The sequence below is a fragment of the Anguilla anguilla genome, chromosome 8, assembly GCF_013347855.1.
Source record: "Anguilla anguilla isolate fAngAng1 chromosome 8, fAngAng1.pri, whole genome shotgun sequence".
In the NCBI taxonomy this organism is placed as follows: Eukaryota; Metazoa; Chordata; class Actinopteri; order Anguilliformes; family Anguillidae; genus Anguilla; species Anguilla anguilla.
In genome coordinates, this window is record NC_049208.1 from 26,459,036 (window position 1) to 26,531,124 (window position 72,089).

The 72,089-nt window shown below is 40.2% G+C and overlaps 1 protein-coding gene across 2 annotated transcripts; it reads right to left on the reverse strand.

Moving 5' to 3' along the window:
• Positions 1-2,599: 2,599 nt before the first annotated feature.
• On the reverse strand, positions 2,600-35,721 carry LOC118233292 (fibronectin type III domain-containing protein 5-like). Of its 2 annotated transcripts, XM_035428827.1 has the most exons (6): positions 34,868-35,608; positions 21,723-21,838; positions 20,477-20,675; positions 6,774-6,863; positions 6,072-6,253; positions 2,600-5,498 (listed from the first exon to the last, which is right to left on the reverse strand). In XM_035428827.1, exons 1-5 carry the CDS (start codon positions 34,935-34,937, stop codon positions 6,114-6,116), a joined length of 615 nt encoding a protein of 204 aa, XP_035284718.1. In that variant the 5' UTR covers positions 34,938-35,608; the 3' UTR covers positions 2,600-5,498; positions 6,072-6,113. The 2 variants fall into 2 exon arrangements, with proteins under 2 accessions (XP_035284718.1, XP_035284719.1); XM_035428828.1 differs by lacking the exon at positions 6,774-6,863 and having other exon boundaries at positions 34,868-35,721.
• Positions 35,722-72,089: the final 36,368 nt, after the last annotated feature.

Sequence of the window (72,089 nt, forward strand, 5' to 3'; positions counted from 1 at the left end):
CCTTTCTAAACTGGTCTACAAAAGTGTCTTGTTTTGAGTTAGAACTAGGTTTGAGTAAAAACTTAAACTTAAATGGACAAGGAATGGTCTAAACATTAAAAACCCAGTTTTGTTTGGCATTATTGAAAAATTCTCCCTCTGATAACACATGCAAAATCAAGAAGAAATTATTCCGATTGAGAGAGCGAGACAGACGTAGATAGAGTGTTACTTTCCATGATCTAATGTCATATTGGATCATACATTTAGGCTGTCATGAAATAGAGCTTTAACCTTTCAATGCCAGGACCAAAATACATCAGAGCTTCATGAAACAAATAAGCATTTTAACCATTTGCGCTTTTATTAGGAAAATAATCTATACTCATATATTTTAGAATGTTTTTCTATGTCTGTCCTTTTGTGATATTCAGAAGATTACACAAATACACAGATAAACACTTCACTATTTGAAATTATACTTCATATTCAACATACTACTGTTGTATAAGGGCTGGTGTTTTTAAAGGACCTTTGGCATTGTATGATTTGAATCATAATTTGGTCACAAATAGAGGTTTCTCCTAAAACAATTGTGTTGAGTGTACGAAAGAACAGCCTCCTTTATTATGACAGTGCAGCATGTTGCTTGATTTTCATTTTGGGTATTGATGTCATGAAAAATAAAATAAAACTGAATATATAAAGAAGAGTGCTGTGTTTGTATGTGGAAAAAGCCAGTGTACTGTAAGAATATTTCCCCCATAGTAGTTTTTATTCAAAGCAGAGTTCTGTAACACTTTACTATTTCTTATTGAGGTCCCATGCCAGAAGTGAGTAGCATCATCTTTTCAGACAATTCCATGGCTTGGCCTGTAAGAATATCAGAAGATTACAGGACCTTGTGCTAGGGCATGCACCAAAAGGAACACGCTTTGTGGCGACAGTGGGAATGGTTCAGAAGATGGCAACAACTGTAGTAGAATTCAGGTTGCATTTTTTTTAAAAACCCTAGCCCAAGTCATCCATTAGTGTGGAACAGGACTGTGAGTGATTTTACTTTCCTTGAATGCTACTACATGTCTCTGCCCCCAATTCACTTTTGGGCCTTTAACCTGCTCTGTACTGTTGTGCGAAACCGTACCATAAGCCTGAGACTATCCAAATGCGATTACAGATTAACAAAATTACTCACCCTTACTGCACTGCAGTGAAGGAGTCTACTCGAAAGATTTCACATTGAATTCAAAGGCAAGTAATCTATTTACAAACAGCCACTAAGCTTGCATTCACATCAGCTTTTGCATGCTGATTCAAAGAAGGAGCTTACAAAAAGCACAAAATAGACAGAAAGGGTGTCCGTGCTCACAGGGATTTAAAAAAACAGCGACGGAAAATTCCTTCAGCTCAAATGAAGCATCCAAGCAGATCATTTGTATCTATGATCTCTTAAAAAGAAGGCAAGCACTGATCGATTGAAAGGCCACTGCACTACTGGCCTTACGCTCCGACAGTTTCTGCCTTTCAGGAATGCTTTACACAGTTTACGTCATTTATAAGTTTGTTAATGTGGCAGATGAAACACTGCACAAGACTAGAACATATCAATCAAATGCGTGTCCCTCCCTCCACTGTACTGCAGTTCAGCTGACTGATGGGAAGAGTCTATCTCACCCTCAAACTGAGGCTGTTTTTGGGAGAGAGTGAAGCATAGAGACAAAGAGGGAGGGAAACTGAAAGTCAGAAAGTAATAAATGTAAACATCAGCCATCATTCTGCTGGCATCCTTCCCCTCTGGCTTTCTTAAATAAGCTACAGGGATGGAATATTGATATTGCCTATCTGTCATACCACCGCCTGCTGTTCTCCCTGCAGCCAAGGTTAATTATCAGTCATTAAAAGAGAAATGTGCAGTTCTCACCCGGAGGGAGTGACAGGGATGAAACACAGTCACAGGTAAAGGAAACCTTGGGCTGTTTTTAGGTTAAATGATGTGCTTTACCTTGGAGTTATCATTTTACATGCATATCCTGTCAGAGCTGCAAATTAATGTGATGTTTTCCAGGATAAGTCAGTAAGCATCGGTAAGGCATCTACTCTCAGGGTCAAGCTATTGGTTGGCCGTAAGGACACAAAGGGCGGATGGAAAATCGAAGGCTCTGACAGCTGTCCTGAAAGTCTGTAATGAATCGAACATCCATTACTTTTCCTGGGTTTCATTTTCATTTCATTTCTTGAAGCTGACAGCATACTGACTATGTGCACTGGCACTTCGGATGGCCAATAGCCCTCTCCCTGCCCCTAACAATACAGCAGTTGAGGGCCATCCATCCATCCTTCCATCCATTTTCTGACTACTTAATCCAGATAGGGTCACGGTGGCAACAGGGCAAGCAGAGCAGCCCAGACGTCCCACTCCCTAGCAACTTCCGCCAAAGTCTTCCCGGTGGATCCCAAGGCGAAATCCCAGGCCAGCCGGTGGATATAATCCCTCCAGCATGTCCTAGGTCTGCCCCTGGGTCTCCTCCCCGGTAGCCGTGCCCAGAGGTATTGGTTGTGGACATGCCCGGAACTCACCAGAGGTATTGGCCTTTTTCAAAAAATGTCAAGCTCATTTGAATCTTTAGCAAGCTGGCTTTAATTTTGATTTGAACAACACCAGTACTATTCATAAATACAGATTACCAGGAGTATGAGTGAACAGAAAATAGTAGCAGCAAATGGTTGCTAACCAAAACTGACATCAAGTGATCAAGGTCCCATTGCTAATAGTGCCTTCCCTAACCTTGTCCCTTCACAAACGAATGCAGGCCTTTTAGTTTCTACAGATGAGACAAATTAATGCAGCAATATAAATTAATACAGTAAAATAACTGAATTTCTGTAATATCACAGCATTTTCAAACAACCGCTCCACAAACACATCAACAACAGGTTATTGGATATATAAAAAGAAAATTCCTTGTCAAGAGACAGAATTAAAAATTCCAACCATCAGCCTGGAATTTAAGGCAGTTTTACAGTATTCCAGACTTTCGGTTTTGTCATTTTCATATGCATGAGCTGGCTGAGGAACGTATCTGCTCTGCTACATGTTGAAAGCCCAGCAGATGAACACCTTCAGGTCACTTCTGGTCCTGGTGGCAGAGACAAATGCAATAGGGCAACTGTGCTGTAGAGGGAAATAGAGGGGCGGAGCTTGCCTGCTCTGTGCTTCCTCTTAAATATCTGTCCTTCTGTCTGGTGACGCAGAGGAGGGTCACCCGTGATAACAAGGCAAACGGAGTTGGTGGGAGGTGGCCTGGGGTGGGCAAACACATGAAAGGTTGGCGACCGTGGCGGGGGTCCATGATGATGGCCAACAATGGTATGGTGGATGGCGCTTCTCCCAAAAAGACGAAAAGTCAAAAGACGTGTAACACTTTGCATATCCGTTCAGAGAGGAAATTACAGCTGGGTAGGAAAACTGCTTTCTGAAAAGCTGAGGCGTTTGCTCTGTTGTGTTAAGATATGGGTCCACTGAGACTCTGTTCACTCTACCTCTGCTGAGCTGGAACCAGGCTGGTTCAACCTGAAGACACAGCTGACCACACCAGTATGTGCTGTACAGACTAATTGCACACAACTTCACTTTCATTTGTGAAGTTTTTTTTCAAATGCTAGAGTTTTTTATTCCCTATTTTTTTTCCCTCTGCGCTGCTTCACGGTTTCAAACAAGGTCATTTCACTGTTAATTATTTACAAAGTGTTGATTTCAATGTTACAGCTTATATCTTTAGCAGCGAGGTTACTAAGCAGCCTGGTAACTCTGGCCACAGCCCACTTGTAAGAAGGCCAGCACAGTTTGCAGAATGGGGCTGAGCTGACGGGGTTTGCCCTTGATCAGCTGGGCTGAAAGGATGAAGGGGAGCGACAAGGATTCTATGCTGTGTGTCAGCCTGCAGTGGAATGAGCTTTCGGCAGAGCGAAGCTCCTCCATGTGCTCTGCCTGTCACTCGAAAGCCTGAGCTGTCTGTGTCTTGTGAATCATGTCTCTTGACTTTTTTGACCTTGGACTTATTGCTGTTCAGTGAAATCTTATTGAATCAATGACAATGAGCACACTAGCTGTGTAAAACTCCAGTTCAGACCACTTGAACACTGAACATGTTTATCTTGAATAGCTGATCCTCATCATTGTGAGTCATTGGTCAACTTGTGTGAACTAAAGACATAAATCTTGTCACTGCAGTGATTATCTCTGCTCTCAGGGTCAAGAGCAATGCTGACCCCCTACAAAATATCTACAAGACTGATTAAGTTTCTTCTCTGGGTAACTTTGGAGATTTCGTCTAAGGCTTTACATCACCTTTAATACCTTTTGGAGAGATGTCTAAATCTGACAGATCACAAAACTTCCAAGGTTGGATTTGTTATGCCAGAGAGAAGGAAACAGATGAAGCATTACAATAAGTGGGACAAAAACACAGAGATGCCAGGCGTGCGATTGCTTTTCATCAACAACTGTATTAGCAGCTCTTGTTTTTGAAAAATGAATTATTCAAAGTGACCGAAATAATACTGATATTGCTACGGCTTACACTACCATTACTAATACAAATAATAACAACAGTGATAATTATGGTTATCATAATCAACCAGAACCAGAACCATAACCATCTTATATTTAAAATGATTATACCAATACTACTAAAAAAAGAAAAATATGTGATTTATGTGCTTATTGAAAAGAGTAATCTCTTGTGCTGAAGAGATCTCATTGACTATCACGTGGTTTCAGGATTAAATAAAGCTTTAAAGTTTCAGAAAATAGGATCAGCTTTCATTCTAATGACAAATTCATGGTACTTGTCTAATAAAGTTCAGACTAAAACCATTCATGAATGTAGACATGTAAAAGAGAGAAGGGAGATAGGGAGACCAGAGTGAAGAGAGAATAAAAAGAGCAGAATGCCAGAGAGAGAAGTGAGAGAGCGAGGGAGAGAGAGAAAGACAGAATCAAAACAGAAAAGAGATAATTTGAAGTAAGTCTCTCCCACCTCAGAAAAGCAGAAGAGTTAAAAAGTGGAAAAGGCAGTGGCAGTGAAGAGTGGAAGTGGAAGTCCTCCTTGCTTACTGATAAGAAGAGAAAGCTGAGAAAAATGTTCCTTTCCTCCCCACATCAGTGTATTCACTGCCTACTTCTTCATGGCCGACAGATCTCACCTTATCTGCGCTGCTGCATTGGAGCAGAGAGGTGCACTCTGGGTGGCGGTTCGTCCCTGTAGAAGAAGAGTTTCACAGGTCCGACCAAGTCTGGCCATTGTCTCTCTGTACCCACAGGAGCTCCCTGTTCAGACCACCGCCTGCTGGGCAGGAGGGGGTGGACGGGGACAGCGGGGCTCAGAGAACACTCCCATAATTCCTGCCTCTTCCCAGAATGCCTTTTGTTTGGTTGTTCCCTTGACTTGGAATCTCTGATGATTTGGAATCCCTTTGCATGAATATGGGCAGTATGGCCTTCTATAGCTCTTGGGAAGCTATAAGCATAAACAAAACAGTAAAAACAGCTAAACATATTTCAGTGAGACAAGAAATATAATAATAATAATAATAATAATAATAAAAAAAATAATAATAACAATAATAATTATTTCTCTTTAGCCAGTTCAATAAATACAATTGTCACGCAAGCCGTGGTTTTATGTCCCCAACTTAAAATTTAAAATAAATTTCCTGTCAGGCCTGCTGAACACAGTCTCACAGCCGAACCAACACATTCCAGTGTGCCTGAATCCAGCTCAGAAACACCCAACGACAGCCAACCCCAGTCTTCAGTGGCGCACGGCATGCCCCATGATGCTTTTACATATATTTGGGGAACATTGTTACACTGTACTGGGTGACTGGTGCTCTGCTCTTCTGGTGTGGTGTATCAATGAGAACCAGACTTGCACTGGACAAGTTTCAATTTACTGCTCTGCCTAGCTAACCCATTTTCAATGTTGTACCAATAGCTGAGAATGAGTTGGCTGTGCAGTGCAGTCACTGTTGCAGTAATGTGAGAACTTTGAGCATGTTGTTGTTAGTGGGTTGTGATAGTTGGGAGTCACCTGCTCAGGGCTGGGGCCTGGTGGTGGTGGGAGGGGGGTTGATTAGACCTTGCTGCGCAACAGCCCCCCCGTTGGGTGCTCTGGAGTGCTACACTCTGACGAGTTCTTGGCTTTATCCTTGTTGTTGTTTGGTTCATTGTCTTTTATGATGTCATACTGGCGGCAGAATAGAGCAATCACACCTGAGTAAGGAAGATGGAAGGGAAGGGGGCAACAAAAAAAACATTATGTTATATTTTCAGAAAGTGCATCGAAAATCTCGGACATGCATAGTTGCATATGTAGATTTATTTGTGTCACAGACCAACCAAAGTTGAATATTGGCAACAGTATACATTATCTTTATTTATGATAACCTGCCTGGAAGTGGAATAATAATAGATTTTGGCAATGGACTGGAACACAAAACATCTGGCATAATTATACTTGGTAGGATTTTGTGTCCTTCTCATTAAAGACTATGAATATTCATACTTCAAGTAGATTCCACCAAGGGCACAAACAAGTCTGTTCAGCAGCATTTTAACAATTATTTATGCGAATGACCAATGACAGCATTATTGTGTAAACCCACAGTGGAATTATGGTGATGCATGTATGCATGTGTATTATTAAATGGTTCCATTCAGCTGTATGGAGGAGGCTATGCGTTTGGGTCTGCCTGTGTGTGTTTGACCAGTTTGTAGTGTGGTCCCACCTTACCTGCCCACATGATCAGCACCACCACAATGATGATCAGCTCCCCTGCCCTCAGCTGGGCGCTCTGCCCCACCTGCTGTATGGTCACCTCGTCTACGAGGGGAGAACAGACAGGACCGAATGCCTCCTCACTGCTATACTGCAGATGTGCACACTTCTTTAACAGTTTACCTGTCCATTCGGACATCTGGGCAACAGTTTACCTGTAGGTCTGCAGAACAGCACACCAGTACACCTGTCACATAGGTTACCTGTAGATCTGCACACCGGTTCACTTGATATGCACACATTTAATAATTTTCTATAGCTCCCTGCACCTGTTGAATAGTTTTTCCACACACCTGGAAACATGTCATGTAGTTAGTCTTCCTACAGACCTGCACGTGTTACATGGTCCCAAATATGGTCATTGGTTATACATAATGGAACATCTTATACAACCTACACCCTCTGAAGGTTGTCAAATGCCAGCTGGCAACTACACAACTATATAGCAAGGTTACAGAATGTACAAAGTATTACATTATTTGTTTAAATAATGTAATGCATGTATTAGATAATTACTGTTTATTTCATTATTTTATTTGACCTTTAAAAAGGCTCATTTTTTCGGTTTTTTTTTTTTCAAGTAAAATAAAAATAAATCCTGGAATTTATTGGTGTTTATTTAGAATAATAAAAATTGTGGAAATTGGTAGGAAAAAATAGCCTAAAGCAAACATCCTGGTGAAAATCACATCATAAAAATAACAATGCAAAGATCAGAGTTCAGAAATAAAATTTAAATTTTGATTTAAATTCCAAACATTGATAACGGCTTTTAATTTCATAATGAGCAGCTTGTTTGAGATTTATCCCTATTTTCTCTCCACTTTCTATTTCGGGAAGCTTCTTCCAAGCCGTCCTACGGTTAGCTGAATCACCAATCAGAGCGTTCCTGTGCACAGCAACTGTTGCTAACCACTATAGAGTCCATCACGCTTTCATTCAAAATCATTACTTTCTAGCTATGAGGATTGTAATATAAGGAGTTGTAGCCTATCGGTATATCAAAGCTAAAATAAAAAAGTGTTAGCTATGTACACTATACTAAGCATTGGTCGAATACGGTAACAGTAGCCTCCGGTAGGCTACTTAGTCCGGAAAATAAAGCCGTTTTTCAAAATGACTGTGTATTAAATGGAGTGCATTGTAACATAGCCTACCAAGGAGTCACTCGATTAACAAGTGTGAAGTCCGTGTTAAATCTGATAAAGTATGTACAAATTAATGAATGGATTTTCTCTGGAAACTTGCTTTGCGAAACGGAAGGAGATGGCAATTTGGCTGGGGCTTGACAAAGGGTCAATTTCGCCACAAGAGGACCGTGCTTACCTAATCACACACAAGCAGGAACAATTTTTGATAGATGGAAACATTTTTGGAGAAAATCGGTTAAAAAAAAAAAAAAAAACAACGAAAACAATGAGGCTTAACCAAGACTCATTGAGATCTGGAATCTCTTTCTCAAGAGAGACTTGCCCAAGGTAGCATACAACACAGCGACAATATAAACAATACGACACATATAACATATAAAACATACAGTTTTATGAAATAAATAAATAAATAAATAATCACAAATGAAATTCGAGTACTACATCTTCATTACACAGAGCATTTACAATGTTTTATATGGTGATTTTAAAATCTGCCACCAATATGAAACAGTCTAATTTGAGTTTGTTTCGTAATTTGTTCTAAGACCATAGCGCATAATAACTAAAAGCAGTTTACCAAGAGTTAAGTAGGCTACTGGGAATGCACAATGATATTGCGATTCAACAAGTTTCTTAGCATTACAAGTTAAACATGATTTATTTGCGAAGTACAACGTCAAGCTTCATTTTAGGCTTCCTTGTAAAATTTTAGATATCCCTGTCATTTAACTATATCCAAATACTTGAATAAGAAATAAGAACGAACCCTTTCAATGGGGTTACCATCACATGTAAAAATGATAAAGCTTTCAGATAACTGAGAATGAACCTTTGAAAAAACCATGAACTTTGTTTTCTTAGCATTTAAAACCAATTTCAGATTAAGCAGAGCAGCTTGTAAAGAATGAAAAGCTGCCTGAAGCCCTTTAACAGCCTGGATCAGGGCATTTGCATATTACATTACATTACAGGCATTTAGCAGATGCTCTTATCCAGAGCGACTTATAGAGAAATCTATGTATTGGGATGGCAGGTATGCCATCCCGCCAAGTTACGCCTTGGCGGGGGCATGCCCCCATACCTATACAGCACCGAGAGTTTGGCACTTTTCAGGGTTCCCCACAGAAATAACCACAACAGCCACAGACACTCAGCCCTTAAAAACATTAAATTCTGTACATTCTGACCCCATTTCAACAGACAGAATTCATAAACAACTTCACATGTCCACACAATAAAGCCCCAAACTAAGGGGATTTTGCGTTTTCTCCTTCTTCTTCTTCTCTTTCTTCTTCTTCTCATTCTTATTTTTCCTGCCGCCTATCCCACTAACAACATGTCTCCCCATTGGACATTTCACTGACACCAGCCAAATCTGCCCTACACGACCCAATCAAAAACGCGCATACACACGCAAAATACCCATACATTTTTATTCTGAAACATTTCCCGTTCAAACAGCTAGTCCGCCTGTGGCCTAGTGGGTAAGGTTACAGTCTTGGGAACACGGGGTCGTAGGTTCAAGCCCAGCTTGGAACACCTTTCTTCAACCTGCTTCAACCCTCACTAATAATTGTCTACTAGCCTACTTATCAATTATTGCTTTTGCACCATATTTACCCGCCGTTCACCGTTCAGTTATTAACCGGCTACAATATTGCTAAGCCACATGGATTCAACGGGAGCTCTTCTGTGCTTACTGGCCTGTGTTCTTTAAAACCACCGGCAGGTTTGCTAATGATATTTCACGCATTGCATAGCTATGGCATTAGCTAACGAAGTCACGGCAAATGTATTCCTTTCATTAAAAAGTTACACCAGTTCACCACTGTGCCATTTCTATTAACTATATTTCTTCACTTGGCTACCGTACAAAACTTTCATATCAGCAAACGCCACGTTTCTATTTCTACATTCATGTTACCTCGCTCTGTTCTCTATCTAGCCACATACGCTACAAACAATTACTACTTATGTACATTCTGCAACTCCGCAGTTTGAACAGCTAATCCATCCGTGGCCTAGTGGGTAAGGTTACAGGCTTGGGAACACTGGGTCGTATGTTCAAGCCCAGCTTGGAACACGTTTCTTTAACTTGCTTCGACCCTCACTAATAATTGTCTACTACTTCTTAATAATTGCTTTTGCACCATTTCTACCCGCCGTTCACCGTTCAGTTATTAAAACTCGTATAGGAGTGAACTTTGCCGCCTTAAAAATGTTAAGCAATTTAATTAAGTTAGCTACTTCGGTTGACAAATTCTCAGACTAACGCGCGTTAAAAAGCTAAACGAACACAACATTTGTTAACCAAGGTTAGACCAAAACATATGTACATACTTTGATTTTTGTTTGTTTGAACGCTGGTTTTCTTGCGAGCCCATTGGGAAGGATTCGCAAAAGGTAAAGCAGCATTCAGTTTAATCTACTCAGTTTTACATTACCCAGGAAGCAGTGCCACGGCCTCAGAGACAAACTCTTAGCGGCAGCCGAGCTGTCCGCAGCCATGGCACGCTTCACCGCGTGACAGAGCACAGCAGAGTAAGCCTCTAGACTTTTTTTCGTGGATTCCGTCAATACGCCCAAAGCTTCCCGTGAGGTTCCTGAAAGCAAGAGACAAAACAGCAACCATGTCAACGAGAAAGTAAAAAAATACTTAGGGTTAGAAAGTTACTCTACGAGCAGAGCGCCTCTGGGCGACGATTTTATAGTGGATTTGACGTCACTTCTACTGTCCGTAAAACATCCAATACGTGCGCGTACACAATTTACGTCATCTTGTACTTGTGGCGAAGACAGAGACTGTAAAAAATATGGACAAAGCTACTGTGACGTCACCCATTGACTCTCCGTGGGTCTCCGAAAATACGTTTTGAAGCTCAATGGCGGGCGCGGCCATTTTGGAGTTGGAGCCAAAACCACAGAGTTTAAAAGCCGCTCTGTGATTTTTACAATTTGATTGACAGTCCGGTGCGGAAAAGCCCATCAACCTGAACGAGGCTAGCTGACTGTCTGCCGTTATGTTTTAAAATATATTATCAGATGTTTACGGAGTTTAATTTCCATCCGTGACTGTACTGTCATGTAATCACGTTATATGTATGACATTAAAAATACAATTAGGCTATGTTCAGTTATCTTCAATTCATGTTTCTCAGCAAAACGAATATGCTTAACTAGCATATCAGCTTGCCAGTGAGCTAGGTAGGCTATCCGTGGTTAGCTCACGCATTAGCAATATGAACCACAGGGGAAGAACATTGACTACACTGATGGTCAATCAATCGGAGATGTGTAGGCTACTGGTGATTTGACTAGGCTAATTTTCGTATAACTGTCTGGTAGATCTGCTGTTAACCGAGCAAGTTATCGTCGTAGGTTTTCGCCAGTCAGTTAATGAGCCAGTAACTGCTACTACTAGCTACTCCATCGCCGTTTGTGGTGTTCACTTGCTGGGTGACGCTAGCTGACCGATCGTTCGCAAATCACTTTCTACCGAATAAAAATTAACACTGTCAGCGGTTATTAACAAATCTACCAAGTATTTTAATAACTGATCTGCAGGCGTGTAAATATGACAACGCACTTTGTACAGCAAGTTTTCCACCTGGTGCATGAAGACAAAAATAATGTAGCCTACGTTGAATTTCTAATTATTATTAGGCTATCGTTTTTTTCTTGTAAATCATCAAAACCAATGGAGAAAAGCCAATATACGCAAGGAGCCCCCAGAACCGATTCTGAGAACCACTGTCTTAAATGCCTAGCTTGTCGGTCTCTTAAATGCTAAAAACATATTCCTTTCTAAATGCCAAGATGGTTAATTTCGTTAAATTCTGTGTGTGTGATTTCAGCAAATGAACCTTGAGACTCTTAATTCGCTTCGTGAAACTGAAAAAGTGTTTATCCCAAAATCGGGATTATAGTAGCTTTGTCACATGCTTGAAGCATGGCCCAGGTAGACATTTACGGAATGTACACGACTGACAAGCCGCCAAACACGTCTGACAGATTGCCGGTTAAGGTTAGCTAGCTAGTCAAATGGCTTGGTAGCCGAAGTTGCGAACTGTTTTAGCATAGGCTACTACTGGACTACCAAATATAGCAAGCTGATTACGCTTTCTGCCAACTAATTATTTGGTTAAGTAGGCTAAAGGAAATAGTAAAAATGACTCGGCTACCGAAAAACTTAAGAGGAGGATTATTTTATGGTCGTCTAGTGCAGCTGTAAATAGCACACGCCATAATGAAATCACCACGAAATGGGATGCCTGCATTTTCAGACTTAGCACAGGCGGACCGTAGCCGGAGCCGCAATGGCAAGGCCAAGAAGCGCCACCGCCCACCCCAGTGACCATAGACTGTGGCCCCTACTGTAGCATAGTCCTCCGAAGTAATCCGGAAGTGACGCAAGCTGTACCTCATTGGTCCAGAACAAATATTGGCCCTGTGCCCAAATGATGCAATAAATCATAAAATAGACCCATGGACAGTCATAAGACGAATAAAATACACCTATTATGACTATTTGTTCTTGTGAGAAAAAATTAGTGGCTTTGTATTTTTATTGCATTTGTACCGTAGACTTACATGGAAACTGGATATGAAAACACCTATACTGGAGCCATCCGTAGTGGCGCTAGTGAGCAACCAGGAACTACAACACCAGGAAATGAGCTTCAAAAACGAAGTCTGGTTTTGGCCGCTTGGGCGAAGAGTGTGATTGGGATGGCAGGTATGCCATCCTGCCAAGTTACGCCTTGGCGGGGGCATGCCCCCATACCTATACAGCACCGAGAGTTTGGCACTTTTCAGGGTTCCCCACAGAAATAACCACAACAGCCACAGACACTCAGCCCTTAAAAACATTAAATTCTGTACATTCTGACCCCATTTCAACAGACAGAATTCATAAACAACTTCACATGTCCACACAATAAAGCCCCAAACTAAGGGGATTTTGCGTTTTCTCCTTCTTCTTCTTCTTCTTCTTCTTCTTCTCTTTCTTCTTCTTCTCATTCTTATTTTTCCTGCCGCCTATCCCACTAACAACATGTCTCCCCATTGGACATTTCACTGACACCAGCCAAATCTGCCCTACACGACCCAATCAAAAACGCGCATACACACGCAAAATACCCATACATTTTTATTCTGAAACATTTCCCGTTCAAACAGCTAGTCCGCCTGTGGCCTAGTGGGTAAGGTTACAGTCTTGGGAACATGGGGTCGTAGGTTCAAGCCCAGCTTGGAACACCTTTCTTCAACCTGCTTCAACCCTCACTAATAATTGTCTACTAGCCTACTTATCAATTATTGCTTTTGCACCATATTTACCCGCCGTTCACCGTTCAGTTATTAACCGGCTACAATATTGCTAAGCCACATGGATTCAACGGGAGCTCTTCTGTGCTTACTGGCCTGTGTTCTTTAAAACCACCGGCAGGTTTGCTAATGATATTTCACGCATTGCATAGCTATGGCATTAGCTAACGAAGTCACGGCAAATGTATTCCTTTCATTAAAAAGTTACACCAGTTCACCACTGTGCCATTTCTATTAACTATATTTCTTCACTTGGCTACCGTACAAAACTTTCATATCAGCAAACGCCACGTTTCTATTTCTACATTCATGTTACCTCGCTCTGTTCTCTATCTAGCCACATACGCTACAAACAATTACTACTTATGTACATTCTGCAACTCCGCAGTTTGAACAGCTAATCCATCCGTGGCCTAGTGGGTAAGGTTACAGGCTTGGGAACACTGGGTCGTATGTTCAAGCCCAGCTTGGAACACGTTTCTTTAACTTGCTTCGACCCTCACTAATAATTGTCTACTACTTCTTAATAATTGCTTTTGCACCATTTCTACCCGCCGTTCACCGTTCAGTTATTAACCGGCTACAATATTGCTAAGATATATGCATTATGACTTACCGTCTGTACGTTCAGTTATTGACCGGCTACAATATTGCTAAACCATATGGATTCAACGGAAGCTCTTCTGTGCTTACTGGCTTGTGTTCTTCTTTAAAACCACCGGCAGGTTCGCTAATGATATTTCACGCATTGCATAGCTATGGCATTAGCTAACGAAGTCACACACTGGTAAACCTCACTCACTCACGGCCACCCATATGCATTTCATGACGCAAATGTATTCTTTTTATTTAAAAGTTACACCAGTTCACCACTGTGCCATTTCTACTAACTATATTTCTTCACTTGGCTACCGTACAAAACCTTAATATCAGCAAATGCCACGTTTCTACATTCCTGTTACCTCACCCTGTTCTCTATCTAGCCACATAGGCTACACACAATTACTACGTATGTACGTTCTGCAACTCCACATTAAAACATTACATTTAAAATCATGATTCACTCATAAGTATAACTACTAGCACTGAACATGAGAAAAACACATTCGTGCAATAGATTATATTACAGGCAAATAATGTGTGCAATGTTATTTGACCCTCCACTTCAACAACCAACATTCAATACCGACTGTTATATATACCATTTGATAAGGAATATAAGCTCGCTCATGGTCACTCCATTTACTTCGCACTATACTCCGTGATCATGTCAACCTTCACCTACATGCCCATTCTGCTAAAAACATATTGTTTCAACTACGGAATTTCGTAATTTCATTTTAATTTCTCTCACACTGTTGTTATTCTCTCATATGCAAAGCCTGCTGGGACATATGCGTCTGCTCCTATTCTCCACTATCATGTTTTCCGGTTCTAGTTTAGCAAAACGGCGAAGAGAATTCCTACCTGCAGATTAGCCTATCAAAATGCCTTATAAACCTTACAAACACTAAAAGTGCATCTCCACGAAATAACAGACAATGGAGCAGGACAGAAGGATAAACCTTACAAACACTAATAGTGCATCTCCACGAAATAACAGACAACGGAGCAGGACAGAAGGCTACACAAGTTGCGACCTAGGGAGTTATAATTCTACGGGCGTGTTGATTACTTTGTCAGTCAAGGCTCGTTGGATGGACGTCAAATCCGTGAGTACATACCATAGTCCATCTGCGTTTCTGATGCGTTTACGCTTACGCCACTGCATCCTTTCTCACAGCCACTGTTTTACATATATAGCAAACCGAAACTGCTGAACGGTACACGCTCATCAGACTGTACAGATTCACACAACGATAGCCATAATCCACAACCGTTTCTTGCAGGGTCGCATTTCTCACTCTCATAATAAAACGCTTTGCAAAAAGAACTGATATCTCATAAAAAACACGTTTTCAACGTACAAAAATGCCAAGTTACTAAAAAGTATTGATATCAAAATGACGCCAAGTTACGATACTACAAACAATATAGGCTATCTTGCCTCACCGAAATGACATAAGATGTATCTCAAAGCAATGCTACCCAATATTTCCTCAGTTCTTTCAAGTCACTTGGCCCTGTGTATAAGCATGCACTACATGAACAGGGCAAATATATGTGTGGATGGCTCTCTCACAGTCAAGATTGATTGAATAGGTGTGTATGTCCAATTTGTATTGGTATGTAGGCCTATGTATTTCGCTGCCCAGGCTTTCTGTTGCGTGAATGATAGTATGTTTCTTGGTACAAGTGTGTTCGTGAATGTGAATGTAAGATGCTGCCAGGGAAATGTCCCCATGCGGATAAAGAAGTTCTCTATGTATGTATGTACAATATGTGTTTTACATGCAGTAGGCTATTTATTGTACGTAGCAAATATACAATAACTTGCACATGTACTCAAATTCAGTTCAGAAGCAAGTATAAACATGTTTTCTGGAGAAATGTGCTTCCTGTCGTTGCTCAGCAGCAGTTCTGTACATTAATGAATTTATACATTAATTTCAATGTACAATGTACAATGTTCAATGTGTTCCATGAGGCAATTCGAAATATTTGTCTCTTTGATCTGACAGAAAGTTTGCATGACATTGTGAAATGGTAAGATTAGAAAACACAGGGCCAAGTGACTTGAAAGAACTGAGGAAATATTGGGTAGCATTGCTTTGAGATACATCTTATGTCATTTCGGTGAGGCAAGATAGCCTATATTGTTTGTAGTATCGTAACTTGGCGTCATTTTGATATCAATACTTTTTAGTAACTTGGCATTTTTGTACGTTGAAAACGTGTTTTTTATGAGATAGATATATACAGAAGCAATTCAGGTTAAGTACCTGGCTCAAGGGAACAAAGGCAGTGTCCTACCTGGGAAATGAACCAGCAAGTTATGATTTTACCATTAATAAGCCATCAAGAATCTGCTTGATTGTCACATGGTATTTGATTTGAATTAATTGCAGTTTTTGGTACTCCAGATTTTGTACACAACAAGGATACTTTGCTGTGGGCACCTGCCGATGACTGATTTCTCAATTCGATCCCTGTTTACATCAAGAGCATTCAGTCACGGTAATGTTCCAAGTCCAATGTCTCCCATCAACAAGAAACTTCATTAGGGTTCCCACTGATGACATCAAAAGCTCAGTAATGACTGCCTTGTTAAGTTAAAAGCCATGCAGTGGTTTTTTGGCGTCCAATGGAACCTCAATTAGGCCTCTATTTACCTCCTGTAAAAGGGTTCAAAAGAAGCAGTGTTCACAGGGAATGTTTATATTCTAACATCCTTGCTGGTGGGAAATCAAAAGGCAGTTAGAAAGGAAAGGGAAGTTCTGGGGATGATTAAGTAAGGTCAATATGCCACACTCAATAATCATCATTAGAAATCCACAGGGATACAGTGAAGGGCTATGGGCTCCCTAGCTATGGTGAGAAAGAGTGGGGGAATGATGAAGAGCAGGAGTACCTTTGATCTTTGCCTCTGTCAAGCCTTTTGTGAACATCCTCATACACATACAATTCTTCCTCTGACTGCTTTTGTGAAAAAATAGTACGCTGAAGTATACCTGAAGTACACTATTTTATACTTGAGAATACTTGAAGTATAAAGTTTATACCAAGTATGCTTAGTATACTATTTTTTCACATGGGTGGGAGACAGGAGTTTGGTAGGAGACACTTGAGTACACCAAAATATTAGAGTTAGGTTAAGAATAGTAGAAGTTAGCTACTTCTACTTCCATAGTTTGGAAGGACAGCTTTGCTCTCTACAAGCATTGAAACTGCAGCTATATCCAGCTATACTGCGTTCATGCACATGCACTCTTAGAGAAAAGGTTCTGGTAGGGTTCTTTGGCTTGTCTTCATAGGGGAATCCTTTTTTGTTCCTTATATAACTCTCTATGGTAGGTGTGACAAGTGTGAAAGCTCTCAGATTGAACCATTTTACCTGTCAAAGAACCTTGGACTATGGTTCCCCTATAGAGACACAGAGGAGTCTTTCTTCTTCTGAAAGTGTGTGCCCCATGGTCTTGTACTGAATCCTGATCATGCCGATACCCCTAGATGGCGCATAATTTGCAGTAGGATTTTCCAGGCATGTAGGGTGTCGGGCAGCAGGTTTGTCATCCCTGTCTCTTTTTGCACCAGTGACTGGTCAATTAGGTGCTAACAATCTACCTGCATCAGCTGTACATGAAGTGTATTCCTCCGGCAGAATGACTGCACTGGTGAGACTTCCCCAATGTTCAGAATGCCTCTATATAATCTAGCACACTTTTTATCTCCTCCTGATAGCCGTGTCCTGGTATTAAAGCAGGGAGGGGGCAACCAGGGTGGTGTACCTATTTTACTTCACAATATCCAGGTCACATTCAGTGAGATGTTTTACTTAATAATATCCAGGTCACATTCAGTGAGATGTTTTACTTAATAATATCCAGGTCACATTCAGGGAACTGTTGGACAGCTCAGTAATAACAATCCCCAGGTCATATTCAGGGCGATATGCGATCACTCATTTGTGTGATACAGAGTTTTGCTGGAAATGGTCAACCAAACGGTTTCCCAGTGGTATTTGTATTCTCGTAGAATCTTCCCAAGGTGACTTTGAAACAGACAGGGAAGAGCAACAGGCAGTGTTTCCTCTGAAGCTCTATCTCCTACCCTCCATCACTGCTCAGCATCCCACTTGAGCCGGTTCCAAAGAGACAAACGTGGCACAGCAATTAATTAAGTGCCTGCTATTAAATATCATGGAAAGGTGAAAAATGACTCACTGAGCTGCCCCGAGTCTCTCAGCTCCAGACTGATTAATGCCTCTCCACTTCTCAGGAGTTCTCTCTCCCCTGACAATTACCATCTGGGTAACCCAAACTCGCGTGTAAGCCGGCTATGTCAATGGACTGCCGAGGAGGGAGAGGTGTCGCTCCATTTCAGCAGGTATCTCTGGGCTATCTGTACCCTCAGCGTCTTCTGAGCAAGTCACCAAGTCACATATATACAGTCCCATAGCTAATTAGTTCAACATGATAATTAAAGCTTGAGACCAAATGACCAGTTCTTGGGGGCAGGAGAGGTGCATCATGAGTGAAGAAGGGAAAAAACAATATTAACTCACGTATGCAGAGGGGGATTAATAATTTAAGTACTGTACAGCATATGGAAATATGCATAGAACCCTTGAGAATTAACTGATATATCTATATTCTCTAGCTTTGCAGATGGTACTGCTGCATAGCTTGGGCAAGGAAGTTTGCCTAAGTTGTGCTATAAATGTTAAACCATACAGACAGCCTGGATTCAAATGAGCATTTCTCCCAAACTCCAATGTATGTGTTCAGTTTTTTCACAGAATGGTGAGTCCAGCAATCATAAAAACTGCAAATAAAAAAGTAGGCCAGCACACATTAATGAATAATTAAGGAACAATGTTGATCGAATCCAGGCCACGGCGGGATTAAGAGGAAAAAGATGGCAAGAACCACCATAGCATGCAAGGAATCACTTTATAATTATGGCAACATAAATGATCAAAGACCACCTTCATTTTTATTACGCTAATGGATGCATTAATGGATTTTTGTTTTGTTGCCCATTCAATAATTGCTGCATGTGCATGTTGCCATAACGAATTAGAAACAAACTGTGCCCATAACAATCCATAATGGAAAACGTATCCTCCCATGCTTATCAGACAAATGACTGACACTCACTGGGAATAGCCTACAGTGAAGCACATAAACAACATCTTGTATTTTCAGTCAGCTGTAGTTTCTAACAAATGTCAAACAAACCTAGAACATTTCAGGGTAATTAAACCAAAGATGAAAGCTGAACACTGTGACTGCACATCAGAGGAATATAAATTAAATGTATGAATATGTAAATCCACTTTAAGCTCAACACACATGGCTAGAGCAATGTTTACCCACCACAAATACTGAAATGGACATTTGAGGATTGATAGCTGAATGGTGAATCAATGTGCATTTCCATCACAAAGCTAATAATTCAGATATGAAAACGTCATACTCGCTCATTAGATGATAATCAGAAAGCAAACCTGATTTTTGTGAATGCAGTACTTTCATAAAGCATCAGTAGAATGTTGAGTCAATTAAAGAGTGTGTGCGAAGTGTGCTGGGTGCCTATATTTCATTCAGAAGATGCTTACATTCATTAGATAAAGCACACCCATTTATTTTTGGTGCTACCACCAAAAATAAGGAAATTGCATGCTTTTCTTGGCAGATATAGGCAGTTATTTCTCTTTTCATCTGCCATTGCAAACAACATTTGGCTGTCTTTTCTGGATACCTAGCTATTCAGTTTATTAGCATTTTAAAATGTATGCAGATGGATTAAAAATTATGTCTGATTTTCCATGTTTTGCCAAATATTTCCCTTGAGCCTGTTGAGTGATTTCATATTAACCTCTGTGCTGCTCACAAAGACTGGGAGGATATAGTCCTACCCCAGTAAGCAAAAGCCAGAATCTCAACATCTAGCATAGTGGAAATCTAGGTTGGGAGCCCAGTGTAGCTCAGGCTACATCCTAGTTGGCTAGAAAACCTTCACATTTCATCCAAATGTAGCTGGTTTTTCACCCGAACGTCTAGATGGCGCTTCACCAACTTTTCCCCACAATGTTCACTGGAACTCAGGGAGAGGGCTTCTTAAAAGGGGGCTTTTGTTTCTGAGATTATGTGCACCTGAGCAATGTGTTTACAATTTGCTATTCTCCTACTGTTTGAATATCATTTCTTCACTTATAACATGCAGTGAAAATCACAAGCACTCTTTTTCTTTTTGTCAGATCATTCCTAGGCTTCAATGGGATGCAGGTACGCATACACACTCTCTCGCTCCCAACACATATAGGTATCAATATAAGATATAGGAGGAACCCTGAAAACCCTCAGACAGAATGCATCTTCAAGCATACAACATACACCCCTAAGGAATCCTTAGAAAGAATATCATATACTAGCATATATATCCCTTGGGAATATCATATACAAGCATATACCTCTCTTAGGAACCCTTATATAGGATAGTATATTCATGCACCCTGTATTTGAATAAATTAATCTGTCACATGGAGGTTCTTCTTCCTCTTAGTGTTGTGTGGTTTACCTGGACTGTTGGAGGCCAGTTTTTCAGCCTCCTTTGGGGTGCGGAAGCGCACAGGCTCACTGGGAGGGCTGGTGCCACTCAGGCTGATAGACTGCACATGCACAATGTAGTCTGTGTCCTCCTCCAGTTCCCATAATGCACAGGAGCGGGTTGTGGTGTTCACTTCCTGGATGAAGCGCAGCATGTGGACGTCCTTCTTCTGTTCCAGATGACATGAAAAAGATTCAGTGCCATGGACAAGACAAGCAAACCATGGTATACACATACACAGGCAGGCACGCACACATGCACGCATACACACATGCACACACACACAATCACAAACACAAAGGCATGCATTGTACTAATGCAAAGATGTAAGATTGTCTCCGATACGACATTGCTGCCCTAATTTATTCACATCATGTATAAAACTCAGTGACAAGGAGTGATGGCTTTGTGCTGCAGCAGATGGAAATTCATTGTTCCTTAGGAAAGAGTCTGAGCACTGAAGGATCTGATCTCCTCCGCACAGAGGGTTGGGGGAGGCAGCAGACAGCACATGCTGTTCTGATGGATTTCGGCTGAGCAGTTTGGATTCTCACCATTAAGCTGTGCTATCCATTAACTCATCTCTCGTATGTGAGAATTATGCAGCCTGAGTCAATGGCATCAAATCCATCTCAGTTGCACTGCAGCAGATTTATATATCTTCATTATTTGCCTCGGTTCATGGTCACCTGAGGAACCGCAAACTTGTAATTGTGTACTGTATATACTGCATTGTGGTGGTAAATATTTTATGCAAGACATTAATATCAAGAGTGGTTCTTAAGGTGGTTCTGATACATAAGTACAAAGCAGTTGTATAATAGTGTAATAAATACTATGAAACATGGCGTTCATCTCATTAGTATATGCAGTTGTGCCTTTTCTCATGTGGCCTGTGAGTTCATAATCTGTGTAATTCCAGGTTCTCTCATGTTAACCCCATCTACAACCATCAGCCCTTGATAAGAATATAAATTTTTCAATTTTGTGACAATGTTACTTATGTACCAGACACTAGATATTACAAAGTTGTTATGTTGGTATAAACAGTAATTAGTGTGAGAGTTCATTTGAACATAACAGCATAACACCTCAACAAAACCAAAAAAGGACAGGTGTGAATGACGAGTTGAGTGAGAGACTGAGGGCCTCTCTGTCTGTGATAAATCTAATGGTGCTCTAATCACAGGGTAAAGGGGGCGTTCTTGTCGCTGACCTGCTGCGTAATGGCGAATCCAATGACGGGGTCCCCTTCAAAGATGTCCCATGTCACCACCGCCGAGTTCACCTTAAGCTCCCTGATAGTCACATTGAGGGGAGCTGACAGACTGTCTGAAACCACAAATGCAAAACTGCGTGAAGGAGATGAATGAAACCATTTTATATTAATGAGATTTAACTTTCTGTCTGTCAGTTTGCAAGGCCTCCAGATAGCATGGCTAGTTCAACAAATAACTTACAAGCCCTGAACAATGTTGGCTATTTTTATTTTTCGATTTTTGTAAGAAAATTCAGTTTATGGAGAGACTTGTGGTCTATTTTTCTTTCAAGGAAAACACTTTTTCTCTAATGTGGGGCTGATAAGAAAGAGATGTGTGAGAACTGTATTTCTTAGAATCTGCTACTTGAGTGGCATAGTTAGGCCTCTCTTAGTCAATGCAGCCGTTACTCACTTAATTTTATTTATGGCATTTGACACCATCATATCTTTATCTAGTGCCACCTCACTAGCAGATCTGGCATGACATAGCATGCTTGACTGCTAGAAAAACAGAATTAGTACAAATATTTGTCCTTATAAATAGTGTGTGGGGCAGCAACACACATAATACTGAGCTAATGCCTTGTTAATGACTTACTATGGCTACCAATGCAGCAATCACAGTGCATGTGAATTAGTCATGTCTTGGAAGTGACATTAAATTGAAAAATATTTTCTATGATAGAGCCACAGACACCTGGCGGAACAATAGCACACATAAACAGTGAGCTCCATAATATTTGGGACAAAAACATATTTTTTTTTCGTGATTTTGCTCTGTACTCCACAATTTTACATTTTTAATCAAACAATTTACATAGGTACATTTACAGTGGTAAAAATGCACATTCTCAGCTTTTATTTAAGGGTATTTTACTTTTCAATGACTTTTTATACATAGCCCCCCATATCAGGGCACCCTAATGTTTGGGACATTTTAATGTTGTGTAAATGAAAGTAGTCATGTTTAGTACTTCGCATATCCTTTGCATGCAATGACTGCTCGAAGTCTGTGATACTCACCACCATGTGGTGAGTATCTTCTCTGGTAATGCTCTGCCATGCCTGTATTGCAGCCATCTTCCACTCCTGCTTGTTTCAGGACTAGTTGCCTCAGCACAGCTAGTTGCCTTATCTTTAGTATAAAAAACTAATGTGAAACTGGATTCAGTTTGGGTGAATAAGAATTTTCCAGTTTTTGTCTGGCTATAGGATGAAGTCCCATTCAATGAGTTTGGGTGCGTTTCGTTGAACTTGAGCTGATAAGATGCTTCTCTACGATTCAGAATTCATTCTGCTGCTTCTGTCAGCATTTACATCATCAATGAAGACAAATGAGCCAGTGCCTGTGACAGCCATACATGCCCAAACCATAACACGCCCACCACCACCACAGATGAGGGGGCGTGCTTTGGATCTTGGGCAGTTCCATTTGGCCTCCATACTTTGCTCTTGTCATCACGCTGATACAAATTAATCTTGGTCTTGTCTGTCCACAAGACCTTTTTCCAGAACTGTGCAGGTTCTTTATGGACTTCTTAGTGAACTATAACCTGATCATCCTGATTTGCAGCTAACCAGTGGTTTGTATCTTGCAGGGAAGCCTCTGTAGTTCTGTTCATTAAGACATCTGCAGACATTAGTCACTGGTAATCAACTGTAGAGGTCTTAATTGGCCTACCAGGCCCATTGCAATTACTAAGCTCACCAGTGCTTTCTTTCTTCTTAATAATGTTCCAAACAGTTGAGGTTTGGCAAGTGCCTCTGACTGTTTATTCTTATTTCTCAGCTTCACAATGATTTCATTGGCTTCCATTTGTATAACTGTGGTCCCTATATTGACAAATGCCAATCAAAAGCCTAAAATCAAGACTAGATGCTGAAAGCTCTCTTATACCTGCACTTAGGAAGTCATTAAACACACCTGACTCATCAGAAACACATTTGAAGCCATTTGTCCCAAACATTATGGTGTCCTGAAATGTAATGGGACTATGTATAAAAAGTTCTGTCATTTCTACATAGTAAAACTAAAATGTATAAAAATACCCTTTAATAAAAGCTGAGAATGTGCACTAAACAACAATAGTTTGACTACAAATCCACAGTTGTGGACTACAGAGTCAAGTCAAGAAAGGATATGCTATGTCCCAAACATTATTGAGCTCACTGTAATTCTATGACATTAACAAAAATAAAGAGGAATAGGTCTAAAAAAGGTCCCTCACTGATTCAGACAGATAAAGGAAACAATAGATGCCTTGTTAAATCACCTATAGTTTTCTGGAAAAGCAATAAAACAAAGTTTTTTTGACCTGATCAAGGCTACTTCCTAGCTACAATGCTTACTAGCTGAACAGTTATCAATGTTATTCACTGCTATTCAATAAATGATAGAAAGTATATATATATATATATATATATATATATATATATATATATATATATTCTTTGTTCGTGTGAAATCATAATATTGACTGAATAATTTCCTCAGCATCAAAAGGTCATGCACTACAATTTCAATGCTGTTTAGCTTCATGAATCAAAGGAATAAGAGAACATTGGCTGTGGTTCCAAATCTGCCTTGTCTCAAAAGCGAAACTTCTGTGGTTGTCACACCATTTGGTTTGTGATCTTCTTGTTTTAGTGGAAAGGCAGAACCAAGACATTCTGAATAATCTGTGTGTACCTCCAGTTTTTCTGAAATCTCAGGAGTTCCATTAAAACCGAAAACAAAATATGCAGAGGATAACACTGCCTGCCTGAAGGAACTGCTCAGACTCAATAGTTTCTCTCCCCATGTAATTAGCATCAAGACTAATGAGGAACGCACCAAGAGGCCTAATGTTACACTCAATCAACCTCAATTGCTTTAGCAACTGCAAAGATGCTGTATAAAATTCTAATGTTTAAAACTGGCCTGTGCTAGTTTAAACATGGTAGGCTACGGTCAAGGAGGTGCAATTTCCTGCATCCATAAAGCCATATTGGTTTTGTATTGCATCTTAATCCTCCAGATTCATCATACCCTCTACTTCTACTCTTTCCTGTCCTCAGAGCTGTATTGTCTTTGCTTATAAATACATATTCAGTCCTCTTGTCTTTTGTCTCTTGCTTTTTGAATGATCTTCTGTAAACACTTAATCAGTGCAGGAATCCAAAAACCAATCAAATAAACAAAAAAACAAACAAACACACAAAAAGAATGAAACAAAGATTACTCCTGTCTCCAGCTGCAACCGTACTCAACCACATGGCCTTGCAAAGAAAATTTCTGCACTTCAGTTCCTGTATCGTAGGAAGAGCCTTAATTTACTCTCATTACTGAATTTGTTCTGACTTTGAAATAGACATGATTAGAATTGATTGATCCCTGAGCTGCTAGAACAGCACTGATTCCTTTGGACTTTCTTTTTCTTGAATTCACAGCTCGCCAATGGAAACAATCCCCCCAACACTGAGTAAAGCTATTTGTTCCCAATCCCTGGGTCTTTTAAAATGACAGCGTGTAGGCATTGCTTTGATTCCCTCTGTGTCACCTAGACTGATCATGAGAGACTGGGGTTTTAATTAGGCAGAGTAATTCTACTGTTTTTCTAATTATTTTCACTTCATTAGCATATGCCAAGTCTAATAAATAATTTATTGCTGATTGCACCAATAAATGTGAAGCATGCATGCAACACTTGTTCTTATTTGTGTTGTTTTGTATATAACCAGAAGCAAACCATACATGTTCCATATTATCTTGCATATTTCAGATTTTTTGCTTGCATTTTTTGCTGTTGTAGCTTGTCTGATTTGAAACAATGTAAAGGAAAAAAATAAAAAAATAATAATAATAATGGAAAGAATTGTGTGTTGTCTAAGCTGGATCCGGTCTCCCTAGGTGAAAATGCAGATTAGACAGCACGCTTTCATGAACACATCTTTGGAGCATTTGGAGCTAATGAGAATGAAACAGTATTAATGTGGCCAGTCTGAGACAGAGTGGGCAGACCTCCCAGAATTCTGTGAATTTCCCTTTGTAAAGAGAAAAATCTTGGTTGTGAGCTGAACTAAGAGAAATTTTAACGTAATTTGATTTTTTTTCTACAGGAAATCAGACAGGAGATGTGGCTACATTTACAATCTTAACATTATATAATTTAATTGAAAAGGAGACAGCCTTTCTATCTTTAACATTTGGATATACTTTTCTGCCGGTAAACATAATTCCTTCACTGACATTGTTCACAACAAAATTAAAAGTAACTACCAACATACATCAACATCAATGTCACTGACATAAAAAGACTGCTGAAAACATTATTTTGTCATTTTCAATTGGTGTGAAAAAATGTATGAATCTAATTCACTTTGATACACGCAGTCCCACTAGACCACTTTATAAGGGTTCATTTTAATTTGCTTAGAAAGTTATAAGCAGTCAGGTATATTTTATAATTACCTTTCATCATATGACATGAATTCTAATTGAAGCTAGAAAATATTTTCACTTTTAAATGGTAAAAATGATCCCCAAGAAATTACATGGCTCAACATACTCAATAGTGTCGTAAGCCAATAGTGTTTGCAGAGAATATTCATACAGGTAACGCGTGGTATTTTCAGTACAGCTGTTTCAGGTTTGGTTTCTCATTAAAAAGTTATCTGTTCCTTGAAGTAGTCCATCTATTATAAAAGCTGCCATCCTCACCACTGCACTGAAGGTGCAGGTTTAAGGGGCATAGGTCTACTGTAAGTCCCGGGTGGAGCAATGCTGTTCTACCATAGACCAAAGTACATTGCATGAACTACTTCTGGTAAATATCCAACTGTATAAATGCACAACATGTAAAATGCAAGACAATGACAGCGTTGGAGAGAAGTTTAACTACATCTAGTTGAAATAGTAGTTTAATTTTGCAGCAGTTTGCTGGTAGTTCAACTGCATTCAAATCTGGGTAGTGGTTGTAGTACTTCAATACTTTGAGCAGTAGGAACTACTGCAATTTTGACCCCTTTGACTCAATACCACCCTCTCTCTCTCTCTTTTTCCTCTAATCCTGATTGGTGAAAAGCATTTCACTATAGCTGCCAACTGTCAACTGCCAATTGCAGACATTGCTGGTTCTCCCAACTGAGCATCATGCCTGGGGAACATGTTAATGATAATTTTTTTCTAATTTCTTTACAAAATAGTTTGAAGTACATTATTTGAGTATTTGTAGTTTTGCAAGCTACATTTCTCTTTAGGTAGCTTTGCTGCAGTTAAGATACTTTCAGTGTGTGAAGTAATTGCTTGTTCGTAAAACTACACTTTAAAAGTAGTTGCCCCATTACTGGACACTGTACATATACTGTCCTGATCAGGATGTCTGTGTAACAAATATTCTGTTAAACACATACACAGGTTTAAAAACCAAAACAATTCAGAGTGATGATGTCAGTGTGGGTGCCAGGATGTCATCTGTCTCTCATGCTTTCTCTTCAGATTTTACATGTGCTGACAGCCCAATATGAGGTCTGGGACAGGACATGTCCTCAGCCAGTTGTCAGGTACATATTGCTGTCACTTCCACTCTGCCTCTCCCCCAGACGTGTAAATTTACCTGTGCTTGGTGTCATTACCAGGACTTTGATGCATTTGGGGCCTTACCAGGGCTAGTCTTGCTCCCGAATGCCTTTCTTCACCTAATCTTTATTTTTGTCACCACCTTGCCCCCCTTGATTTTCTTCTTTCTCACTTCTATGTCGATCTCTCCTTCTCTCTCTCTCCTTTGATCCTTACCTTTAAATTAGTGTTTCTCTCTGCTAGTTGTGTCATTCTGTGGTTAGGCATCTAGTGAAGTAATGCTATTACATTTCTCTGGAGGAAACGGACCCGACTGGAAAAACCTCAGTAATCTTCCAAATGAGTGGAATGGCCGTGCTCCTGTCAGAGGGCAGGGCTATATATCCTCACAGCATCTATAACAATGCAGAACTGGCTGGAGAAATATCGACAAGGCGGTAAAAAGATGAAACACTGGTGACATGCCCTTCATAAAGCGGGATTTACAACGCAGTGAAGACCAAAAAGGTCAGCGCAAGACATTGGATGTCTGCAGCTCTTGGCAGCACAGTTTCTGTGGCTTAGCACAGCAACAGAAAAGCCACAGAAAATCATCTGTGCCTCCTCCCCCCGGACTTATTACCAGATAGAGACCATCTGGCTTTTCCCAGGTGTTGGTATGGAAAGCCAACAGTCCAATATTCCACATTGTATGCCTAATGAAGATTACAACCCAGTGAACCAATTGTGAAAATGCTCAAAACCCCCCATTCTCTTCCTACAAATGAGAAGGAAATGGATCGAGAGAATGGAAAAAAATGTTATGGTAGAATGCGCTATGCTCTGCTGTGATGCAGCTTTATCTTAAGTCTGCAAAGGGTTCTGGGAAGTTAGAGAGATGGAACTGTGGGTAGGAGAAAAGCAGTCAAAGTTTAGGGCTTTGGAGGTGTTTGAAACTGCACACGTAGCAGATGCGTTTCAATATATAACTTTTATAGGTCAAGCAGCTCAAATGTAACCCATACATGCGCCTAATTACAACATCACACTGCTTCTAAGATCACCTTGGGTGTGAGGGTTAAATATTAATCTGAGGGAAAAACCCGTTGTATTTCATAATTTACATTTTACGACTGCTGTTCACTGACAGTATCCATACTATGAAGATGTCTGAGATACAACGTGGCTAAAAGAGACATGAGATATGGGAAAAACAGGAGGCAGCCAGCAGAACCTTGCATTGCATTGCATTGACACTTACTATCTCCTACTACAAGGACATATCCAGACTAATACATTAATTAATAGATGCACCAATAAATTAATGCAGGACATCTTGTGTACTGGGTCCTGGACTCCAGATTTATACACAGACTGACCATATACTGTAAAAACATATATCTAACAATGGCAACCCATACATAGAAGATACCTTAGAAGGTCACATACCATGCAGGTAGGGAGAAATAGCAGTGGTAATAGTGGTGCCAAAAATGCCATGCTATATTGCATCAGTGACTCTGGTAAGTTGCCCATGCAAACATCTACAGCCATTTTGGTATGGACTGTGAAGCAAGTTTTCTCAGTTTTAAGTCATTCATAGTCAATATGGTGACCACTGGCTGGACAGATTGCTGGACATATTATCTTTCCATGCCTCTGACCACTGGTCTCCTTGATGTGAAGGGATTTTGAACATACTTGGTTAACAGCTGACTAAATGAAAGTAGATGAACACTTTTTATGAATAATCACCAAAATGTCTTTTGATAACCCCAACATGAATGTATTTAAAAAACACAAAACCTTTTCAGTGCGCTTTGTAGAGCACTCCCCGTGGATATCCTACTTCAGAAATGACTTCTATACAAAGTGAAGTGCTCATTAACTTTTATTCATATTGGTTCAATACACCCCCGTTATCTCTGAACAGCTTTTTTTAGACACCAATACTGAGTGTAAATGGATGAAACAGTCGCTTGATTGCATTCTGTATATCCTGATTTGTATGTAACATCTTATTTCCATATTCTTGGGATTCCTGTCACTTAACCCGCATCACAAGGGTACGTCAAGGCAATGGGACTCCAATGGGATCAGCTGCAAACCATGCCACAAAGGGGACATGCAGTTGTCTGATGAAGTTATAGGATGTTGACTCTAATCATCCCTGCCTAAAACGTGTGCTTGGCTTTGTAAATCAAAGAAAAAGAGGCAGAATCAGACAGCTTTGAGAATAGCTGCCATCCTTTAGACTTTCACCATCTCCAGTTTACCATCAATATTTAAGCTCCAGGGAGGCTGATTCACAGTGATTGCATACTGGGCCCTATAGACTGCAAATCAGAAATTCAAGCCTGAGTGTTGCTGATAGCCGACTAGGACTGGGAATCTGTTGTGGTGGGATTCTGTTATTTTAGCTCCTCCAGGGTGAGTTCAGTATTGCCTGGGTTCCTCAGGTCGCCAATATTTACATAGAACAACCAGATATAAGCATATATTCACACAAGCACACACATGCACACACACGCGCACACACACACACATGCACACACACACACAATGAATAAAGTGTTGAATGCCTTTAAAATGCAGTACAGGGTGACTTCAGTCAGATCATTTAGAATCTGTGTTCATATGTAAGTCCCCAAGGCCATTAAAAATTGCCCGGTGTCGGGGGTCTAATCCCCGTTCTGTGACACTAAACCTGGCTCAGCACGTACCCTGCCCTCTCAGGTATACGGTATCATCAACAGTTCCAGACTGCTAGTTCCAGCACTCTGAGGACACAGAGCAGTACTTAATGACACAGGCAGTAGTGACATTAAATTGGGGCTGTGGGGCTGGCGGTTGGGGCTGGAGATTGTGTGATCGGAACCACTGTGTGACAGGGGAGATGAAAGACAACAGAACACAGAACACTCATTTTCAGTGATACAGCGGAATGGTTCTGCTGCAGTCACCCTGTTCCAATCCTTGTCTTCTCACCTTGGTTTAACACATTTTCCAAGTCCTGTGAAATTAAGCCATCATGCCTGCATATTATATATGTTCGCTCTCAACATCAGTGGATTTGTACGGTATTAAAAATGCAGTCTACAATTCGCTTTGACCAATTCCTCCTGTCTGTATGTACAGCTTAAGGGTCAAATAAAAATATAATGCAGAATATGTATGAAAACTCCACCTGCTATATTATGATCAGAATAAGCATGGCTTGGCTTTGAGGAGTTCCTGGTCGATGTTTGTTTCTGCTTTGTTACTGCCGTCCGCTCATTAAAAATAAAATGAGCAAAGGTTTTAACTGCAATGAACTGAACAGAACAATGTTCTTGCAGATTCACCTGAGGGATTTAGGTTGAAAATGTGTTGGTGTTGTGTCATGTACAACATCTACACAAGAATACACACTGTCTATGTTATAATTATTCAAACAGAAAAGATCAAGAAGTCGATTAGTTGATAAATACTTGTTAGTGATAAATCACTCTTGAGAGACAAGCCAAAAGCCTCCAGCTGTACAAAGTGCCTTCTAAAATGGGACTATGGGCCCACAGGGTTCTCTGTTTATATGGTTCCCGCAGTAATTAAATTGCTACATTAAGTTACACTAAGTGCATTACATATCATTACAATCTATTTACTGCCCAAGGCATTCAAATATGATTAATCATTCTTCAGTGTGGTCAATCACATAGGTACTAAATAACAAATGCACATGTAAGTGTTGTCTTGTAAGGAGGGCTATACCTGCTCAGGGTGCTTGGGTAGGCTACCTGACCTTCCAAATGACATGTTCAACTCTACAGTTTGTTGTATGTCTCATCAGGACAATATGTACAAAATAGTATTATGGTGTTTCACTGTTTACATTACATTACATTACATTACATTACATTACAGGCATTTAGCAGACGCTCTTATCCAGAGCGACGTACAACAAGTGCATTAGTTCAAGGTGCAGAGGTGCAAAAGAAACACACTAGAGTGAAGTAAAGATCGTAGTGCCAGAAGTGACCACATAGATCAGGACTCCAACCCTGTAGAGTAACCTGTTCAGCAAACAACAATCCTGCCAAGTACAAACTAGCACTGAAATCACATTGCCTAATCAGAATCAGACAAAAAACAAAAACAATCCTGCCAAATAAAAACTAACATAATCGTATTAGCCTAACTAGGTACGTTTGAGCTAAACTATAGGCTAGGGAGGGGTGGGGAGAGGTGCAGCCTGAAGAGATGAGTCTTTAGTCTGCGTTTGAAGGTAGTCAGATTCTCTGCTGTTCTGACCGCCACGGGGAGGTCATTCCACCATGTTTCAAACATAAAAATTAACTGTATAAATTACACAGTTGCTACAGTATATGCAAGAATAGACCAACAGGTAAAGCCTATACAAAGCAAAATTAATCTCTGAGTATGGATATGAAATACAAAATATACATTGTATAACGGTTCCAAGGCTAGTGTTTGTTTCTTTCAGAATGTAAAATGAATTAGCATAATAAATGTCATTATCATGTGTGAGAGAGACCATGCTGACACTAAAAGACTTGTCTGTAGTTTACAGGAATACATTTTTAGAGATATAAAATTTTTCATGTTTTTATATCCTGGACACTGGTTGCAAAATTGGACATTTTTAGTGATATAATTCAGGATACAAAATACCAAGTGTTATATTTAGAGCAAAATATATGTAGGTGACTTAGTTGATGCGCCAGTCTTAACGACTACTTGTATTTTTATTTATTTTTATTTTTCCATAGATTGCGTTGTTGCCGTTCTCGTTGTTAGTGTTAATCAGTTTAACCACCAGGGTCCAGGTTGAACTATGCGGTTGTTCCCTGTACTTGGACCGGTACTTCTCTCTAGGGGTTTCGTCATACTTGTTCCTGGTTATGGTTATACACTTTGTTGTACGTCGCTCTGGATAAGAGCGTCTGCCAAATGCCTGTAATGTAATGTAATGTAATGTAATATATAATTAAGACACAATTTGGTTTTAGAAATGATGCTTCAGTTTATTGTAGTGCGGCAGCTTTGGCTTTTGGTAACTACCAGGTAAAACTATTGATATATAAAAAAAAATAAAATAAAAAAAAACATTTACCAAAATCCATTGAATCCAGATTAAGGTCATGTTGAAAAACCTAAATATTTATTTTACAATCCAAAGAGAAAAGTCCAGAGCATTGAGGACAGTTCCCAATATTGACAAAGGGTAAAACAGTATTCCAACATTACATTGAACAGATGTGGTTCAAGAAACTTTTTGACACACTGGCTCTGCCAAACACACATCACTGAGCTCGGCTTCACTTCCTAACGTACGGCAGCTGGCCTCGCCTGACACACCAGAATGGAAATTCCCTCTCTCGCTCTCATGTAATTCCCCAAACTAAAGCCAGGTGGTGTAGAAGGCTAGACATGGCTGGACCATAGACATGTACCTCCACGGCCAGAATAATAAAAATAGAAATAGGCCAATGAATTAAACTTATAAGGTGGCTCCAACAGTTTACTATGTGTATCTTTCAATCGGCATATAGTAGACTTAAATAAGGATGAGGGGCATACATCCACACCAATATGTAGGCACCACTAGATCGTATCCTCCAATAATTCTCTTAAACCCAAACCATGCTTTGTCCCATCATTTTATTAATACCACAAAGTGTTAACTGTTTGCACATTGCCTCATTGCTCCTCCAGCTAAGTTTATTGTCTAAGACTTGGAACAGGAATAGTATAATTTATTCCTTGACATTATATTTTCCTCCTTTATTCTGTACAGGCACCACACATGCTCTGAATTTTTGGTACAAATCTGCAAAATTCCCACTTTAATCTCCTGCTCTCAGAAGTAAATAACAGATCTTATGCTTCTACTACGTACAGTGAAATCTAAATGCGTGTGAAGCATTTATTGCCAAGTAAAAATTTCTTCTTTCACTAAAGCTAGCTAATGTTAAGTGGCTAGCTAGCTAACATTAGCTGTGTGCATTCAATCATAGAAAAAAGGTTACCACCTAATCCAAAATTTTAATTACCAAATTAATCCATTATATGAAAAAATAGGTTTGTCTAAGTCAGAGATTTCAGGAGTCTCTAAAACAAAATGTAGGGTAATGTAGCAAAATGTGACAAGGTAGCAATTTTCAAACCCACATATTCAGTGTAGCCTACAGTGGGAAAATAAATAATCTAAAAAATAATTCCACACTGGCTGGCCTTTAATTTGTTCTCAGAGGACAAAAGTGACTGCTGTCGCAGTGCCATTTGTGTCTCTCAGTAATGAAGCCAGAAGTCAGGAGAATATATTTACAGTCGGGAACAGAGTTTGAGTCAACAGACCGTAAAATTTCATTAAATAGACAGTGTTGTTGCACTGTTTGATAGAAGCACTGTGCTTCTAATTTACTTTAAGTGACCATTCCTTAAAGTGATGGCCATGTTAGGCAGCTCAGGCACAGACCGTCTTTGATGGATCTCTGCATGTACATAATGGCACTGCGTGTGTGTGTGCGTGTGTGTGGCTGCACTCATGCTGAGGTGGTAGGAGCACTGGTAGCCTGTAGGACAATGCTCAAATGTGTCCTCATTAATGTTGACATTAAAACCTACCCCCTTGTACGTTTCCGTAAATCTTTTTGTTTTTAAACTTTTAAACATTAACAACTTTGTATAATTTTTAATGGAGACATAGGTTTTCATATATGCAGAAATAGGCGCGTGTTTTCTGGAGCTTGGAATTACCGACGAAGTGTGTGACATAAGGCCTGGACACTGGTTGCTATTCCAATGCGCGTGTGTGAGAGTATTGATAAGCAGGCGATTCTGTACGGTTGGAAATTCATTTTATATTTTCAGTTACAAGTCGACCGATTTCCTCCCTAAATTGACTGGGCTGCAGAACTATCAACACAATCATGAAGCCTACAGAAGCAACAGAATCATGGTTCCTAAATCGACCCAGTTTCTTTTTTAGATCCGAAGGTCAACCAGAGCTTTGAATGCACAACAAACGTATTGACTCAATCTAAGCTATTTTCATGTACAGAGTGCTTCAGCATTCATGTGCATAAACTTGTTTTAAGGAGGTTAAGTCGGTTCAATTTAATGTCTTACATATAGAACAACACGATACCGCAATATAAAATACAGGTAACAAGAAACACAGGTAGCTTACGGTTCAAGTACGTAAAATATGTTAACATTAAACACAAATATAAATCCGAATTGTCATTCTTTCTCTCTTACATTGACCATTAGCCTATATATGTTTCTACATGTTCATCGCTGTTTAGAAAGAACTAACAGAATAATACATTACATAAGGACGTTGCGATCGAATTCAACTGAAAATCAATAACAATGAGCATATTTAATGCACAAAATCTATTCCGAATAAATGTACACATTTGAACATGTTTCGGTTGTTGATAGCATACGTTAGTCTTGCTTGAACTCTCTGAATTTTTAAAATATAGGATATGAGCTGGGTAATTTTAATGCATTTACGTTGTGTTAAGTTGATCTCGGTACACCAATGTAAACTTACCCGCATGAACCAAAGATACACCGAGACAGCTCAGGAACAGCAGCGTAGCAGATAAAACTGTTTTCTCCATCCTTCAACCAATCTTTACATACTGCTTGGTGAACGTGAAATCCCATTTACCCTGAATAGTGTATGTAGAGAGACCTAGGCGCATGCATTCAGCATTCACCGCGGTTGGCTCTTCCCTCGTATTCTTGCCTCGTCCGAAACGGCTTTCAATCTCAACTCATGGTCTTGCCGCAGAAAAGCAACAGCAGGGTTTTCAAAACCTTGGACAGCGCAATGAGTCCCACATTCGACAATTGCGCGCCACACAGTTTCCTGTCCTTTTTCCCACACTCCTAGATTTCAGAGAATCATACCTCCGAGAACCAATTTAACGTGACGTCCAGGTGTTTTTTTTTTTTTTTTTCTGACACAGCAATGCCAGCTACCGCGAAGCTTGCCCTCTTTGCATCTGTGCCGAAAGTCTATTTAGGGAGGCGCACTAGAGAACTATGCTGCAAAATGAAAGGCGCTTCTGCTGTCAGGCGTCGTAAATCCTGCCCATTCAGTCTGCGCGAGTAACAGGCGATTCGAAACGATACTCACACCGAACTGCCTCGCTGCATACTTTACGACCTGTCATCATTCCATTGTGTTGGATCTATTTCTACGGATGCAACGTATCACCTATATTGCAAGATATTATTCTTTGAGAGTGACCTTCGGAATGTACTTATTGTACGTCGCTTTCAGCGTCTGCAAAATAAATGTAATGTAAAATAGTGTAATGCAAGGCTTACGTTGTAAGATATTAAATTAACATTTGTGTTAAATTAGGCATCTGGTATGAACTTAAGCCGAATGACAACATGTCTGAACATATCTGAAATTTAACCGCAATGTTATCTCAGCGTCAGTAAAATGAAATCGACTGGTAGAAAATAGTACCACGTAATTGTTAACACATGACATTGAACAAAGCGTTAGCACTGCTGTTTTGGTTCGTTTTTCCCGCAATGCCCCTGTATTTGTATGGAAAGTAGGTGGGTGTACGTTAGGAAGAATGTTGGAACAACGTAAAGTTATATGAATTCTGGTGAACGACGACCATTGATGAATGATGGCGTCTGCACCCCAAAAAAGCCCCACCACATTTGGCTATGAAGACAACTTTCACCATGACCATATGGAATCATGGAATGGTCATAATGGGGAAAGAAGAGATGAATACATTTTGGGGTGAGAACTGAAGGGGAGTAAAAACTAGGTTGGTACTCTAGTAGATTGGGACAAAATGACTGTGTATTCAGAGTTTGAGCTGCCATGATTAATGTCTTTCCTTTTACTGTAAATTTTTCTTTTTTGAGCATAAATTTTTCTATTTTGGCATCACTTTTTTACTTTCCACCATGATATTTGTTGTGTAGCTCTGTCTGCAAATAATTCAGCTTGTGCATGGATAGAGGTCTTTCACATTATAGGGTACCTGCCCTCCATAGATATTTGTGTGTGTGTGTGTGTGTGTGTGTGTGTGTGTGCGTGTGTGTGTACTTTAGGCAGAGATGTGCGGAAGGAGCTCTGTGTAGGGGAAAGTTTTTTAAAATTCTTCTCAATTTAGCATCCTGGCTGAATCAATATAAGGGGTCGATTAAAGTTGTGTTTCCACATTGGGCCTGGCTGCTGATTTTTATTAAAATGTAGACTATTTCATAACCCGTTTAAATCCCTGATCATTGTAGCTTTATGCTCATTGTCAACAGTTGAGATTATAAATTGATGGCAGCTATGAGATTCTCCATCTGTGCAAGAGGAGACTAGTGGGAGGGAGTCTGGTGCTGTACCATGCACTGAACCTGGCCGCATGCTATGAGCACAGGAGCTGGTTAAACTGTTGGCAGCAGAGCTGAGATTTTTATGTGATGACCATATGGACAATGAAATGCATCACAGACTTCACCACTCTTATCCTGATGACAAAGGGGATGCTCGTCCAGGTGTTTGAAATCACAACAGTGTTGTACAAGAACGAAAACCTCCCCCATTAAAACCTTAACAATATGGCAGATTCTTGAGGTTTAGTGGTATAATCAGGGTGAAAAAAAAAATCTTTGTTTAAAAACTGGGTCAAATCCATGAGTATTTAAATGGTTGATTTTGAATATTACAATGCATTTATGTGTTTGAAGTGTTTACGAATTCAACCAGCTAAATGGTAGTGTGGGTGACAGGTTTTAATTTTATTACATAAACAATATGGTTATCAATTTAAATTAATTGAGATGTCATGTCTTTGGGGAAAAAGGTTTTGATCGTGCAATGTTGTATTGTTTGTTACTCTACCTACATTAAGTATACAAAAGTGTTTCAAAACGCATCTACAAATTAAATACTCTGTGTTAGTAAACACCACATAAAATCTTAAATAATGTTAAACAGATTATATATCATTTATTCAAAAATTTTCTGAGCATATTTCCAAACACATTCAAATGTTTAAACAGAGAACACAGGGAATCACACTGAGACACTGTGGGTCTCATTTTCAATGGGGGCCTGATTATAAAATGTTAAATGAGAAAATAATAATAATAATAAAAATAATAGAGCAATTCCAGTCAGTCAGAACATTTGTATTCAAAGGTAACCAGGTTATTGATCAGGGCCCTGAATTGGCCCATGGTAATCAAACAGCTAAGCTTTAATGTGCACTGTAACTCATTCCAGGTATGAAAAACACTATATCTAAATGCTGTTTTACCAAATTCAGAGTAGACTCGTGGCACCTGGAGAATTAACCAGTCCTGAGAGCGAGTCTGATAGGCTCCAGCTCTCCAGCCAATGAGAGAAGTAATATAAAGAGGTAGCTTTTGGAGAAGTGCTTTATATAAAACAGGAACCAATGTTGATCCCTTCTCTGATACAGGGAGAGCCAGCCCACCTTCTGACACAGCACACAACAATGAGTACAGTATCTACTGCCTGTGATGTAATGACAGGCCAGATGATATACAGAGCCTAAAGGCTTAAAGGTGGAAGCAGCTGTGTGTTTATATATCACACCACCACAATCAAGCACTGGAAGGAATGTTGCCTCAACAGTCCTCCACCTACTGTTAAATGAGAAACTATTAAATTAAACTATTAAATGAGAAACAAGATCTATTTCTGTACAGGAAACCAAGTCTTACTCATGGTTTTTAAAATTAATTTACCAATAGGGTCTTAAAAGTTGGGTTTCCATCAATCCAAGTACCCAGATATTTATAGTGTGAGACTCTCAATAAGTGTTCATATCTGCAGATCAGTAAAATCTGTCCTATTAGATCTGGTTTAAAAAAAAACCATGGATTTAGTTTTATCTATATTTAAAACTCATTTGAGATCTAAAAGTGCCTTCTGTAAAGCACGATTAAAAAACGATTAATTTCAGCGAGGTCGCGAAAATGAATAGGAGTGAATGGAAACCGGAAAGCTGGGACGAACAGCACTGCCGTTAATGGTCAACAGGGACCACTGATGTTGCTAGCATTCACGTGATGCAAATACAATGGGGTAGGCTCAACAAAATTACTTGTGCTATACAAAGTGAAATATCTCTTTATTAATTTAAGTATGAATTTGACCATAGCCAGCTATAGGGTGTTGGGAGATGGGTCTTGAAGCCTGCAGCACTCACTGCATGTCTGCAAGGTTGGTGGCATCAGTCAAGAGCAATGCGGTATATTTGTGTTGCTTCTGAGAAGTGCTGGCCCTAGTATTTGAAGGCCCTGAGCAGGACTTGATTCAGGCCCCCATCAACCCACCCACTCCCTAAAAAATATATATTAGAATAATTATGGGGGCCCCTGGGTGGGGCCCAAAGCAGCTGCTTATGTTGCTTATTGGGTCAGGCCGACTCTACTTTCTGAATTATCCCATGGGAGCACGCTTTGTGTTGCCTCTTCCAGGTTTAGAATGGAAAAGGTATTTTTGGCCTTGTTTTTCTGTACCATCCTGTTCAGCCTGATCGTATCTGCCCTGTGGGTAAGATTGAAGGTCCGCAGCTGTAGGATGCATTTGTGCTGAACTGGTGTATCAGCAGTTTAATCTGGGCCTCAGGGTGAGTGAATGTTTAGATTACATCCCACGCCTCTGATGCTCCACAACCCATCTACAGTCAGTAGACCCAGAGCTGTAGCACCTGAGGAAAGCTTTTTATCAACTCACCTGTGTAACTGAGCAGAGTATGCACACATGGTCATAAACGCTACTTAGGCCTACTGGAAAAGAAACATGACAACAACTCAAAGAACAAACATTTCAGCCAACATTTGTTCTTAACTTAGAGTCAAATTGAAATGACACACATGCACACGCACACAGACACAGACACAGACACACACACACACACACAGCCTTATAGCCCATTTATGAATTTTCCCTTACTGCAGCTAAAGCAGATGTGGAAGGACTTGTTTCAACAGCCTCCTGTGAGATGGCTTGTTATATCTCCTTTATATTATTTATCAAGTTATTTCTAATCTTCAGCCAATCTGTGTGGTACTTGCCCTCAGGGTGCCCGAAGAAGCTGTAGGGTTGCGTCCCAATATTCAAGGAATTTATCCTCCTCTCCCCAGTTCCCCGGAAACCAATCAGTGTCCTTCCTCCCTCCAGTGTTCAAATATTGGAGGAGACAAGCACAGTGCACAGAACTGTATGAGCAAAGTGGCTTAAAACCTCCTCTCCTGTACTCTGCATATTTCAGGGTAGGAGACGAGTGGTAGTGGGGAAGTGAGGAAAAGGAGGTGAGGAGTGAATAGTAATGGGACGCACCCTAGAGGTGCATTTCAACTGCTTGTTTTTTCTCCTTTCCTAGTGTGATAGGCCAAACAGGTGAAATATGTGAAATTGACGTCTGGAATCACAGCCTGCTGGGAGTCAAGGTCTGCTGGATTTCCTTGTTACTCAGAACTTGAATAGCAGAGAAACTGATCCATTAAAGTAGTTGATTACACAGTTAAACTGTGTCACCTGGAGAGTGTTTTACAAATCAGGATTACGGAGTTAGCTGGATAACTGCACTGAGGAAAATCTGGAACATGGACTGAAGTAAAAAGAGCTGTTCTAAGTGCTACTTATCCAGCAAACTCAGTAATCTCGTTATGCAAAATACTGCCCAGGTTTCTTGGGTCTGAATCAGTCACTGATCTTAAAGGCATACTATGCAGGATTTTTTAGCCTTGCTATGGTCCTGAGTTTACTATCAAAGAAGCCTCCATCATCTTCAACTCCGCCCACTCAACCAGTACCCCACATAACCTAGGTAGCTGTAGCTGTGAAATTAGTGTCATGAAATGAGCGACCAGGAGCGACAGCAAGAATGCAGATTTGATTATAGCTTAATTCTGTTATGTTGAAAGTGTAGCTTAATTCCATTATGCAGAATGTAATATTGTTTTTAGCGTCCAAGCTTTTGTTTTGAAAATATTATCCTTATTGTTGCTAACAGATAACATTACTTACAGGTCCAATAGAAAACCAGCCAAACCCGTGTCACTTTTCATCCCCTCTGCAAACTTCAGCTGACACCACAAGGAGGAACAATTCCAAGGTTACCTCTAGTTCTTGAACGAGCTTCGCTGTATCGTTGGTGCTTCCTCTGAAACCTGATCCAAACCCACAGGTTCTGTAGTCACCCCCACTCCTCCCCACACAGAAAACAGTGGCACGAATATCAACATCACGGACAAATTAAAAAATAATAAATATTGGCAATGGTACATTCTGCAAAAGTGCATAAAGGCAGAGAATGCCAGTGCATCATAGATATGCCTTAGCATGGTTATTTTATAATATTGTAATGGTAAAAATCCTGCATAGTATGCCTTTATGGAAAAAAACCAAAACCCAGTAGACTCCGTACCTTTCTAGGCCAGGACTGACTATCACTGCAGTAAAAAAGAAAAATGCATCCAAAGCAGGGGTGTCCAGTCTCATCTGAAAAGGGCTTGCGTGACTGCAGTTTTCTGTTTTAGCCCAGGCACCTGATTCTACTTAAAGTCTTGATTGAAAACCATGGTTAGTTAATTAGATGAATCATGGATTATTTTTTATTTATTTTTTATGCCAGTTAGATGTTATATAACTTCTCTCATTTTTAATGAGGGCATTTCCCACTGCTTCTAACAAGACCTATCATGCCCATGTATGACCTTTTAAAATACTGCAGCATATCCACGGTAGTGAGTAATCAAACTGAATTTAACATGTGAGTGTCGTCTGCAAACAACACTGTTAATCAACATTTGCTCATAATTAGTCCCAATTACTTTATCAGCTTACATTATTGAGGTGGTGCAAATGCAATAATTGTTTGAGAAGAGGCTTGGCAAAGAGACTATCGTGACCTCTAGCTGGTGGAGGACTGGAGTACAATGCGAGAAAATAAAGGAAAACCAAGTGGCCCTAGTAATAACACTAGGACTGTTATAAATAAGGTACTCTGAGGTATGAGACAGAGAATTACTTTTGAGTAATTGGTGGTTTGATTGATCGTTCACGTGGCTGGAATCTCTAGATTGAGCACAGAAAAAAGGGGAATGAAGCCACCCTTATTTTTTACCCTACTGGCCTAACAGTTAAGCCCCACTTAGAAAGTTATTTTATAATACGGATGAAAGATTTGATAATTCATAAAAGGCAATAATACCATGTGCATTTGGAATGGGGCTATATCATCAAATCTAGTCTTCAGTGGGCTATTATGCAAGAGGGTTTTCAGGCGAATTTCCTTAAGTGATCTGAGCGGTGGAATTGGCAGTCCTGGGAGAGAGATTGTCCTCTAGGCTGAATAAAAAATTTGCAAATGCTTCCAGTTGTGACGTCAATGTCTTTTCTTATATCCCCACAAGGGCACCCACAAGAAGCGTTCTGCATGCTAAGGAAGCAATTTCATATACAAACACAAGACTAAAATAACTGCTTGGAACCAAATGACACGTGGAAGGCTGCAGTTTTAGTTGTGTCATTTCTGGCTTCTAAAGCGTCCTATGCTCTGAATCAATGCATACTCTTTGTATTCCTCTGCCTTGCTCAGGCTCCAGTGTCCCCAATTAAACCCAGAAAAACAAAAAAGAAAAAAAAGATTTTCAAGATTTAATGTTCAAATGTTTCATGTTAGAAGATATATAAAAAATATTCTCAGAGGACTGAATTGAATGCTAAGAGCTGACTTCGATGAGATTTATTATGGACAAATTCCTGATTATTGTTTAAAACCTGTGTAGTAGAGACACTGCTGATTAGTCTGTTGGGTTTTCAACCATTTCCGATCCAGGGACCCCCAACCAGGCTCAAAGGCATCCAGGGGTGCTCATAGCCTTGCATAAGACCCCGATTTGACAATTACAAGGGGTGAGGGTGCAATCACGAACCCCCCACCATGGAGTCTAACATGAAGTCTAAATGGGAAAAATGACAGCATATTGATTAAGCATGGGTTTTATCAACAGTATAGACATCTCTTCCTCATTGGCACTGTTGCTGTGTTTGCTGTTTTTTGTTGTTGAAAGAAATATGTCTTCCCATTTTAAATACAGCACAAAGCTCCAACGGCATCTGTTTGTATCACTTGCATCAATATGCCATTACCTGAACAAGCCCATCGTCAGAAGTTCTTGCTAACAGCTTTGAGGAAATAGCCTGTGCTGGGTAATGCAGTTATTATTATTATTTTATTTTCTGTCTGTTCCAGTCCTGTGGTAGTTGGGCTACAGTATATGTAGAAATGATAGGAAATTATAATTCCTCTAAATAATGGGTGAGCAACCAGAACGTCCTACTTAACCCACTTAAAAAGTAGAAACGCTTACTAGCTTGCTAGGAGCAAACTATTGAACAACAAACAATGTATATGTGTGTGTGTGTGTGAGTGTGTGTGTCAGGGCTGGATCCAATGCCCCCCAAATTTTCCTCTGCCCCCCCAAACTTTGCGGATAGCTAGCCCTATGTAAAAACATGAGGTTCACGCATGGTCCCTTACATATGAGTCAGTCGTTAAACATTGGAGATTGCATATGCATATTATTAATGCGGTCTGCTTTATGTATCTTTCAATAAGCAAACTCATCTCAATCATGGTTAGTATGCTTTAGTTGTACAATAGTCTGTAATAATATCAAATGTAACCTATATGTCCATTCTACATATATATTCAGAAAACATATTGTTTAAACTATTCAGTGAAATAATTTGTGGTCCTTTCGTCGGTACTAATGGTATTTTCTGACATGCAAACATTGCTGGGAAATATGTCTGTGTATGTTGTCCAATGTCAAGAGTGGATTTGTCATAACTGTTAGCTAGCTTTGGCGGTAAAATTGTAACGCCAGCTAGCTAGCTGAGGAAAAGAGCAAAGGTGAGTCATAGCTACTGTACAACTAAGCGTATCAAAATGCCTTATAAACACAAATAGTGGATCCCAGAATAGAGATAACGTCATAACAACCACAGTACCCTACACACCTCACCGAAGGTTAATGGATGATGTACAATACGCATTTTCGCAAGTAGACTGAAGTGTGTGTTCACAATCTCAGTTTTAAAACATGCCCTGAATGACAGCAGTTTAGCAAGGAAAGGTTGTAGATATATCCGTGATCCAACAGACTTTTTGGCTATGGCTTTTTTACAAAGCCATCCAACTCTGACTTCGTAAGAAAGCAATAGCAAAAAATTTCGTTGGCTCTTCTTATCAGTGGAAAAATGCAGAATCCTACGTTAACGTGACTTCTGAGTCTGATACTAACCTCTTGACCACAAGCACATAATTGGGCATGTGCATAAAATTAAATGGAAAAGAGTAGCTAAGCAATGTAGGCCTGTTAACTGTATGGCACACACTGTGCCTCAAAAAAAGCCCCCCCCCATTCACAGCAGTCTAGATTCAGGACTGGTGTGTGTGTGTGTGTGTGTGTGTGTATGAGAGAGAGGGAGATGTAAGATGGAAAAAGCTAAGCAGAAAGAAGAGGGTAACAGGGAATGAGAAGAGTATAATCCATACTGCTCAGAGCATAGGTCTTCTGTGTCACTGGAGTTCCTGTTCTCCACGGCTAATTTGCAAGCAGCTGACATAATCACATTTTGACCTCCAAGAGTATGTATTATCCGGCCTTTATTAATTACTCTTTGGACCTTGTCCCCTCTGACATGGAAGACTTGGCACAGATGTATGCCATTTCTGTACTACATCTATGCTGTCGCGATGGGAGCATCAGCAGGTTGGGGCTGAGCAGATTTCTGCGGACCATGATTTGGAGTTGACAAGTGAGAGAAAGGTTACCCTCTCATCAGTGAAAAAAAGTCTTTGTAAACGATTCCCACTGTGACATCAATTCAGCCTTTTACAGATTTTTCCGGAAGATGTACACAAAGACAAGCTTCACCGAGGAGTCAGCAAAATGTCAACCGCCATGACTGCAGGCCATGTGTGTGTGCAGCTGTGTTCCCTCTGCTGTGCTCCTTACTATTCCACCCCCCACACCCCCCTCCCCACCACCACCACCACCAAACACCCCCATCCCAGCTAGCTCCTCAAGCCCATCCCCCCTTTCCCTGACCAGCTTCTGCACCGCTCCGATAAGGACCGAAGGACTCAGGGTCTTGTCACTGTCTCATATCTGTTCACCACACAGGAGGAGCCATCGCATAGTATATTTATCGCCTTGGAGAGGTTGGATGGAAGGGAAGGCTGGGTTCCTTTAATGAGAGCCTGAGGCCTTTAAGCCAGCACTGGTGGGTGGATGTAGCGATTCTTCTTCCCTGAGGAACAGGGCCACCATCTCCACACGAATCACTGCTTTCTGTTCCAGAAAATCCCACTTCGGCCTGCATAGTTTCATATATCATTCATGAATGAATGAAAATTCTATTGGCCGGATTTTAAGCTGATTTGTTTAAATCCGTATTTTGCATTTCAGACCAGAAAGCACTCACATCTTCTGCTCTATGAATCAGTCTTGATGGACTGTTTGTCAAGTAAATACCAAGTAAATTGTGTTGCAGGGCATAGCAGATTATAACCCTAAATAATTGGTAATAAAATTCTCAAAAAGGCAAATAAATTATGAATAAACAAAAAACTACAATGACCATTAGGGCATAATTTCAAAATATAAAACTTTGCCTTAGTTTTCCATCAGATCTCCATTTATACCCAGAACAGTTGATGTTCTCAAAACTGTGATGCTTTTTTTTCTATTTCCATTTTCAATTAGACTAAATCCTCCCCTTTGGAAAATTACAAGGGCAAAACACTAATAAATACATTGCTTTGTATTAAGTTGCATTTTGTTTTCCACAAATAGCACATTTAGCCTGACATAGCACACAACATTACCTTTTCAATTAAGTACACCAGTTAACGGAACTATTAAGGCTTAGTAACTATTAACTATTAAGGCTTAATAGGCTTAGATTACCCAATAAATCCTACAAGGTGAAAACTGAAAACGTGATATGAAATCCATATTTTCCAAATGGTGTTCCTACTGCTTGCTAATAACATGGTAGCTCAGTGGATGACCATGTGCACATGGTACACTAAATCATTGGGCATAACACACTTTTATTATAGGAGGAAAATTTATCTTTAACCCTTTGAAGAGTACATTTTCAAAATTATAAGTCATTGATCTATAACTCCAATGCTTTCAATTACCAGTTGTGGTTGTTACGTCAGCATTAGAATGTTCCATTAAGAACATTCTAATCACAAATTTGTCATCTTACACATAAAAGGGTAAGATCAAATATGTTCCAAAAGCCTACTCTTCAAAGGGTTAAGGAGTGATTGTCAACAGTTTGTGGTCACACAGGAACACGTGAGATGGCAGTAGTTCAGGAAGGATGAGAGAATCAATGCATATTCATAAATGTCAGCCGTGCCCTATGAGCCCACCTCCCCCCTCTGTTTCTCCTTTGCTTCAGTGATGCCTGCAGGCAACCACTCATAATGGGTTTACTAAACACTGCAGTGTTTGCACATAGGCATTAAGGTAATGACATTAGCATTTTTTTCTATTTTAATTGCTGATTCACATTTTTATTTATTTATTTTTTGCAACATATGATCCAATAGTGTGGGAGATGTTGTTATTAAATCACTCCAATATGGCAATACAATACCATGGATTCATAAGTAGAAATGGTCCTAATGAATGTTTTGAATTATTGATTACTTCACACCAGTGAATATTACCTTGTGAACTACTTTTGTCAAATATGGTGGCTGGATACATTGTATATTATTATGAAGTTTTATTATATGCACCCACAGTTTGATTGGGACATGGCAGTGAAGTTCATTGATACATACTGTACTGTATATTTCGCAGTATGTAACATTTTGTGAACAAATGAGTGGTACTCAATATTTCAAATGTCACATGTTGACATGATATTGAAGGAACTTCCTATTATCCATTTACAAAACAATTTATTATTTAAGATTTTTAAAGTTTGAATTGCACAAATATTTGCTATTAGGAGATAGATAAGTTTGACATATTTCAGGATTCTGAACTGTATGGTACATTTCCTATAAAACAGTTCTCAGTCACAACTTTTTCTTAAACTGAATTTTTTTGTCCCAACTGGAAGAAAGACAATCAATTCAGCAACGATTGTCAATGAAGAAAAAGCAAAATCAGAAGAAGATGACGATGACAAAGATCCTTCTCTGACCACAATATATTGATTGGATTCTGTGTTATTAATATGAAGTGTTATGATATAGTTTTCATCAGATATTGATGCAATTGCATGCAGGTCAGTGTGCTGGAATCACACGGTCCTTTGAATTTGCCATCATTCTGCGAGAGGCTGACAGTGGCCAGCCTGCGGAATGCTGATACAGCCACAGAAAGCCATTAGGAGAGCTTCACCCTGACCACACATTTAATATCCTTCAGGCCACCAATCAATCTCCCTGATAGGAGAACAACTGTGGAGAGATGTGTAAAGAATAAGAGACAATGATAAAAAAATATGGGGTATAATCGAGGAAAGAGGACAGAGGGGGACAGAGGACAGACAGAGAGAGAGAGAGAGAGAGAGAGAGAGCACTTGCACTCTCAGACTTGATGAGAGCTGGTCACAGATCAAACACAGGGTGAGTTTGATCAGGTGGTGAAGAGCTTAAGTGGAATGAAACTTTACACAGAGGCACAAAACCCTGGAGTTTGGGCCCGGCCACATCACTAAATCTGCGCTTGTTTTCCCTTAGACCATCCCCTAGTGTCTGCGTACTCACACACTGCATGCCAAGTGAGGCTGAACTCAAGAGTCAGTATTCAGAGTCAGCACCGTGGCGCCCAAATGGGCCCCGGGTCTCCCCTCAATGCTAACAGAGATAATCTGGGACTGACAGCAGCCAGGGAGGAGCTGGCACTGGCAGGAATTCAGAATAAGGAGAGAGGGAGAGAGAGACTGAGAGAAAGAGGGAGGGGAGGGAGAGAGAGAGTGGGAGGGAGGGAGGGAGGGAGAAAGAGAGAGAGCTACAGTGCATTAATATTGTTTGACATAGCATTTAAGGAAAATAACAGTATCTGGCTAGAGGCTGCACTGAAGTGGACAGCAAATGTGGAAAATTGCCTCTTTGTTCATGGGGTACATATAATTACTGCAGTAAAAGACATGAGACATTAAGGCTTGGGGTTTTCATGCTGAACAGTAAGCTAAGGGCACTTGTTCTCATCAATATGTGCTTAACCACAATCTATATAGCTTTCAGCTTTTCAGTTGAATGCAAATAAGGAAACAAGAGACAAAAGGTCAGCAGCCTTTGACAAATAACTGCAGTCTGATGATGAGTGTCTGTGTCTGTGTGCGGATGTACGTGTGCTGTGTGTGTGTGTGAGAGAGATAGTGTGTGTGTGTGTGTGTGTGATAGACAGAGAGAGAGAGAAATAAAGAAAGAGGTAGAGCATGTGCCTCAGAGCAAATGTTTGATGCTGAAATTTCTACTGATTCCATACAGGAAGCATCCTCAAGACAATTCCTAGGTTAGGCAGCATTTTTCTTTTCCCCTTTATTCAATTGTATTCTGCTTTATATTGATTTTTAGTCTTCTTGTTATTGGCATGCATTTATGTGAAGTCCTACAGCTAGGGGACATTTATTGACTTTTTAATGGGGACATTTTTAAAAGATTGATAGAATGAGATCAGAAAGGGGATATGTTGAAAACAGCCCTAGTACTGTTCTTAAATATTTTTAAATTACCTTCGCAAAAAGGTTAACATTTAGGACAAAATCCAAATAAAACCACTCTCAGTACCATGGTCTATATATTTACATGGTTTCTCCATTATTTCTCTTTTTTCATGTGCAAGAAAAGAACATTTGTATGAGTGCTGAAGATATTTGTAGATGGCATACATCAAAACATCAAACTGAAAGTTGTACTACCTGTGTGAAATCAGGGATGCAAAATTAATGAATCAGGTCCCTCTTCATTATTAATTTTGTCTGCATTTTGACATAGAAGTGTGTATGTTTCTACTGAGTGTGTGCGGGAAAATTTTGACTCCCGTTATTTAAATGAGCTTTACATCATTTATGCATGTTATGCTTTCTTTCTTTAAATCATACAGCTTCATACTTTATTGCCCACTTGATTCATTACAAGCAACATAAATCACCTACATTTTCAGCAGAAGCACTATGTAATGTTCACATAGCCTTTGAAAGAGACTTTTTTCTTGGGTAGGAAAGCAGTGGGACTGTATTTGAGAGTGGGAAACCTTTTGGGTGCTTCACACAGCGCGTCTGCTTTTACTGAAGACATTGCCATCTTGAGAACGGACACACAAATGAACAAACACAGTCGTCAGATGCGAGCAGATTGCTTGAGCCAAAGCCTTCAGGTTGACCCTCCGATGGCCTCGGGAGACAAGGTGATGTGTAGGGAGCCTGTGGAGTAACCGGCACAGCCAAAGGCAGCCACACGCAGTTATGAATGAACCTGAGAGAATGGGAAATTAACCAATGGCAGTTTGGCCCAGTCTCAAAAAAGGATAATAATTGTATTGCTTTGAATTCAATCAAAGCCCTTATTATGAACAACTGTCAGTGGCCACACCTTCCAACCCCCTCTCTCATACAGGCTTGAGATAAAGATTAAATGATGACAGGACAAGGATCCCCCGCACAAAGGACTCTTGTCCTTTTCATTTACAGGAAATTAAACAATGCTGTGCCTTTTTATCTAATTGCCAGGGAAGCCCCATAGAATTTTATATAACCAAATATATATGTAAATGTTTGCTGAATCAATTATTCCCCACCAAGCTTGAAGATGTTGGAAAGATATTTTCACTTATGAGTAAAGCCATATAGTTTCACCTTAGTAGATGGACACATATGTGTTTTTTATTAGAAATTAAATTCAGCAAGAAGTATATTCACTTATACATGTTAATAATAACATAATATATATATTATGTTTAACATAATTATAAATTATAATTTTATGTATGTGCGGGGGATTGAGCTGCCAGATTAAAAATTCCACCATGAACACACACACATAGGGCACAGGGCAGCTTAAAGCTCAGAGCCAAGATGGACTGTGGGAGGGGGGATGGGGACGGATTGTTGGTGGTAATCGGGTGGTGTCAGAACTGATCAAGGCTTCGGGGAGGTGGGGGGTCAAGGAGATAAAATGTGCAACAGTGCAAACAAAATACACAAATAATTTGAAAACCGGTCATTCAGATGGAGAACACAGACGTTGCACTGGAACACTGTCACAATTCCTGTGTGCGAAAAAGTGGAGACAACACTGTCAGCCAAAGCGCTGCGTTGCGTGCTACTGCTAGCCACGTTTGGGCGAGCCGCCTACAAAGCCCCACTAGTCATGTCCTCCTGCTCCAGCGCCTGAAGGGTTAAGGCTAATGCGCTGAGCAACCGCAGGTCCCTCGCAGCACACTGAATCAGAGGAGAGCAGACTTGCGCAGTCGCTCATTCGCCAAGCCGCTGCTGCCGATCCATCTCCATTCTGCCCACAGCTCTGTGGCTCCTCTCCGTGTCTCATAGTGTGCACAGACTTATTACGCTGACGGGGGCCGGGGGCCGGGGGCCGGGGGGGGGGCGGGGGAGAGCATGCTCACACTCACACCCCTCCCAACCCTGTGGCCTTCACGTAACGGCTTGTATGTCCTCATTAAGGAAAAATGGGGACACATTTGCTATCCATGATGTGAAGAAGCCTTCCCATTATCTTTTCATTTTGCAAAATGGCTGCTTTCATAATGAGCATGCTGCTCTCATAAGGCTACCTGCTGCCATCTCTGTTTTATTTTATTTCTCTTTCTCTCCCTCTCACCCACAAGTCCCTCGTTCTCTTGGGACTTGTGGGAACCCATGCACTGATGCACTGAGATGGGACGATGGCAGTCAGGCTGGTTTGTGATAACAGGGATGATGAAAGCGTCTTCATGACAGCGTCTCTGTAAAAAAACAAACTTACAGTGAGTTGAATCAAAGTACATATGGCAACTCTTTCTTTGCTTTTCAGCATCAAATGTTCACCCTGTGATATAAGCTCTCTCTCTCTCTCTCTCTCTCTCAGATTCACTTTACTTGCTTTCTGCTGGCACTAAGGACCTCTGTCCAGTTGGCAAGGTGCTATTTTGCTCCCCAAAATTCAAGAGCACACTCTTGACACTGTGACGCGATTCCCAGCTCAGCAGCCATGTTTGTTAATGTAAATAGATGCGAGCCATCACATGGAATGCATAATGTAAATTCTTGGTAATTTAAAAAGAAAATATATTGACAACTATTTATTTTTATGTAAAACACATTTTTTCCCTCAAAATATCTGAGTGAAAAGAGTAGGAGAAAAAAATCAGTTAATGATCATACCAATGAGGTCAAAACAGCAGAGCGACCATATATGCTAATATATACTTATACATTTACTGTAGTTAGTTTACACATGCTCAGTTTAAGACAAACTTCCTCTGAGGAAAGACAAATAGTTGTGGCAATGCCTGAACAAGCAAGGCACTGTTTTGCCTTGAAAATATTGGAGAAAATATTTGACTGTGTCCAGGCGATGTGAAGAGTCCCACACGACTGCTCTTGATAATGGTCTAGAACAGCACGAACACCTGCGGCAGCTGGGACACTTCTTCCCCCTCTTTCTACCTGTACCCTCTCTCGCACGCTCTCCTGCACGCTCTCCTGCACCGTCTCCTGCACATTCTACCACACGCTCTCCTGCACCCTCTCCCGCAAGCCTGGGAACACCATGTTCCAGGATCTGCTCAGCCGACTTTCTGAAGTCACCTCACTCAGAGAGAGAGAGAGAGAGAGAGAGAGAGAGAGAGAGAGAGAGAGAGAGAAAACGTAGGTGTGATAACCTGCTCATCAGGTGGAGGCTCACAGATTGCTGTTCTTAATGAGAAGTAGAACTATATGCACCCTGGACCTCAGGGGGTCTCAGTGCATCTGTCTCATCATCCAGGTGGCCAGGCTTCACTGTGACTCATATAAACCCCAGGCAAAACTCATTAAACAGCTGTTGCTATGGTCAAGACCCTCATCCACATCACATGGTTTTCATACTTTTCACAAACTAAAATACAGGCAGATCTCAAATGGATGCCTAGGCAGGTCAGAGTGAAAAGACAACAATTTCAACTGCACCTGCATTTAAATATATATATATATATATATATATATATATATATATATATATATATATATATATATACATTTTCCACAAATAGATGTTCAGTGGTACATTGTAATTGCTGACAATGCAAGTGAAAGTCAAAGCAAAAAATATTTTAACAGGAATGTAGTTGTTTGTGTCTATGTATGGTGGATGTAGAATTTTTTAACTAGCTAAAGAATGCAGTACCCATTCTTTTCTTTGTATGAGTGGCAGACTACATAACAGCTGTAGAAAGATGGAGAAGGAAGGGCAATGGTGTTTTTACTGAGCGAAATAGCAGTTCACTCTAACTAATGCAGGCCAGCTGCACACCAGTTGTTGTTTTCTATTTTATTTTTTTATTACAGTGACAAATTTTAGCCAGTCCTATTTGTCATTTCAAACTCATGAAACGTTTCTGTTTTACTTTGGGTTGCAAGCGTGGCTGGGAGTGAGCGGGGCCTGTCGCTAGGGAGACTGCCGTTTGCAGTGGTGTGAACAGGGCCGATATTGTCCTGTGCACTGGCCAGAACAGTTTTCAGCCAATACCCCAGTCAGGAGGGGACTGGCATTCAGAGCGCCACAAGGCTTTTAGCTTCATAACAGCTCCACATGCTATTCTGCTTCCTTTTTTCCTCATTAGTGTATTTCCCTGCTCATCTTTACATTTTGCATTTATATAACAACTCGGAGGATATGAGAAAATAAATGTGTGAATGCCCTCAAGGTGCATAATTGGAAGAAAAAAATGCAATAAATAGAATCAACATTCCTTTCTTTCCACAGAGAATATATTGATGGATGAGGCAGGTCAGGAGGATGGCACAGGGGAGTGAAAATACAATAATGTCTTTATTAGGCTTTGTACTCTGAAACTGAAACTCACCCCCTCCTCTGCTGTTCTCACACTTGGGTAATACATTCTCAGCTATCAAATAAAGCAGTAGGTTTCAATATCAACAACCAACGTCGTCTCTGTTGCCTCCCGTGGCCGATATCCCCCGTTGGTGATTATATTTCATTTGCACATGTGAATAGAGAGAACTGTGATCCATATTGTTCTATATCCATGAATACAGATATGATTACTGTTCTGAAATATTGTGGTCAGAGTGGGAGGCATGGAACGTAAGTGGGGACATCTTTTCTCTCCTGCGGGTGGCTATTCTCCCTTTAAATTCAGTAGACTGAATGTTCTTTATTGAATAAATATCCTGAGGACTCATCACACATGTTAAAGTAACCCCATCACCTCTGCATGCCCTTGTGTGCCTCACCAGCCCGTCTTGTTTCTGTTTGGAGGAAATGGCAGAGCACTCTAACTTCTGCTCAGGCATTGCAATGGCCGTAACTTTTCCTCAGCATGTCAGAGAGCTGAAAAGTCTTGCCGCCCCAGTAGATTCCGCTGTCTGGAACACTGCTGCCATGGCAAATGATTGCATTCATAAATAATAATGGTTTCATTTAATAAACCCCCGAAAAGTTCTGATTACATGCAGGTTTCTCGCTTGCACACAATAGCTCTTCTGAAAAAATGCTGTCATTTTTCAAATATGGCTGTGGTTCAGGCAAGCCAGCAGCAGAACCGCACAGTCACTGTGTTTTAAAACTGCACTTGTGTATCACAGGATGGAACGGTCAGGCAGACGCTTTATTTGATTCTTTTTCAGTAAATTTTCAAATGGTTTAATTTGGAGAGTAATAGTTGTGTAAGAAACCCCTCAGATACACCAAACAGTGCATCAAGGTCAACAACTGTAAGAAACCCCTCCACAAACCAAACAGCGGAAGTATCTGAGTAGGGAAGGAACGCGAGTGGTCTTACCTGGTGCGAATGGAACAGGATTGATTTAATATAATCTTGATAAAAAATAGTGTTTTAACCTTTCCTCTATGGAAACAGTTACAGTATGCATAGATGGAGGAGACTGCTGTCCACCGGTAGTGTGGCTCAATACGTATCGCTATCTAACTTTGTAGGCGTGGATGTGGCTCTGGCTTGTGTAGCCTGCATAAATTCAATTGTGTGTCCTGCTACAACGCTTGTGTATAGGTGGGTGACTACGGGGTTCAAATATCCTGCGGTCTATGTGTATGTTAGGACCTTAAACTGCTAGGCCTGCAGTCAAAGAGGAATGCCAGGTTAAAATGAATGCAGTTTATTGTTCAGTGTGTTCAGTAATAATAATAACATACAACGTTGCAAAATGTGAGCGATGAAAAGGCCATACACGTAAATGGCTTATACACGTAGGAGTCTCCCTGAACCATTACACTTCTCTCCTTATATAAAGGGAAAACCCCAAGTTATTCGAAACTGACACAATCATGACAAAACAGTACAAGAGTGAATCCTGCTTGCATTAATCCCTGTCAGCATAGCACAGTGGGTTAACCTTTGTAGCTGAGACACTAACTTGTTCCCCATGACGCCTTTCCTACAATACAAAGCATGATTACACTGTATTATGGAAAACCTAAATTTTACATAATGCTGATCCAGTCGGTTATTTTGCAACTGAGCAATATCTCAGTTTGTTTTAATCAGTCAGTTTTCTTTTGAGAGTCTGATTAGAAGCACACTTCTGTAAACTGCCTTACAACTGAAATATGACACTATTTTGTAACAAACAGAGTAGAGCTGTAGTATATTTATCACAGATTTTTCTTTCTATTCTCTCTTGTAACCCTTTGTTACCTCTTAATCAGTACTCCCACCAACACAAACATTTGCGCACAACGGCATAAGACACAGAGAGAAATGTCATTATTTTACACTTTGGTAATAGCTCTGAGAATGCAAACAGTGTCATTGACCATGGCAAAGGAAGGGATGAGCCTAGACAGGACTAGTCTCGGAGGAGCTAGGAATCCAAAGAAGTGCTAGACCCGCAGCCCATTTTGCTGTATAACCTCACATGCTACCTCACATTATACGCTGGCTCATGACTTATGAGGCCTGCATCATATCCTTTTATACAGTTTGTCATTTCAGAAGAATAGAAAACAAACAATACATTTTAGATGGTATACTGTGCACAAGCTGCTATGTAGGAAAATGAGTCAGAGTATATTTGTAAACATAGCCTTCGACAGCCATGCCAATGGCAAACAGCAAAGCGATGAGATTGGGAGACTATGAAAGAAGTGTGTTTCATCCAAGAAATAGGTCATTGTTGGAAAGCACCTTTTAATCATTTGAAGGACATAACATATATTTATTTGATAGTAACCTGGAAAAAGGCCAGAGGACTGAACCTTGTAATTGCAACACTGCTACAGGGCTCATACTGTATGATGGCTCATAGTAGGCCTTTCTTGTGGGCCAAGGACAGCCTCTGAATGAAGGCATTAATCTCACAATAATCACGTGTCTGGTCCAACAAAGTTTTATCACCCTCCTCAAAAATGAGGAGCTAAATAACACCAGCTGGAAATCTTATTTTGCTCTCTCTGTATGACTGTCTCCATTTTCCTTTCTCTCCGAAATGTCAAATACAAGATGTAGCCTAATTCCAATACCATGCGGCACAAAGTCACCACGTTACTGTCCACCAGTAATCAACCACACGTAAACATTCACATTTGTTATGTTTATTCTTCACAAAGACATGCTCCGATGTTACACAGAAAAAAATAGAAAACTCAATGTAACCGTAACAGTTAATGCTTTCCTGCAGCGGATACTTGATGATGTCCAACTTGGTAAAAACAGGAATACCGGGTAAAAATACCATAGCAACAAAAGCAGTTGGGCTTGATTAAAACATAGAAAATGTGCATTTACAACATGTATGTAATGTTATATACCTTTACATCTAGCTAGCCAGCCATATCATCTGAAACCGTAGCTAATGTGTTAGCAAGTATGTAAACACCATGTGTTTAGCTAGCTAGAATGGCTAAGTTAGATCCCAAGCAAACTACTATGTTAGTGAATGTTAGCTAGCTACTGACGGTTAAAGTATTAATTTAAAGTATGAAACCATATCTAAATGAGCGAAAGAATGAGAGGTGTTGTGTCGGGACCCGTTGGATTTACAGTGAATTATTATTACAGTGATTATGTGTAGTTTCTTACATTATGCATAATGTAGTCTCTCTACTAGGGTGCAGTGACCCTGCAGGTTATAATACTGAAGTATGTAGGGAGAGTGTATCTGCTTTAACTCTACCCAAACCCCAGGAGCCCTGGGTAATCTCTGCACTTTTAACGCACAGGACAGATACAACATCCTGAAGGGCCTGTGTCCCTCCTGCCACATCAAGTGTGCTTGATGAAGGGTGAAAGCAGGGATCAGAGATACACCGGGGTCCTGCTCACATACACCACCAGCATGCTTCTAAAAATACCTCAGCATAGGGCATACTGTGTCATTATCGTCTCCACGTAAAGATGTTCCTTACACCACTCATCTCTGGCTTTTCCCAGAAGACAGCGGACAAACCTAAAGAGCAGAGGGAGCTCTAAGGGGAAGTGGGCAAGCCAAAGCACAGAAACCATTTTGCTTTAGTTTTTCAGTTCTCTGAAATCACATCTTGCTGCACGCACAGGGTGCCCTGTTGTTGATGCTAGTTCAAGGTGCGTGGCTTGGTGACAGGTTTGTTTTTTAAAAATTACAAATTTTAAAAATGTAAAAAAAAATTTTTTTAAATTTGGGAGTCACATTCCTTTGAGCTAAAGCAGATTATTGATTGATTACTTATGATTCAGAGATTTTATTTTTGGTGATTTCAGTACCATCACTGTAGTATTAGCAGTTGTTTGTAGACAGTTAATGGATTATAAAATACCATAATCGTAAACTTGGGATGTCAATTTCAGCCCTCCTTTGGGGAAGAGGACTGCCTTGTTATTTCTTTATTTATCTCTATTGGTTTTACCCATAGAGATAAATATTGGTAAAAACCAATATTTCGTGGAGAGGAAATTAAGTCCTACAGGTCTGTGTACTTAGCGTTACCAGTGGTCCTTCAGAGGGAAAGTCCTGGGAAATAGCTTGGTCGAGATGATTTGGCAGCCAACACCCTTGAGGACCCTTATAGGTCCTTAAAGGACCATGTCCAGGATTCGCCCTGTGCCATGAGCTTGACTCCTGAGTCATTTTGACAGCTCAGTCCTCTTTGGGTTTGAAGGCTCAGGGCCATCCTGAGGCACTGCTGAGTTCTAATAGATTTGTTATTGGCAAGGAAATATTTCCATTTACAGTACATATACAAACATGTCACTCCGCGTAGAAGTAGCTTCTCCCCTCACATTAGCACCACTGCTCACAACAGATTGTGTAAAAGTAAATGGTTGCAGTATAAAAAATATGACACAACAGATGTTATAATTCAGTACATTCATGTTTTTTCAATGCTTTATTATCCATTAATTTAGCATTAAGTCTATTTCCAGCTTATGTGTCTTAATACAAAGAAACGCAGAGCCCCTGCATGTATTCCAGTATGTGACACTAGTCTATCAGTTGGCACAGAATTGAATTAACATACTCTTGTTTACATTCACCCATTGCTTCTGTAAAGCCAGTTCACACTTCTAGTACACAAGATAATAAGTTCTTCAGTGCTGACTGTAATAATACAAAATATATGGTCTCTGTCTCAATGAAATTAATCAGTGAATCGAATGCATTGTTATGCTTTCTGTAATGAATTTAACTTATATAGCAATAAAACCCCTTTCATGTCACACGCTTGTAATGTTGATAGATTGTGAAGATTAGTGCAAATGTCTGTCAGATATCACTAATAATTAGATATATCTGCAAGGTTGATGGGTAAATAATATATTACATATTTTTTAAATGCTTTACAAGATGAATATATTAGCTTTCTGAATACACAAATACTGGCCTAACGTTTCCAAGTTCTATATTCACACCCATTACTTTAAATTAACATTAATTACACACTGAAACAACATGGCATTTATCTTGTTTGTCTTACCACACGGTTTAAAATATTCAGCTTACTGCTACTTTACTACGACTTTAATATATTCATTAATAGTGATTTTTCACATGGGCAATTTTTTATACATGGATGTCATTATGATATATTGTGCTTTGGCAGTTTTCATTTGCACAGGTTGAAATCACCTGTTTTTGAAAGGCATAACCTCTCTCATTCACTGCTGATTAAAATGTTGAGGTGATAGTAATTGATATGATTAATGTCACTAGGAAACTGCTGAGAAACTCTTCAGACGGCTGCGTTGGATAAAACCTCCGGGGACAGAGACATAGTTCGCGGCAAAAATTCACAAACGGCTGCTTTGGTTAGTAGATAAATGCATCACCATGGAAACAAAGACAGTCGATACAGTTAGGTAAATGCCCTGCCAAGGAAACAGACAAACTGAACGTGTTAAAGGTTTAATGTGTTTGATGTAATTATGCATTGTTAAATGCTTTCGTAACACAGCTTTGTATTATTGGGTTGATTAAGGAATATGGTACCATATTAGAACAAACAGCGAATGTAAACAGTACGATTATGAGATGTAAGACTTACTTTATGGTAAGAACAGCAGAAGAGTCAGAGATAAGCCGCGTTTCCACCAAAATTACCCGGAACTTTCAGTCCCAGGAACTACTTTACCAGCCAATGGTTGTCTGCGTTTCCACCAGGGTCTAAAGTACCGCGAAGATTAGGCAAATTAGCCCACTGACGTTGTCGTCGGTCCATCTGTCATATGATTTCTTCTGTAACCCCATACTACCACCGAAGTAGCCTACATTATTTTCTAATAACCGGGACAGCCCGGAGGGGTTTATTCCACTTATATACAACGGGTTACCAACAATAACTATATATGGTTACTTTTGTATTTATTGATTTTCATATATCCTCTCAAACACATTCATTAACAGCAGAAAACATGCACACGTTGTAAACAATTTGCTGTTTTATTACTTTCTCGTTGTCAATTCCATATAGGCTAATCGCAAAATGACAAGAATAGAACGAAAACTCGGACTTGCGTGAAAATGTAAATTAGTAGTGGTACAGCCACCGTTTGCTTTCCTTCGAAGTTACTGCTAGCCGAGCAGCGAAGTGTGCCCTCCAGATGCGAACCATGCACCATAAATGAGTCCATAGTCTTCCCGGTCTTTTCGTGGAATTGAAAAATGGCAGTAAAATTGAGTAAAATTACGGCAGTCTGAAAAATCTAAAGCGAAGATTACTAGAATTAACCTGTTATTTTACCCGGATAAAAAGTGCGGAAGGTGATTTCCAGTTTGCTTGTACTGTATCACCAATGTTAATTATGCAGAACTACCGCATACCTCACATAACTGTATCAAACGTTTTGAGTCAATTACAACGGGCTAACAAAGAAAATCCGGAAGAAAATATTCAGCAACCGAATTAATCCGTTTGAATGTTTTGGTAGCCTACGTAATATGCTGTCCCAGCACGAATGCTTAGCATTTTATAAAACGAATACTAAAGCAAGAAAAGAACAGAAGAGCACACGTTATAATTCCAAGACGTTGACAGGTTATAACCAAAAGTAGGCTACTGCGCCGCATAACATACAAGTTTGATTTGAAGTTATTATGAAAATAAATTGGTTTGCCGCTGCCTATTTTCAAACATGGCGGGTAATGGCGGAAAATAAATACAACACAAATGCTACGAGTACTCGACCAATCAGAAATGTTCAGCGCTGCAAGCTCCACCCAAAAGGTTCCTGTACTTTCGGAAAGTACTACCCCCCGAGCAGGAACGTTTTGGGGGGTAAAACAAAGCCCCCAGAACTAAATTTAGACCCTAGTTCCTGCGGTGGAAACGCACTGAGTTCCTCAAAAGGTTCCTAGTTCCGGGGTATAGTTCCTGCGGTGGAAACGCGGCTATAGTGAGGTTCTCTGCCCCATGCATGTTTCCCCTCAGCCCACCCAACAGCGCAAGAACATGGTGAGTAATATTTGCAGATACTGTATTTTAAATATTCATTAAACATGTTGGTCAATGCACATTGAACAACGGAATGCACCGTTGTATTTCCTTCTCCCCACAGTGGGTCCCTGGCTCTTTGGTGAGCAGTGCTCCTACTGGTAAGCATATATGGCCACACCTGTACATGCAACACGACACAACCCGTCACTCCACTGCGTTGCACAGCACAGGGTTGAACCACATTCTTTACACCTTCTAACAACCGTGAGGCTTTCATCCAGCACACTTCCATACACAGCTTTCCTCAATGGCTGCCCCAGTAACACACAACACAAGGTGGGACGGGGTGCTGGCCCATGCTGGTTTGCAGGACTACACACCTCCTCCAAACAATTAAAATGACACCACGAAACAGCTTCAGTTCCTCCAGACGCTGACCTCCTCTGCTTATGGAATCCCCCCAAAGCCACTCTGGGATTTCTGTCTTCCCAGGTGGCAAGGGATGTGATGAGAATCAGTGACATGCAGGCAACTACTTCGGTAGAATCACAATGACCAATTCAGAATTAGGCTCACGCACACTCTCCCATTGTGAGGCTGAATTCACATTCCTAACGGTCTTGAGGAAACCAACCCTACACAGCACAGCCTGTTCTCTCTCAGGTCTGGTTGGCATTCTTATCCTAGCTCATTTCTGCTGACTGTGACCTTTTCCCTGTTTCTTCCTCCAGGCTGGAATCTCCAGGCATGCTTAGTGTAACTCCCTGGTACATTAACCATGCAACACACACATCAACACATCACAAAAACAAGCAAACCAATTAGAAAACTTTTACATAGCAAAAATAGGAGACTCAGAGATCAGCCCTTACCCTAACTTATTCATATATATAATAAAAACATAAACAATTACTGGTTAGTTGATTGAAGTGGAAGATGCTATATCAAGTGTCATTCCATAATATCCCACAACTGTTTGATTGGTTTCAGGTCTGGTGACTGAAAAGGCCATGACACATGGATAGGACAATGTAAGTGCTAAGGTCCTCTAACCATTTGGTGACTACTGCTCTGTGGACATTGTTATTTTGGAAGACACCTTTCTGTGGCAATGAAATGCTTGAAACGTGGTATGAAGATGATCACTCAGTAATGACTGACACTGACGTTTCCCTTTAAGCATTTCAGTGCACCGAAGCCATACCAGGACAATTTGTCCCGCAGTATCACAGAACCACCAGAACCCTTCACTGTGAGCACACTGTTCTGTTTAAATGCTTCTGGTCATATCAGGGAAAGAAAATACATCAGTATAGTGGCTACAAATGCATTCTTTGCTAAATCCCTCCCACGGTTCTTTGAGAAAGGCATGTTAAACTTGCCCACATAATTTGTAATATATACCCTGACCGTCTTGAAATGGCACTATAAAAAAACAATCCATTTTGCACAATTCATTTTACTGCACTAGAAAACTGTATGCCACAAAGCCATTTGCTTAGATGACAGAATGTCATTTTCACAATGCTTTCTGCAGCAGTCCTGTGGAGCTTTCCTTCGTTCAGTAAGGGTTAAGAAAATGACTTGTGGTAGCATGAAAATGATAACAGTGATGATTACTGGAAGAGCTCAGGCCCTGAAGAGATGGGGTTGTGGAACATGACTGTTGTGCGAGGTCCAACTGCTCTCTGAAGCTTATGGAAACGGATGTATGGCAGGCCAGTGGCTACAGGAGCGATTGCAGATTGCATGCTTTCTCTCTCTGATTATCTGTCTTTCCCTCCCTGACAACTGAACCCAGAGCTGCAGTTAATGGACCACCTCTATCATCCCCTAGAGAGCAGGGTTATGTGAGTAAAGGTGAAGGGGCTCAGTTTCCTTGTCATTTTAAAGACATTTACTGTTATTCAATTATTTTATTTTTTACAACAGTCACAGTTTGCTAATCAGTCACTCCTATTAATGGGAACTTATGTAGCTTATTTGTTTCACTGGACATTTACAGGAGGCATACAAGTTACTGTAGGTATGACAATAACATCCCACATAGGATTTGAGCCTCCACTCTCCTGTGCCCAAAGTCAGTTTCCCATCTAGTGTACCGCAATGGCACTGATTTTGGATGGATTATTTATAAGCTCTGGACATTTCATTGATTAATGTATTGCCGTTTAGGCGAAACAGCATAAAGCCGTATTTTAACACTTAATACAGCACAGCACCCTGTCTGTACATAGAGTCCAAATTCACCAAGTCATCTTACAAGCATTGCACTTTGAGTACAGATGCTAAATGTGAGGCTCTGGGTTATCCAAGGTGAAATTCAGTTTGTGTTGGATTTTTGGTGAGATACCAAATTACCTAGAAATGCTGGAAGTGCAGCCTGAAAGTGGGAGGCACTGAAAGGTAAGAGGCCACTCACCCCCCCCCCCCAAGCAGCAATAATCAAAACTGAATTTTACACTCATTTCAATCCAAGGACATTGAGATACTGAGACACAGTTGGAAAGCGCTGGCAGAGCCATGCTCTGCGGTGCTGAGATATGACCTGGAGGGGCTGCAAAGCTAATGTTTTCAGATTTATGGCTCCAGTCATGGTCCAATCACAACAATACAGAGGGTCTGGGTTCTTATGTCTTAGCGCACAAAAAGCAATAACAACGGAAACATTTTAGACTGCAATTAGTCAAGCTACATTGTGAACAAAACTACAAATTTATGTTTGTCTTTATACCCTACAAACCTGTAAACAAAAACATACTTAATGCACTGTATATAGACTGGTAGCACTGCATAAATTATCGCTTTCTATGTCTATTTCTATTGAAAACAGCTATTCAACTGTTCAGCTGTATATTGGAGTGGGACTTTTGATGAAAATGAAAAAAAAAGAAGGAAACATTTTTTAACTGGTCATAAACAGTGATACAAACATTCTTGGCTCTGAACAATTAGACCTACTTATCTCATAAACTGATGTGCCGTATAAAGAAATCAAGATGAGTGAACTCCACACTTCTCACAGTTATTAGTCCAGGCTGCCATTAAACTGTGTGTGTATAGTTATGTACACTCATGTATATACAGTATAGTCATGCATAGTCATGAATGTACACAGTAAAATGTTCAGTGTTAATTCAGCTCCAACAGAGCAAATCTGAGTCCATTTGGGACCATATGTACTCTGTAAGTAACACTACTATACACAATATTACTATACACAGTAACATTTTACTGTGTGTAGTAATGCACACACATATACACATGCAGTCATATCTATGAACGGTCACAGTAAACCACTGAAAAAAGAGTTGAGTGAAAACTGAACCACATTCCACAAACTACAACCTGAGGAGAACAATTATAGATGGTGTAATACCACATACTTCATATCATATTTCAAACCTATACTATAGTAATTTGGTCTTATTGACATGTTTTTCACAGTTTAAGACCTAATCTTTTTAAACAAGTTATTCTATGAGTTATAAAAAAACATTATTATTGAAGAGACAGATATAATGAGATAGAGGCTCAAAAGAAATTCTCAGAATATGTGGAGAGGGTTAATATATCTGTAATATCTACCAATGCTTCTTTATTAACTATGGCAATTTCAGACCTTGTGTTAAAAAGATCTGATGCCAAATTGACAAGTCATTGCTTCCTACAGCAGTGGAGTTCCTACAGTCCCACATGCTGTTTCATACTTTGCCTAGAGGGAACACTGCCCCCTGCAGGAATATTACACACCTACTGTTGCAATCTGGGTTTGTGGTTTCCAATCCACGCTCTATTAAGTCAATTACATTAGCTGCTGTAATTACCGTATCTGTTTTGGTTTACAGTGTCCCTGGAGGATCAGTGATTTCCCCAGCTACACAACACTGCTGAAAGTCAGGGGCAAAGCTTCTGTAAGGGACAGTGACAGTCATATATGCATTATCTGTATATATGCAACTATACTGTATCTGTACATTTCTGTATACTGTATATGCAAGTCTGTCACCTCAGTCATAGCTTCATTGGCTTCATTGGTCATGACATATATACAGTCAGCTCCATAATGTTTGGGACAACGGCATCTTTTTTCTTGATTTGGCTCTGTACACCAAACTTTTATATTTGTAATTAAACAATTCTCATGTGGTTAAAGTGCACATTCTCAGCTTTTTTAAAGGGTATTTTTTTTAGAAACTTCGGTTTCACCATGTAGAAATTACAGCACTTTTTATACAAAACTTTGGATCTTGGGCAGTTCCTTTTGTCCTCCACACTCTGGTACAAGTGAATCTTGTCTTCATCTTTCCACAAGACCTTTTTCCAGAATTCTGCAGGCTCTTTTAGGTACCTCTTAGCAAATGGTTTGAGTCTTGCAGAGTAGCCTCTGTAGTTCTGTTCATGAAGTCTTCTGTGGACAGTAATCACTGACACATCCACACCTGCCTCCTAATGAGTGTTTCTAATCTGTTGGATAGGGGTTTGGGGTTTTTTTCTTCATTATGGTGAAAATTATTTGATTGTCAACTATAGAGGTCTTCCTCAGCCTATCAAGCCCTTTGTGATTACTGAGCTCACCAGTGCTCTTTTTGTTAATAATGATGTTCCATACAGTTGATTTTCGTCAGCCTAATGTTTGGCCTATGTTGCTGACTGTTTTTTCCTTATTTCTCAGACTCATAATTGCTTCCTTGACTTTCATTGGCATAACTCTGGTTGACAAGTGGCAATAACAGACGGCAAAATCAATCAAAAACCTAGAATCAATACTAGATACTGAAAGCTCTCTTGTACCTTCACAAAATAAACTTTTTTCTCCTCATTGGCTAAGTCTTTTTGCACAGGGGCACATACAATTTAGAATCAGTGTTCTTGGCTTTGTTATTTGCATCCCCCAACCGCAACAACATTTTGGCATTTTTATAATCTCAATATTATAATATTATATATATAGAGCGCCGCGGACTGATTTCCCCACTGTGTGGGCAGGGCCTATTTATGCACTGCCTCTGTGATCATAGCTGACCCCACCCCTTCCATGCTAACTGACAGGCCAAGTCATTTTGAAATAAATACATGATGAAATAAATGCAAGTGGAAATAAATATTCTTAGAAATAAATACCGAGAAAAGAAATAAGAGCAAATGTGCAATGTCATGAATACTAAAATTTTATTGAAAAATAAAAATGTCATGAAATAAGAGACATAAGTGTTTATGAGCCGACTTGTTTCACTTTTATATCACGCTGCTTATCCTAAATTAAGTGATTTAATGAAAGAGATTGACCCACATTTTGAGGTGTTTGAACGAATCCTTAACTTAAAATAACCTTTCCAATAACTAAAACATTTTAGAAGAAATCCGCTGCTGTTGCTGATTTGTCATAAAGTTTTAGCCCTATTGTGTAACAGACTGAAGGAAATGTACCTGCAAGCTAATATGATTTGTAAGTATTACTCCAAAAGTCATGACTAATTCATGCCATCTTGTGTGAATATACAACTATTTTATACATAGTGCCATGAAAAAGTATTTGCCTCCTGCCTTATTTCTTCTATTATTGCATATTTGTCACACTGAATGGTTTCAGATCTTTAGACAAAAATGTAATATTATACAAAGGGAACATGAGAAAACACAACACATTAAAAAAATTATTATTTCATTTATTTAATGAAAAGAAGTTATCAAACACCCATATTTGTGGCCACAGTATATTAATATTATCAATTTTAAGGTCTTCTGCAGAATGTTGAGATTTTTACCCTGTAAGTGCTGTTATAATCCCTTCCAGTGCCAATAGCTCTGAAGTTTGCATTCTCTCTAGTGGATTGATAAAATTCTTCAACATTTTAATACGAAAGCCCTTCTGTATAACTGTATAAGTCAGAAACTGTGCAACGGAATGGGATCTGGGAGAAATTTTACAACAGCCAACCACCACCCCCTCCCCCTTCTCTATTTTTCAATAAAAGAAAAAAAAAAGAATTTAAAGCAAATGGTTGAATAGGGTCAACAAGGCAGAGAAAAAAAGTGACAGAAGAGGGGGAAATCAAACTTTCTTGCATATGCTAATTTTATAGGCTGCCAATTAAGGATTAAGGAATTTTTTAGGACACTTTTATGACTCTCTCTCTTGCGAGACAATGCCGCACAGTGTCGAAGACAATGAGCCAATGGCTCCCAATCCCAGAAGGCTGTGTGAAAGAACAACCCCCATATCAGGCCTAATAGCCTTGAGTTCCAGCTCTAATAGGCTTGCACCTCCTTTGTGCCAGCCCTCGCCCACATTGTCAAAATGAGGAACTACCTGGGTGCTGCATTGTCCGGGGGCATGTTCCGTTCGTTACCATGGGAGGCGAGGGGGCGGAGGGGACTCTCCAATCTGCCCCGCTTGAGCTTTGGAGCCCACATGTCAGACCCGAAATGACACCCTGAACCATTCATCTCAATCCAGGCTTTCAGGCCTGACAGTTACTATGTAGGCTCATGCCGGCTGCCAAGAGCCCCTCTCTCTCTCACTAACAAGCTAGAGTCGAGGCATTAACCAGACAATGATATGTGCGCCTCCCTTCAATGTTTAACCAGTAGTCGCCCCGTGCCCCACTAGGCCCCACATTCCTTCGTTCTTTTTGTGGCTTGGTTAATCTTTTCAGAAACGGGCCAATTATCCATCTAACTGGCCTCTCTGTTTAAAAATTTCTGTTAATGACGCCTGATCAGATGGTTTAATCTTATTTGACTTATTTGTATTATTAAAAAAATGGAGATACCATTTAATCCACAATAACAACCTTACTTATAAGGACTTAGGATTTAAACCATGGACCTGACCACATGAAACATTTCTATCAAACATATGAAATACACTAACCACAGAAAAACCATCATCTCTCTATATGACAGGCTGCTTAGGGATTTCTAGGGATGTGTGTTTGCATAGTAAAACGACAAAGGCAGATTAAAATCATCAGGAGATAATGACATTTCAGTTTATGCTTTGCTTTCCCACAGTAAACAGCTCTCCTCTCATATTTACACTGCAGTCAATACATTACAAGTGTGAATGCTAACTAAAGCACATGTTCTGGTAATACTTAAGTAAACTGCTATAATAATAATACATTTGTAGTTTTATAAATAGTAAACTGCTATATTGAGGCAATTGGGGGTAACTCTGAACAATGCTTTTGTGCTTTAATGGGAAGCGTGCATTCTACCAGTGTGTTTCTCTCCCACACACGTAAATGGGTGACCCGACCCTTCTCTTGCTGGTGAAATACTACAGTTGCGTTAAATAGCAGAAGAGTAGCTATTTCCATTGAAAGATGGTCGTGGGTAGTGCATATGTGCGCATTACACTAAAACACATAGTTTTAGGATCATGGCCACCTGACTGTTCTAAAGTACTGTTCTAAAACTCAAGAACTTGACAGCAAGTACACATTGAAATTCCTTAGGTATGCTTTATTTACGTATGTGGGAGGATCAGTACTATTGCATGCATAATTTTATCCATATTTGCCTTTTTGTTGCCGTATCCTAGTTGTGAAACTGCCTATTTAAATTCTAATGGAGGAGACAAATGCTGCATTACATGATGGTGCATATGCAACAGTATATTTGGCAGTGATGACTGGTTGTTTTATGAGATTTGTGAATATGCTGGAGGGGATATTTGAGCATTCCCCATGCAGAATTCAAGATTCTTCAGTCTGCGCTAGAGACTGAGATGGACATTACGAAACAGTCATTTTATGGTCAGTTAACCATTGTCTGGTTTATTTTTTTCGAAGTATGCTTAGGATCATTGCCTTGCTAAAAGATGTGGGGCTTGATATTCTTAACATAAAAGATCCACCACCATATTTCACCACAGGAAAAAAAGTAATCTTTTTGGAAGAACAAATTATTTGTCAAACAAAATATTTTTATTCAAGCGATTGTATTTGTATAAAAGTATGTTATATGAAAGTATACATGTATTTACTGTATAATATAAAATAATTACATTTTCCCATTTTTATAATTACCTGTATTGCTTTTTTATACATTCTTTGCCCATCTTAATCAAGGGTGTGAATAATTTTGGAGGGCACTGTGCATAAAATGATTACAAACTGGAACCTTCTAGATATTAACACAATAAAGCACACAGAGCTGCCTGTTGATTTATTTTTTAAGTCTCTAATAACAGGCAGACTGTGAGCGAGGGGTTCACACCCTTTCCATTCTGAGATCAAAGCATTTGGACACTCAGTGCATTAGGACCTAAAAAAAGTGAGTGCAAGAGTGGTGCTATGCTGAGATTTTGGGGCACTTTTACTGTCTATTCATGTTATTTATTCAGAAGGCTACCCCGTCTCAAGAACAAAGTGTTCTCATTGTCGACAATAGTTCACTAACTTCTGTTTCTGACAACTTCATTATGCGATAGGTTGTATTTATGTGTGTCTAATTATTCATATTCACATAACTTTATATCTGAAAACATATTTGCTGCTCCCAGGCAATTTACGTAAGCAAACTTCACAAAATGTATTTTTGTTATTTGTTGAGGTTAGTGGTCAGTACCCTAACAATGCCTCATTTCTCACAGTCAGTGAAATACAAAAATAGTGAAGCTCACAACCTAAAATGGTTTTAAAAAGATGTAATTAAAACGGATGATAATTATGACTGCCCTTTCTCCAATTGTCTTTATACACAACATGGCACACTTATCAGTACACAGCAGTCACACTTTGCCTGTCATCCCAATAACTCTAATCATGTGTTAACCAATATTACCTTGTCGATTGACTGTTGGTACACAGTGAACACTCTAAGCAGAATGCACCAGTGAATGGGCCCTTGTTAATTATTACACAAAGGGTTGCAGTGCCCACCAACACTTAGTGTTTGTGTTTGCTGACCTTAGGGTCAACAAAGAGTAGCTAGGGATGAGCGAATGGCTGCCCAAAAACAAAGGGCATCAACTCGGTTACAGCGATGGCTGCCAGGGCTTGAATGGACATATGTCAGGCCTACCCACAGATGGGGCTGAGAGAATGAGAGGAGGGGGTGGGCGAGCGTGGGCGCGCCTCTGCGGCTGCGGAACACAAGCATAGGTAATGGGCCGACACAATGGGCCCGTTTAAGGAGCAGAGGCCGCGCGCTGAAATGTGTGCGCAGGATTTATGGGGCGTCGGGCCGGAACAATCGGCAGAAGTGTGTGGATTGGCCGGTCTGAAAGACTCCGCTGCGCATCGCTGACCACGCCAACTGTTCTCGAAAGTGTGACCTGCGCAGCGCCGCTGGGGGTCTGCTCCGTGTTGCCAAGTGCGCCTTCCTAACTGTTGTCGGGGAAGGGGGGGGGGGGCGGCATGGCAACACGATAAAACAAAATGTATCTCCTCTCTGTTCTTTTAGACTGAAGGAGTGCACAATCAATCCCCCCACGCTTCAGAAGAATGTTTCATTGCACAGTTTTTATTCTCTTCTCTTTCTCTTTAGACAGAGGACATTAAATGGACTGAATGAACAGGGATGACCCTTTCAGCGGTGTTTTCCTCAAGCTCTGCTGTTTTGCTGTGGCTCCCTGAACATTCATAACTGTAGACACACAGAGATCCTGTGATGACCAGCCCAGGAGAAACAGCCAGTATAATGGCTGGCTTGTGTCTGAAAACTGAAAACAGAGAATGATAAGGATGGGATGTCAATTTATTCCCCCTGAAGCTCTGTTGCCCTGATTTCAAACACCAGTCCATAATGGACACAATGCTGATTACCTATTTGGTATGGATGGAGTATTTTTTCCCGTTCATTAATACATTTTTACTGATACAACAGAATACATCCAGAATTTTGTACATACCCTCAATAAATAATGCAATCACAATCAGCTCAGTATATGTACGTGTTAAGTGCACATAAATTAGGGATAATATGATATAAACGGTGTCTGAGTGCAGTTCCTCCCACTGTAGCTTTATTCCATCAACTCTCCCTGAATATTCTGCCTGTCATCTTTAGGTGACACGGATTTAGACTATTTCCCCAGAGTTCATCTGATGTACAGCTGGGTTTTTTAATTTCTTCTTTTTTGCCAAGAACCTGTACAGTAATCAACCCAAGCAATTATGCAGGAGCTGTTTACATTGGATGCATTGATGCATTCAGAATTATGAGCTAACAATATCTTTCGTTAAGATACAGTATTAGTATGTACAATATAAAATGAGCCCTAAGATAAGAAAAGATAAGAACCAGTTAGGCTTAATTAGATTGAAACAGTTTGGTGTCATATTATCACAACCATTCATTATTTTCATAGCAAATTAGACAGTCAACAGTGGTTTGTGCAATGAGTCTTTAATTTGACTGTCCCTTAATCGACTGATTTCTGTTGGTTGGCTGTATTGAAGTTCTTTAATTATACCCTACACCCTATTTCCAAATGTTGGACAGTTATCATAAGCAGTCCCACTTCTTTCACGTCTTCATTCCCAGAGCTTACAGTAAGACCAAGGTTGTTGGACATAAAAAAAGGCATGGAACTAAAGCAGACTTGTGTTAACGGTCTCTGTGAACTGGCGATGACGATCAAGGTGTTTCGTGCTCACAAACTTCTGGAACGGGGCTTTTTGCTCTCGGTGGAAACCTGGTGCACTTATGTGTGGGTGACAGTTTCCCCACATTGCCCCTTCCCCCCGTACGGAGAAGCACTTGGGGTGTAATTTATGAGATGGGGGCAGCATGAAACGGGCCTGTATTTGGGCTGCCTGCTGATCCGGTCCCATTCATCCAGCCCAGAGTGGCCAGGCCCTTTCATCCAGCTTTCACTCCTGCCTCTCCACAGCAATAATAAATGTTCTGCTCCCGGCCAGGGAGCTAACTGACCCAGTAGGAACCCTTGCCTTTTGTAAACAAGGCTTAATCATTAAGAAGCCAGAGATTGAAAAAGGGAAAGTTATTTGACTGGTTGCACTGCTCATAAAAATAATTTCTAGTGAGATGGCTGCCGGCTGAATGGATCCAGGCCAAACTGCAGATTTAGAGCCAGGAAGGAGGCCTCGTATTTATTTCATTGTTGTGAATCTTTTTGTTCTGGTGTCTGTGTTGTTTTTTTTCTTCTTCTCCCTGCTGCACCGCTGGCTGAGGTTATTGGCAGAGGGAGAAAGGGGTCATCCTTAGATCCTGTGCATAATAAATGCAATTGAAGAAGCCCTCCAACAACAAGGCCATGTTTGCTCTCCAACTTAGCATTTTCATTGAGTCCTTATGGTGCTAATCTAGCATAAGCCGATGTTAGTGGGGCTGAATGCTCTTTAGTGTGCCTGGAATAAAGCACGAGTTTTGGGGTCAGCTGAGCTCTGAATGGCTGCCGATACTTGTCAAACAAAGTCAAACACTTTAATGCAGCACACAGTGACTGGAGCCACAGGAAGACATGAATGGGCCCCCGAAAAGATGGCAGGGCTGGATACAGTCTTCAAGGGACCCTCAGAGTTGTGCTGATGTTACGTCTCTCTGTGTGGCCTGTAATCTCCACACACGCATGAATACGAATGAAAGAGTGTCACATTCTCAGGCTCTCCCATCACAATGGAACAAACTGCGTTAGAACTGCTCATGAATTTGGTGGCTGGTTAGTGTCCAAAATTCACAGCTGAAAAGTCAGTTCATACATTGTTCAGTCTGTTTTGGCTCCTTGCCTTTGTGTCGTAGCCAAACTGGTAAATTTACTGTGTCTATGTATAAAGTATCTCTGAAGGGATTTTAATAGCGGCTATTCAAAATAAAACACTATTTTAACAGCAGGGTAGTTTTCTAATGGTGTAAATGTCTCATGTATACAACCTGCTGTGATCATTTTTAAGCTATCTTTGTGAAAGTCTTGAAGTGACCTCAGGCGGTTGCATGTGAAATTAAACTGAGGGGAAAGCATTTGGTGGCTGGATATGTTACATGTGCTTTATACAACTTTTTGGCTTAGTGTCTGATGGTGAGTGGACCTAATTAATTCCCCTGCTGACTGACTTTCTCCCGGAACCTTAAAATGAACCCTAAGCAGCAATTAGATATGCATATTAAAGGACAACTATCAGATAAACAATCCAGAACCTACTATAAGTTCCCTTTGTATATCAGCTTATCCACTTATGTAATAAACAAATCTAAACTAATATAAAAGTAAGTAAGTAATCTTTTAAGGCTGTTAACAGCGTTGTCATTTCTATCCAGGGCAAGAAGAAATGGATGGAAGTGAAATCAGTGGGCAAAGAACCTCAGTTATTCACAATCAATTAGCAGAGCCATCAACAGTCAGCTTGCATGGGACCCGTCCTGCTTTGGCTGGGTGCCTAAGGAGGGAGCCCATATGTTCTTATAGAGTGACAAAAATTGGCCTCTTATTTTAAACAGTACCTCCCTCCCATAAACCCCCAAATAGTGTTGGGAATTAGCCTTCCCAATAAACACTTCAATTAATACACATGGTTCATTAATGCATCAGTTTCACAATCCCTAATAAATAAATAAATAAATAAATAAATAAATAAATGAGTCAGACCCAAGTGTTTTCTAACCCATATGTTTGTTTGAGGAGGAGTCAGCTACCACTTACAAATCTTGCAATCT

Coding starts and splice junctions, on each gene's coding strand:
- LOC118233292 (XM_035428827.1), bottom strand. CDS start 34,937: ATGGAGAAAACAGTTTTATCTGCTACGCTGCTGTTCCTGAGCTGTCTC. Junction 21,839..34,867: donor TGTATCTTTGGTTCATGCGG/GTAAGTTTACAT, acceptor TTGTGGTTTCAG/ACAGTCTGTCAGCTCCCCTC. Junction 20,676..21,722: donor GATTCGCCATTACGCAGCAG/GTCAGCGACAAG, acceptor CATCTGGAACAG/AAGAAGGACGTCCACATGCT.